The sequence below is a fragment of the Cebus imitator genome, unplaced genomic scaffold (assembly GCF_001604975.1).
Source record: "Cebus imitator isolate Cc_AM_T3 unplaced genomic scaffold, Cebus_imitator-1.0 Scaffold20, whole genome shotgun sequence".
NCBI classification, from domain to species: Eukaryota; Metazoa; Chordata; class Mammalia; order Primates; family Cebidae; genus Cebus; species Cebus imitator.
Genome location: NW_016107335.1, coordinates 3,987,676 through 4,059,764, shown reverse-complemented (window position 1 = coordinate 4,059,764; position 72,089 = coordinate 3,987,676). Strand labels below are relative to the sequence as shown.

Below are 72,089 nucleotides of genomic sequence, written 5' to 3'. Positions count from 1 at the left end.
GAAAATCATTTTTAAGTAAATGTTAGTGAAAATTTAAAAAAGAGAAGGGGCCGGGCGCGGTGGCTGACACCTGTAATCCTAGCACTTTGGGAGGCCCAGGCGGGCGGATCACGATGCCAGGAGATCGAGACCAGGCTGGGCAACGCGGTGAAACCCTGTCTCTACTAAATATATCCTGGCGTGGTGGCGGGCGCCTGTAATCCCAGCTATTCCGGAGGCTGAGGCAGGAGAAATGCTTGAACCCGGAAGGGGGAAGTTGCAGTGAGCGGAGATGGCGGCACTGCACTCCAGCTTGGGCGACAGCTAGACTCCGACTCAAAAACAAAAAAGAGAAGGCTTTCAAATTTCCTCTGTGCTACGCTAATGTAGCAGATTAGATCACTTTCCAGGCTTTAAGTTGGCCTTTGTTCTACCATTTTTTTAACGTGTGATAAAAGTTGTGTTGGTTCATTCATCAACATACAATCTGTTGTTAATAGATTGGTGAATACAGTTTTGTCTTTAAATTTGCGTGTATGTCATGAGTGGTTTTGTACAGGCAGAAAGTAAACCACACATTTAAATATACTTAATGATTTATCATTCCAATGTTTGCTGTTTTTTTTTTTTTTCATTTGTCTCTTGAACAAGCTGAAATTCTAAAGCTCAAAAATTTCTTTTACAAATTTAGATTGATCATTCCTAATCTGAAACCTAAAATGCTCTAAAATTCGAAATTTTTTGAGTGCTGACGTGACCCCACAAATGGAAAATTTCACACGTGCCCTCCTGTCACACTGGTTCACAGTCAAATCACAATCAAGCCAGGTGTGGTGGGCACCTGTAGTGCCAGCTCCTCGAGAGGTTGAGGCAGGAGGATTGCTTAAGCCCAAGAGTTTGAGTCCAGCCTGGGCAATATAGCGAGACCCTTTCTAAAAAATGAAACAGTGAAAACATTTTTTTAAGAAATGCCATCAAAACTTTGTTTCATGCACAAAATTATTTAAAATATATAACCTTACCTTCAGGCTATGTGGGTAAGGTAAGGTGTATGTGAAACAAATGAATTTTCCATCTAGACTTGAGTCCCATCCCCAAGATATCTTATTACGTATATGCAAATATTACAAATCAAAAATATCTGAAATACTTTTGTCCCAAGCATTTCAGATAAAGGCTACTCAACCTGTAATTAAAAACACTGAGTGCTTGCCTGAAGGAGAAACCAAGAATGTATCATCCATCCTTAAATTTGTATGACATCTTTTGTAATCAGGAAACCTTCTATTACCTAAGAATATATTTGATATATTCTGGTATATATTTTCATTATGATGTTTTATGTTCTATGTTGGGAACATATCAGTATAATAAATACTGTAGGTCCAAATACAGATCATGCCTTTTTATTGACCTGTGTGAGAAAACTTATCATTTCTGTGTGAGAGAACTTATTTATCCTTTTGGTTTTTCTTTTGTCTTTTGTTTTTTGAGACAGAGTCTCACTCTGTCACCCATGGAGTACAATGGCGTGGTCTTGCCCACTGTAACCTCCACCTCCCAGGATCAAGCGATTCTCCTGCCTCAGCCTCCCGAGTAGCTGGGACTACAGGTGCGTGCCAGCTCACCCAGCTAATTTTTGTATTTTTAGTAGTGATGGAGTTTCACTGTGTTGGCCAGTCTGGTCTCGAACTCCTGACTCATGATCTGCCAACCTCGTTCATGATCCGCCTGCCTCAGCCTTCCAAAGTGCTGGGGTTGAAGGTGTGAGCCATGGTGCCTGGTTGTCCTTTTGTTTTTCTTGGTTAAACACAAACTAAGTAGGTGATTTTATGTTAAAAGGCCTGAAGTGGACTTCAACTAGGTATTTTATTTTGTGAATTAAGAAAGCAATTCATAACGTTCAAAAGAACAAGCTTACCCTACTTCAGGTTCTGATAGTTAATAAGGCAAATTGTGGGATGAAGAAATCTGCTATTTAAGGCCTGAACAGTTGCTTAGGCCTATAATCCCAGCACTTTGGGAGGCCGAGGTGGGCAGATCACCTGAGATCAGGAGTTCAAGACCAGCCTGGCCAACATGATGAAACTAAAAATGCAAGTCTCTACTAAAAATGCAAAAATTAGCTGGGCATGGTGGCATATGCCTGTAATCCCAGCTACTTGGGAAACTGAGGCAGGAGCATCGCTTGAACCCGGGAGGCAGAGGTTGCAGTGAGTCAAGATCATACCACTGCACTCCAGCTTGGGTGGCAGAGTGAAACTGCATCTCTAAATAAATAAATAAATAAATCTATTTATTTAAAACCCCATCAACCTGTCAGAATTTGTAAAATACCACATGAACTGTTCGAAGTGTCCACCCAAGTGGATCTTAACAGCAGCAGCACCCGGAAGGGCTGGAGGCAGTGTCACACAAAATATACCTCAGAAAGTCTCAAATACTACTGCTTGACCAATAATGAAAAAATGAAAATGTTTAAATTAATGTCATGTGGATAAAGGATGTTCTGAGGAAGTCTAAGAATCTAGCACCCTGACATCATGAAGAATAACCCATCTAGCAGAGGACATAAAGATGGCAAGTCAATGTTTAAAGACAAGTAGTAAACTCATGGAAATTATCTTCCCCAAAATGGCCATTTTGCTTATGGAACAAAATATGTTGACACTGCTGTATCTTATTCACAGTTAAATAAAATTCTTATTACTGGTTTTGTGACACATAAAGGATGATCCATTTGTAGGATAAAAACTCTCAGTTTATTAAACAGAAGCTTTGTATTTGTTTTCTATAATTTGAAGCATATATCTCTTCCAGATATGACACTGAGCATTATTATTTTTAGACTTCCCCCAAGTAAATTCAAAGCATGATCATTTTGTTGATGATCAGCCTTTGGAGAATTAAACAGCCTGCTTACTGCCAATACTAGCTCAGTAAATATGGTAATATGTTTCTCATTTTCTATTTTGCAAAATTAGATAACCTGAGCCTAGGAAAAATATAAGTGAGAAATTTTTTTAAAAAAAAGTAGAGTTGGGGATATTTAACTCAAATTGTACCTACTGGTGGAAACTATAGGCAGTTATTTAGATTATTTCCAAGGGGCTTTTTAAAAATGTATTTCTATATTGTATACAGCAGTCTCAGTCTCGATCTCTCCTGTTCAGTTCAACTAGCTGTTCATCTCTTAAGTTAGGTATCATTAATGTTTAGTAAACCTTTAGTTTGGGTTTATAGACAACATTTAACTTTCTCATGAAAGGGTCAGAATACTTAAGTTGCAGGCACAAACAGGTTATGGTTTAATCGCAGGAGAACCTGAACTCAAAATCTGAGCATTGCTTCTCTGTAGGAAAGATTCCATCAGTGAACCTACACGGCACAGTTGGCACCAGTGTCATGTAGCTATTCCACGTTGGAAAACTAGAAGTCACGAGTTACGGAAAAGTGTAAATTACCCCAAAGCCTATACTCAGAAGCAACCACTATTGAAATCCTTCTACACATTGTCCCATATAAATATTTTTTCCCTAAAAGAAATTATACACCATACTCTGCCACTTAAAAAAAAATCAAGACTGCCTTTCCATGTCAGTAAGTAATCGTCTATATCATTTAATGGACACATAATCCTCCCCTGTTTGAATGTACAATATTTAATTCTATATTGTTGCACGTTTGTTGTTTCCAATTTAGCAATTACAGTACTCCAATGAAACAATCATCTCAAAATACGAATGCATGTGTAATGTATTGTAATGTTCCATCCTTTAAGGTCAGAAACGATGTCCCAGACCTGTCTCCCATCACACTGAGAACAGGGCAGTAGCAAGATCAGTGATTCTCAACCATGGGCAATTTAGCCCGCTGTGGTACATGTAACAATGTCTGGAGACATTTTTGGTGGTCCCAGCTAGGGGGTAGGGGATGCCACTGGCATCTAGTGGTAGAGGTTAGGAAGCTGCTCAACGTCATGCAATGCACAGGACTGTCCTCCATGACAAAGAACCTGTGCAAAATGTCAGTAGTGCCACTGCTGAGAAACCTGGGTTAAGATCATGTTGTAATTACATTTCAGTGGACTAAGACTTTGAAAGTTTCAGCCGGCCCCAGTGGCCCACGCCTGTAATCCCAGCACTTCGGGAGGCCGAGGCAGGTGGAACACTTGAGGTCAGGAGTTCGAGACCAGCCTGGCCAACATGGTGAAACATCGTCTCTACTAAAAATAAAGAAATTAGCCAGACATGGTGGCCTGTGCCTGTAATCCAGCTACTTGGAAGGCTGAGGCATGAGAACAGTTTGAACCAGTGAGGCAGAGATTGCATTGAGCCAAGATCGCACCACTGCACTCCAGCCTGGGTGACAGATCTAGACTCCATCTCAAAAACAAACAAAAAAAATTTGCATATAACTCCTTCAGACATCTTTCTTCCAAATGGGACCTGGCTTCTGTCATCATGTGGCTTTGCCAACTAAACAGATGGGGACAAAGCATATAGAGTATCATGCTGCAGTTCTACAGCTGGGCTAGCAAGAGTGGCATACATACCTCCAGCCATTTCCACTGGCCAGAACCTCATCAACGTCTCCTGACACCTCCGAAAGCTGCATGGGAGACTGCTAGGTGATGTGGTCTTCTTATGTGACCAGGAAAAGAAAATGGCATTGATGGTATCTTGCCAATTTTTGCCATTTTTGGTTTTCAAAAGAATTCTTATACAAATTAAGATTAGAGAGTGTAACATAATATGAAACAAAATTCTCAAAGATAATTTTTTAAAAAAAAAAACCTTAATATGAAACAAAATTCTCAAAGATAATTTTTAAAAAAAAAAAACCTATCTACTCAGTAGATATTTGTTGAATTTCGGATTACTGGCTTTATACATAGAAGATTAAGCTTATTCTTTTTCCAGCCTGGCCAACATGGTAAAACCCCATCTCTACTGAAAATACAAAAAAAATGAGCCAGGCATGGTGGTGCACACCTGCAATCCCAGCTACCTGGGAAGCTGAGGCACAAGGATCGCTTGAACCTGGGAGGCAGAGATTGTAGTGAGCTGAGATCATGCCACCACACTCCAGCCTGGGCAACAGAGTGAGAGTCTGTCTCTAAATAAATAAATAGCATTCTCCTTAAAAAGCAAACACAAGGTACTTCTCCGAGGCCTGTGAGGGATGTGTTGGCTATCTTCCATTTGTCCCACTCCCCATGTCAGATCTGTAGTCCATGATGCCCCACCTTTTTCTCTGCCCCTGGGAGCTGACCTGAGCAGATTATATAAGTACAATCCCTTGCACATTGGCTTCTAGTTGAATTTGGTCAATGGGGAATCTCAGCAGAAAGCTGGGAAGTGAGCAGGGGAGGAGAGAGGATAGGGTGTTGATTTCCCAGGTTCCTCATCAGCTTGCCTTGAGCTGGCAGAGGAGCCCATTCTATACAAGTCTCTCCTTCCAGGTTCTGGGAATCTTTCCTGCCCCTCATCCCGTGGACCTGGGGGTGGTGAAGACTCACCTGCTTCTCCCCGCAGGCCCCTTCACTCTCCAAGCCTTTGTAAGCAGTCCCTTGATAAACCTTCTCAGATGGTCCTAATTTGAGTGTGTTGCTCCCAGTGGTGACCCTGCTGTAATGGACAGGAAAACATTATAGGGACAATGAGCAATTCTTAAAACAGTGTGTCTGCTCTCAAAAAACTAACAAATACTTGCATGCACAAGCCGAACACTAGTGGAATTCTGTAGAAATGCAGCAGAGATTTAGAAACGAGGTCCCTGTGTGCCGGAATACCTGGGGAAAACCTCTTGGATGGAGTGGGTGTGAAGGGAACAGCTGCTGAAGGGAGAGGAGAAACCACTGAAAAGAGGTCAGAACACTGATATTGCCAGATAATGGGTGAACATTTTGGATATTAAATAACTGATGATTTAAGATAGAAATAGGGAATAACAAAAAATAACATTCTGTGTCTAGCACATGAAGATCTTGGGACCTCGCCAGAGGAGGTTGTTACATTTGAGACTTAGCATAATTCTGTGGCTATGATAACAGAAAAGAAAATTGCTTACCAGCTATTTAAAGTTAAGTACTTTGTGGCAAGCTAGGCATGGGATTGACTGTTTACTCATGTTGTGGGTAAACAGACATATTGAATCTTAACTGAGATTTTAACCCTTGGTACCTGAGAGCGTGACCTTATTTGGAAATGGGGTCTTTGCCCACATAATGAAGATGAGGTCCTATCAGATGAGGATGGGACCTAAATCCAGTCACTGGTGTTCATATAAGAAGAAGAAAATTTGAACACAGACACCCAGGAGAGTGCCAAGTGGTGACCGCGACAAGGGCTGGAGTGATGCGTCTAAAAGCCAAGGAACACCAAAGTTGCCGCAGACACCAGAAGCTGGAAGAGGGCGGGAAGGACCCTCCCCTAATGCCTTCAGAGGAAGCATGGCCCCACCATCATGTTGATATTGGACTGCTGGCCTCCAGAACGGAGAGAATGAATGTCTTTGTTTAAGTTGTCCAGTGTGTGGCACTTTGTGACAGTTGACAGTATCCCTGGCAAACCAACATTCAACACATCTGATGGGTAGTCAAGACGAAGCTAGAAATTAAGAGGTCTGACCACCCTTGGAATTGATTTAAGCCAAACAGTGTACTACATGTGCCCTGCTAAAAATTATAATAACAAGAATTGTTACAGCCTGAGAGTGACCCTAGGATTTATAACTGACTTTGAGTGCCCAAGAACTGTGTGATGAGTCTATTAAGATAAAATTATTTCAATTCCTTGCTTTAGTTTCTTTACATGTCTTCCCTTTTTTCCTACTAACATACACACATCCAGTGGTCATTTGAAGCCTGGGTGGGTCTATTGGTAAGCTTTGACTACTAGGTTATGCTGTGGAAATTAACTCCCAAAGTTCAGTGGCTTAAACAAAGCTCAATTCTCACTCATGTGTTGGGCAGGCATGGTTCTGCTGCTCTTCTCTCTGGAACCTCTGCAGAAGGCCCTGGCAGTTCTGTGACCAAGGGGAAAGCAGAATGGCAGAACCGTGCAATAGTTAATACAACTTCTCTTTGGAATTCACACACATTCCATTTGAAAGGCAGTCTTGTTGCCACGCCTGATGTCAACGTGGAAGTGAATCTGTCCCTCCCACAGGGAGGCACCGCCAGTCATGGCACGGTGGGCGGGGGTGTGTAATCCTCCTCCTGGGAAGACAGCAGTATGCCCTACCAATGCTCCCTCTCAGTAGCAAATGTAAATGTATGGCCCTTCTGTACTCCACATGCGTGTCTTTTAAGAAGAAATTGCCAAAATTCCACTCAACTCTAGCATCAGGCCAAAAGTGCAGCCATCGTGGGGCCTCTACAGCCACTCTAGATGTATCTTCTCTCAGCCTAGTAACGGGTGGATGCCCCTCTTCCCGGACATACATAAGAGCTGGGAATGGTCACTCCACTGAGAACAGGGAGGATGCAGGCTAACGCTGTCACTGGTCCAGCACGCTACGGGCATCCCTGCGGGTAGATGTGGAGAGGGCTCCCACCTCAACTGTCACTACCAGTTAACCTCCATTAAATTACGTTGCACTTACACACAACGTCCGAATCTCATGACTCTATGCTCACAGGCACCGGGGGAGGTTGGAGGAGCTGGCCTATGGAGCTACTTACTTGATCACTTCGGGGTGAGAACCCATTGGTGAATTCTCTCCTTTCTTTGCCCCATTTTTGAGACATTTCACCAGGCTCCTCACAAGGCCCCCATTGATCTCGTACCAAGTCCCATTGGGTGGCCAGTTTGATCACGCATCCCTCCCGCCCTGTTTCACCCCCTGCACCGCACCCCTGCCCCCTGGGGTCACTTTCCCAATCAAACAATTTGCACACAAGCCCTTGCCCAGGCCCTGCTTGAGAGGGGCAATTTGGAGAGCCCATGCCAGGGCCAAAGCAAGGCACAAGGCCAAGCCCACAGTGAACAGGGCAGGAACTATAATCCTACAGGAAAGCAACCAGTGGTGAACAATACACAACGCACGGCTGCGGTGGAAGTGGCGTTGTGCCTCTGGTTTCTTTTGTTTGGTTGGGTTTTGGTTGCGGTTAAAGGCATGGTTCACACTCCTCAGAGAGCATCTTAAGAGTTAGGTTAATGCCATGGTTTCTAGTACATCACAGTGGACTTTTCATTATTCAGAACTGTTCAATCTGCCCAGCAAGTAATTTCCTACAATTTTCCAGGAAGTATTAACACGCTCACCAATTGCTGTTTCTTTAAAGTTAATGATTCTTCACACTGTGATATCTATATTTGTCTGGGGCAGCTAAATTTTTCCCAGTAATTTTGCACATGCAACTGAGCACGAGCTTAAGTGGCATTATTAGGTGGCGTCTAGAAGCTATACTTGTTCAGATTTTGTGAACTAGCAGGGAGACAGCCCAGCATGGGACTCACACCTGTATGTTATTATAAAGACGTGCATACACAGAGGAACTGCTTCTTCTGCAAAATAGTTTATTTAGACCCAACCTTTGTAAGTCTAGCCTAGAGAATGTCAGGTCCTCAGACTAAAACCAAAATACAAGTCTAGGAAATAACAAAATATCTTCTAAGTCAGAAGCGGCCAGGCTGGAGGGTGATTGAAGGCTTCTATTGTTTCCTTTATTGCCTCTGAAGCGTGTGAAAGTAAAACTGTTGTCGTGAATCCTATTGGTCATTTGATTAAAAACACCCAGTAGCATTAACATGTCAATTGAGCACATTTGTTTACAGTAATTTAAAAAATAAATGAATTAAGCATTCAAGTTTTGGGGAAGGAATTGTGCCCCATCGGCTTCTACCAGCGCTTCCTAAAACCTTGATTAGATGGGCTAAACTTAATTCCTGTGGGTGTTCATAGGTCCCAGGTATAGGAAATGCATACTGAAGTAAGAGAGTCCTGACATTTCGGAGAATCCCCACAGACTGGGGCTACTCACCTTCCTGTAGGCAAGACCAGTGTCTATTGAAGATATTCTCTGCTGGCAAATGATTTTTGGCATTCGCTTTTGGGAATCCGTATTCATTTGCCCACTCCCACCCTGCAGAGTGCCCCATGTACTTGTCAATTGCATGGAGCCTGAAAACAATGTAAAAAAATATTCCTGGCAGGATAGCTGCTTAGATATTTTCAAGCTTAGGAAAATCATTTTTTCACACCTGTAACTCCAGCACTTTGGGAGGTGGAGGCAGACGGATCACTTGAGGTCAGGAGTTTGAGACTAGCCTGGCCAACATGGTGAAACCCTGTCTCTGCTAAAAATACAAAAATTAGCCAGGTATGGTGGTGAGTGCCTGTAATCCCAGCTACTTGGGAGACTGAGGCACGAGAATCACTTAAAGCTAGGAAGTGAAAGTTGCAGTGAACCAAGAATGCACCACTGCACTCCAGCCTGGGCAACAGAGCGAGACTCCATCTTAATAAGAAAAAAAGAAAGAAAGAAAAATTATTTTTAATGGCACCCAGAAACACAATCTTATTCTTTATTTGGTTGTTGCTCTGGACGTTTCCCAGAGGTTAGGAATTCCTATCCAAAAATGATGTTGACAGGCATGACAGTTTGGGGTTGAAGAGAAAGTCGGGCTTGTTTGCAAACTATATCTTTAATTTTATCTCAGACATTTCACCAGCTAATTAATGAAGATCCTAAGCCAAGATCTGGTTCTGTATCAGACCACCCTGCAAAGATTTTAACAGCTCCAGCTCCAACTGCCTGGTCTGTTACTCCTGTTTAAGACTCTGTCCGTCTCCAAGATGATGGGAGTCGATCTCACTTCTTTCAGAGACTACATTGAGGATGAGAAAGGTGAGGCCCAAGGAATTCAGGTGACTTGCTCGATGTCCCAGTTACTGGCAGAGTTTGGGTTATACTCCTCTTTTTAGACTTATTCTAATTCATTCTTTACAAACATTGAAATAAAAGAGTTTTAATTTCTTATACAATAGAAATAGAAAACAGGTAAACTCTTGAAAAAAGTAATATTTATACTACAGAAAAATCTTTCTTTAGGTTGAAAAGAAAACACAGATTGATATTTTTCGTAGCTAATATATACATATTCCTCTTTTGGAATTGGTGAAGTGGAAGAGACAATTTTATGTTTAATGTCTCGTGTCAGTTTCAATTTTCTGATTTAATTAGTTTCCTAATTAGAAGGGGTTAAATTAATTAACCTCATTATTTACTATATATTTAATGATTTCTCCTCTATGGGGAGTTACTTAATTTTCAATAATTGGAAAGCTTATGACAAGAGGGAATATTGCCAAGTCTTATACTTATTGTTTGATGCTCAGTGGCAGGAACAAGACAGATTAAGGGGAACTTTAGGTGAGATATCAGATACTTGCAAAGGTATTTCCTACTTGCTTTGCATCATGATGCATGTACAAACCTCAATTGAGATTCCATACTTTCTGTCCAATTTGAACTCAATGGACATGTCCTTTATTTAAGGATAAAATACATCCTAGAACATAGAGTTCTACAGGAAATAGCCCTGTCACATGATCTCAGTTATAGACTATAAAACAATCACGATGCATCAAATTGTACTAAATAATTATAATGAAAAGGAGAGTTCCTGAAACTATCATCTGGTATCAATGGCATAATAAAACACAGTGTTTTCTCAGACCTGTCATGGACTAAATGGATGACATTTGCTAAGCCTAACAGCTATATGGCTTGAGGAAATCAATAAGTTATCTTACTCCATGTTTATAAATGTAAACAATTTGTGGATAACTGTGTTTTCATGTAGCCATGTGTTTTCAGAGAGCAAAAATGAGGCTGCATCTACAAAATGGCCGAGCCTGCCTTCTCTTCCCACTTTTGAAGGGTGTCTGCGTGGAGATTTGAGCAGCTAGCCCTCCACAGGCACACACGGACAGAGACAGGGCACCAGTGCCCATTCCTCCCTGTCTCTGCATTGCCACTTGTCCATAGCACCACTACCTGGGGGACACCCCAATCCACCAAAAGGTTACGTGAAGAAAGCTTAGGTACTGGTAACAGTTTAAAACACAAGCCCAACGCATATAGTACAGTGAAGTGGACTGATGATAGGGAATCCACTGTAGTTGAACAAGCCGTTACTGGGCACGTGGGTGCGTTGCAGACAGGCCTTGTGTTGCATCAAGGCCCGTCCATAGAATGAATGAGTTCCAGCCTGTAAGCAGCGCATCAAACGCCAGCGTGAGTTGTATAGGGTAATGGAATTCAAAGTGATGAGATGCCACGGAGACTGGGATGTTTCAGGAGGTCCGTTTGGAGGAGATCTCTGGAGAGAACTTCAAAGATCAACAGGAAGAGGGGGATGCCTATTCCCTCTGGAAGAGAATCCTGAGCAGAGGCCTGGGTTTCGGAATGAACACAGTGGGCGGCAGAACTAACAGTCAGCTCCTGCCTAGAGGAAGATGCTGTGGGGTGGAGCCTGGGAAACACATACAAAGGAGTAGGTTGGAGACCTTCAGGGAAAAGCATTGTGTGAAGAAATGACTGTCCAAATTTCTCATAGATTAGAATCCTGCTATTTTAAATTCCTATCAAAAAAATTTACATGCTGAAACTGAGACACCGAAAACTGAGATTCCATTTGATTCCATTCGAAAAACATCTGCCCCTATTCAGTTTGTTTTATTTTTTTGAGACAGGGTCTCACTCTGTTGCCCATGCTGGAGTGCAGTGGTGCAATCTTGGCTCCCTGCAACCTCTGCCTTCCTGGTTCAAGCCATTCTCCTGCCTCAGCCTCCCAAGTAGCTGAGAGTACAGGCATATGCCACCATGCCCAGCTAATTTTTGTATTTTTGGTAGAGGCAGGGTTTCACCATGTTGGCCAGGCTGGTCTCGAACTCCTGATCTCAAGTGATCGACTGGCCTCGGCCTCCCAAAATGCTGGGATTAGAGGTGTAAGCCGCCACGTGTGGCCTGCCCCTATTCAGTTTATAATAGCAGGCAAAGTAGCGCTACTAGTTCCATAACATCCAAAAAAGCACTAGACAATGCTGACTCACGGCTCTGGTTCCAAAACTTCCCACGGCTTCCCACCACTTGTAGGCTGAAGTTCAGTCTCCAACTCCCTAAGATGTTGCTTTCCACCATAAACCCCACCTTTGTACGCCATAGCCCGCGCCCACCAGGCCTGTGCGCCCCCGCTCTCAGCAGACGAGACTGCTGTCCTCGACTCTCCAAACACATCCAGAGCTTTCCCACCTCAGCCATGCTGTGTTCCATCACCAACAACCCTCTGCACACATGCACCTGCACAAATCTCATCACCTCTTCCTATGGCCAACCTCAGATGCCCCATTTCATGAAACATCTCTGATGCCTTGAGAAAGAATTTATTTGGTCTCTTCTACTTGTGATTTACAGAAATATAAATAAATTATATAACGGGTGGCTCTTTGGCATGGATCAAGGATGATTACCTCAGCCACATGTGAGAGAGTTCATTCTACCCAACGTAATGGCTGGTGCGGTGCTGCTGAGAACCACTTTCAGGGCAAGTAGTATGAACAGGGCTGGAGGGAGCCTCAAATGTGAGAGCTTGCCTTCATCCCAATACTTAAAGTATCAAAAAGACTTTATCCTAAAATACGTTGCCATCTCATCACCACCACCACCCCACTCTCAACCCCTCCACTACTAAAATGAGGTTTTGTTTTTGTTTTAAGACAGGGTCAGTCTGTTGCCCAGGCTGAAGTGCAATGGTGCAATCACAGCTCATTCCAGTGTCGTCTTCATGGGGCCCACGCGATCCTCCCACCTCAGCCTCCCAAGTAGCTGAGACCACAGGCACACACCACCAGCAACTTTTTAAATTTTGTGTAGAAATGGGGTCTCAGACCGGGTATGGTGGCTCATGCCTATAATCCTAGCACTCTGGGAGGGTGAGGTCCACGAATCACTTGAGGTCAGGAATTTGGGACCAGCCTGGCCAACATGGTGAAACCCCAAGTCTACTAAAAGTACAAAATTTAGTCAGACATGGTGGCAGGTGCCTGTAATCCCAGCTACTCAAGAGGCTGAGGCAGAAGAGAAGAATTGCTTGAACCTAGGAGCCAAAGTTTGCTGTAGGCGGCGATCACGCCACTGCACTCCAGTCTGGGTGACAGAGCAAGACTCCGTCTCAAAAAAAAAAAAACCCCAAAAAAACAATAAAGGAAATGGGGTCCACTGTGTTGCCCAGGCTGGTCTTGGCCTCCCAAAGTGCTCGGATATCAGGTATAAGCCACTGTACCTGGCCTAAAATAAGCTTTCTTTTCCCTTAACACATGATCTCTTCCATATTAAGTATGAGGCCTGATGTCAAATGGATGATGAGTAAATATTTAAGGAGTGGATAGATGCATTTGGAATGAATTAACATCACTGCCCCGATTTTTCACCTTTTAAGGCCTCTTCAAAGATAATCATCATAATACAAATTTAAAACTTCTTCTAATGAGGTTTCCTTGTTTTACTGCATTATACTTTACAGCTGGGGAAACACATTTGGGACGCTTAGAATAGCAGTCAGCAAACATTTTTCTTTAAAGGTTCAGATGGAAAATATTTTAGGTATTGTGGTTTATAGAATCTCTCTTTTGACTTCTCAACTCTGCTATTGCAGTGCAAAAGCAGCCCCAGACACTCTGTGTACACACCGGCAAGACTGCATTCCAATAAAACTTTATGTACAAAAACCAGGCAGCAGGCCAGGGTTAGCCTGTGGGCCCTGGTTTGCTGAGCCTCTGTTGGGGTTTCCAAGGTCACGCACTAAAAAGTGCAAGAAACAAAGAAAGACTAAAACCCAACAGGTGTTCACTAACTAATGAGCCTTTGACCCCCACACAGCACTCTTTCCACTTCACTGTGATAACTCTGTGGTCTCAGGAGGTCTGTCTGAATGCTTGACCATCAGGAAAACAAGGGAATTAGGGCTAATTAATTAGTCAAGACTTTGAAATCCATTGAGAAATGGGGCCTCATATTAAGTGCAAACTATCATCCTAAGTAATATATTTGTGGCACTTTCATTAAATTTTCTCTCAAATCTTGAAAAATAAGTATCTCCTAGCTGCCAAGACTTTCATCTTAGTATAATTATGAAGCCTCCCCAAATAATCATTTTCCGGTTTGCGATACTCAGTGGGGTACAGGGCCAGCTGCGGAGCCTGGACGGAGCTGTTTAATTTGAGACTTATTGGCACAGCACAGGTAAAATGAAGAAAGTCTCAGTGAAATTTGCTCATCGTGTGTTAAATATAAATGCTTATTGTTTAGTGAAGCTCATGGAACAAGAAAAGAGCACCAATCTAAAAGGAGTTAATTCAATGTCTCTCAAGATCAATATAGGAATTTTAGGGACGCTTTTCACTGGTATTCATAGAAAACATTTTATTAGGAAAAAGGCAGATATTCCAACATGTCATAATCATTTGGGGGGTGGTTCTTTTGTTTGTTTTGTTTTGCTTTGCTTTGCTTGAGACCAAGTCTTACTCTGCCACCCAGGCTGTAATGCAGTGGCATGGTCTCAGCTCACTGCAACCTCTGCCTCCCAGGTTCAAGTGATTCTCATGCCTCAGCCGCCCGAGTAGCTGGGACTACAGGTGCCCATCACCATGCCCAGTTAATTTTTGTGTTTTTAGTAGAGACGGGGTTTCACCATATTGGGCAGACGAGGCTCAAACTCCTGACCTCAGGTGATCCACCCGCCTGGGCCTCCCAAAGTGCTGGGGTTATAGGCATGAGCCACCGTGCTGGACTGGTTTTGGTTTTTTGAGACAGAATGTCACTCTGTCACCCGGACTGGAGTTCGGTGGCATGATCACGGCTCACTTCAGTCTCAACCTCCTGTGCTCAGGTGACCCTGCTTCAGCCTCCCAAGTAGCTAGGACTGCAGGTGCACGCCACCATGCCCATCCAGTTGTTCGTATTTTTTGTTAGAGATGGGGTTTCACCATGTTGCCCAGCTGGTCTCAAACTCTGGGGCTCAAGCAATCTGTCCACCTTGGCCTCCCAAAGTACTGGGATGACAGGCATGAGCCATCACGCCTGGCCTATTTTAACCATTTTAATGAACACAGTCACCAAAGAGAAAATGGTCACAAAATGAGATGTGTGGTTCCTCAAATGAATTAAAATACTTATTCACTTATGTGAATAAGTGAATAAGTTTGCTGAACTCCAGTCTGGGTGACAGAGTGAGATTCTGTCTCAAAAAACCAAAACCAGTCCAGCACGGTGGCTCATGCCTATAACCCCAGCACTTTGGGAGGCCCAGGCGGGTGGATCACCTGAGGTCAGGAGTTTGAGCCTAGTCTGCCCAATAAGTGAACAAAATACTTATTCACTTATGTGAATAAGTATTTGAACTTTAAGCTTAGAGCAAATTTAGAAACTGCAAATCCAAAAGGGCATCCGTGAGTCACTTCTTGTTATGAACTTTCTATTCCCAGTTAATTCTCAAGACACATTTTCAAAGATGTTAAGAACTCCACCACATAGAAGTTCTAACACTGTACTACGTTTCATGAATAGGGTTCACAAGTAATTCTCTCTCGGTGGTAAATCCGTTCATTGTTTTCACTTAAAAACATGCTACTCCTTAGTAAGACAAAGACCATAGTAAGAATATTATTAGTTGGCCAGGCGCAGTGGCTCACGCCTGTAATCCCAGCACTTTGGGGGGCCGAGTGGGCAGATCACTTGAGGTCAGGAGTTTGAGACCAGCCTGGCCAACATAGTGAAACCCCGTCTCTACTAAAAATACAAAAATTAGCCAGATATGGTGGCAGGTGCCTGTAATCCCAGCTACTCGGGAGGCTGAGGCAGGAGAATTATTTGAATCCAGGAGGTGGAGGTTGCAGTGAGCTGAGATTGCACCATTGCACTCCAGCCTGGGTGACAGAATGAGACTCCACCTCAAAAAAAAAAAAATATTATTAGTCAAGAGTATGGAGCACAAAGGATGAATCAAAAAGAAGCTCAAAGGAAAGAAGCATGCTTTCATTGGGTCGCCTTGACTTCCGCTATTTCCACTGGCAGGTAAGGCACCCTCATGGGGCGCATGTGAAGAACACTGGTGTGCGCTCTTGACCCTGTTACTCACGCGCTCGCATAGAGGAAAGCATCTGTGTCACACCTGAGGAGGGAAAGAAAATAAGACCATGAAGAGCAAAGGCAAAAACACTTACTTTTAGAACGCTTTGTCCTGGCAACGTTTCAGTGATTCAGTGATTTATAGAGGCCCGGGTAATTCTGGCACCTTTCTAAGTGAGAAAATTTACTTAATCCATTTACATATATGAGGCAACAACTATGTGAACTTTAGAAGAAGTATTTTAAAAAATCAGGGGAATATGCAGATCATGTTGAATCGACTTGTACGTTCTGTTCCTACAAAAATTTTCAATGTATTGGATATGTGTTGCAGCGGAAGAAAAATACCTTTCCTTCTCCCTTTCTAAGTTTTCAGGTGGGCTCCTGCAGCAAAAAACAGATTAACTACAGACAAGTATGTAAATGTTAAAAGTCTTACATGACACAGGGGCCTTCATAAGGAAATGAAAACCCAAAAAAATGGTGGCATCTGATTATTTTTATACTGGGTTTGGTGAAGAGCGGACAGAGGGGAGAAGTGAGAGAACAAAGGATCTGAGCTAAGCACGGTGAACTCGACAGTGAGAGTGGTCTTTTCCTCTCGGTGGAGGAGGGCACCTCTCACATGAGGACCTGATGACCTTCAGGGGAGAAGAGGGACTGTCAGAGTCCTTCTGGCCATTTCTCAAATGGCTGCAGGCTGAAGTATTCACTTTATCAAGCTGCCCTATTTTGGGGTAGCAGGTCTTGAACACCACTGTAGAGAAACATCATACAAGCTGGAACTAGGGCCGGGTGCGGTGGCTCACGCTTGTAATCCCAGCACTTTGGGAGGACCAGGGAAGTGAATCACATATATCTTTCCATTTTTGTGTGTGTTCTCTTCAATTTCTTTCATCAACATTTTATAGTTTTCATTGTGGAGATCTTTCATTTCTTTGGTTAATTCTTAGGTATTTTATTTGTAGTTATTATAAATGGGAATACTTTCTTGATTTATTTTCAGATTGTTTGCTGTTGGCATATATAAATGCCACTGATTTTCATATGTTGATTTTGTATCCTGCAATTTTAATGAATTGCTTTATCAGTTCTTACAGTTTTTTGGTAGACTCTCGGTTTTTCCAAATATAAGATCATATCGTCTGCAGACAAGGATAATATGACTTCCTTTTCCAACTTGGATGCCCTTTATTTCTTCCTCTTGTCTGATTGCTCTAGCTAGTATTCCAGTACTATAATGAATAACAGTGGTAAAAATGGGCATTCTTGTCGTGTTCCAGAACTTAGAGGAAAGGCTTTCAGTTTTCTCCCATTCAGTAGGATACTAGCTATGGGTCTGTCATTATACAGCTTTGATTGTGTTGAGGTTTTTGCCTTCTATACTGTCTTTTTAGAGTTTTTGTCATGAAGGGATGTTGAATTTTATCAAATACTTTTTAGCATCAGTTGAAATGATCATGATTTTTGTCCTTCATTCAGTTGATATATCACACTAATTGATTTGCATGTGTTGAACCATCCTTGCATCTGTGGGATAAATTCCACTTGGTCATGATGATCTTCTCTTTTTCTTTTATTTTGGCACAAGGTCTCACTCTGTTGTCCAGTCTGTAGTGTGGCAGATCACTACACTACATGGATCACTGCAGCCTCAATGTCCCCGGGCTCAGGTGATCCTCCCGCCTCAGTCTCCCAAGTAGCTGGGACCACAGGCATGTGCCACCACACCTGGCTAAACTTTTTCTATTTTTGCAGAGACAGGGCTTTGCCATGTTGCCAAAGCTGGTCTTGAACTCCTGAGCTCAAGCAATCTGCCCACCTCAGCCTCCCAAAGTACTGGGATTACAGGCATGAGCCACCATGCCCAGCAAATAATCTTTTTAAAGTGTTGTTGAGTTTGGTTTGCTAACATTTTGTTGAGGCTTTTTCCATCAATGTTCATCAGGGATATTGGCCTGTAGTTTTCTTTTTGTGATGTATCTTTGTCTCATTTTGGTATCAAGGTAATACTGGCCTCATAGAATGAGCTTGGAAGTACTCCCTTCTCTATTTTTCAGAATAGTTTTAGTAGAAGTGACATTAGTTCTTTTTTAAAAAGTCTGGTAAAATTCATCAGTGAAGCCATCGGGCTCCAGGCTTTTCTTTGGTGGGAGACTTTTTATTATGGCTTCAGTCTTGTTACCTGTTATTGCATGGTTCAGGTTTCGGAGTTCTTTACGGTTCAATCTTGGTACGTTGTCTCTAGGAACTTATCCACTTATTCCAGGTTTTCCAATGTATTGGCATATAGTTGCTCATAGTAGCCTCTAATGAGGCTTTGAATAACAATTTTTTGCATTTCAGTGGTATCAGTTGTAATGCCTCTCTTTTCATCTCTGATTTTATTTATTTGGGTTTTATCTCTTTTTGTTTTCTTAGTCTGGCTAAAGGTTTATTGATTTTGTTTATCTTTTTTAAAAAAAACACCTTTCATTTTGTTGATCTTTTGTATTGTTTTCTTCATTCCAATTTTATTTATTTCTGCTCTGATCTTTATTATTTCTCTTCTTCTACCAATTTTAGATTTGGTTTGCTCTTGATTTTCTAGCTCTTTAAATCACATCATTAGGTTGCTTATTTGAAATGTTTCTGATTTTTTTATGCAGGTGCTTATAGCTATAAAATTTCCTCTCTGTACTGCTTCTACCATATTTCACAGGTTTTGGTATGTTGTTTCTATTATCATTTGTAACATGGTTTGGCTGTGTTCCCACCCAAGTCTCATCTTGAATTGTAGTTCCCACAATCCACACATGTCATGGGAGGGACCCAGTGGGAGGCAACTGAATCATGGGGGCAGTTTCTCCCATGCTATTCTCTTGACAGTAACTTCTCATGAGATCTGAAGGATTTCCCCGCTTTGTTCTGCTCTCATTCTTCTCCTTCCTGCCGCCACGTGAAGAAGGATGTATTTGCTTCCCCTTTCACCATAATTGTAAGTTTCTTCAGGCCTCTCCAGCCCTGTGAAGTTGTGAGTCAATTAAACTACTTTCTTTTGTAAGTTACCCAGTCTTGGGTATGTCCTTATAGCAGTGTGAGAATGAACTAATACAATTCGTTTCAGGAAATTTCTTAATTTCCTTCTTAATTTCTTCATTGACCTATTGGTCATCCAGGAGCATATTATTTAATTTCCATGAGTTTGTATGGTTCCCAAAATTCCTCTTATTATTGATTTCTAATTTTATTCTATTGTTGTCCAAGAAGATACTTGATTTAATTTTTTTTAAATGTTTTAAGACTTGTTTTGTGGCCTAACATCTGGTCTGTCATTGAGAATGATTCATGTGCTAAGGAGAAGAATGTGTACTCTGGAACCATTGGATGAAATGTTCTCTAAATATCTTTTAGGTCCCTGTGGTCTATAGTGCTGATTAAGTCTTTGTTGAGTTTCTGTCTGGGAGATCCATCCGATGCTGAAAGTGGGGTGCTGAAGTCTCCAGCTGTTTTTGTATTAGGATCTATCTCTGTTTTAGCTCTGATAATATTTGCTTTATATATCTAGGTGCGCCACTGTTGGGTGCATACATTTACAGTTGTTAGATTCTGTTGCTGAATTGACCCCTTTATCATTACATAATAGCCCTCTTCGTCTCCTTTTATAGTTTTTGTCTTGAAACCAATGTTATCCGATATCGATATAGCTACTCCTGCTCTTTTTTGATTTCCATTTTCATGGAATACCTAAAAAATAAAAAATTTAAATGCAATACCACTGGCATAGCAACAGATTAGACAGTGCAAAAGAAAAGGTCAGTGGACTTTAAGACACAACAATGTAAATTATTCCAACAGGAACATGGATTTAAACATAGCTGAACAACAATGACCATCAGAACCTTAGTTCCTGTCAGACAAAATGAAGAAGCCTCACATACATGTAGTTGGAGTCCCAGAAAGAGAGAAAACTATTTGTAGAAATGATAACTATTTTCCATGTCTGCTCTCTAATGTGAACCCACTAGATGCCAAGCACATACCTCAAGAAGAATAAACCAAAGAAGATAACTCCAAGGCATGTCGTCATTCAATTTCTACCAACTGAGAGGAAATATTCGTGATTCATGTATCTGACAAAGGACTTGTAGTGAGAAAATATGAAGAACTCCTGAACTCAACAATAAGACAACAAACTGAAAGCCATAAAAATGGACAAAAGAATAGAACACATATTTCACAAGAGAAGACATGTAAGCACCTCAATGAACACATGGACACTTGTCTAACACCTCTATTCATTAGGGAAATGCAAATTGAAGTTATAAGATGCTACACAGCATGTCCAACAAAGTAGCTAATATTAAGATAACACCAAATGTGGTAAGGTGTGGATCCACTGTAACTCTCACGCATTGCTGGAGTCAGTGGGAAACGGTGCAACCAGCCACTTTGGAGAGGGATCTGAGAGTTTCTTATACAGCTAAGTGTTTACCATATGACCCAGCAATTCCACTCCTACGTATGTTTTCCGAAAAGAAATGAAAACATATGTCCACAAAGTCACTTGTACATGGATGTTCACGGTCTATTTAGTCCTCATAGCTGCAAGATGAAAACAGCATGAAATCCACCAACAGATGAATGATAAACATGTTGTGATATATCCATACAATGGAAAGACTACAAACTGTGTGACTTCACTTACGTGAATTTTTGGAATAGGCAAAAAAATGAATCTGTAGTTATAGAAATAAGGTCAACAATGGCCTGAGTTCAGGGGCAACTTTTTGGGGTGATAGAAATATTCTATATCGCGATTGGAGGCTGTTAATGAAAGATGACACTTGTCTGAACTTAACAAACTAGGCATTTAAAAGGAGCACATTTTGCTGTATTTCAGTTATATCTTGATAAAGTTTATTTATTTATGTATTTTTGAGATGGAGTCTCTCACTCTTTTCACCCAGGTTGGAGTGCAGTGGTGTGATCTCAGCTCACTGCAACCTCTGCCTCCTGGGTTCAAGCGATTCTTTTGCCTCAGCCTCTGGAGTAGCAGAGACTACAGGCACCCACCTCTACCCTGGCTAATTTTTGTATTTTTAGTAGAGACGGGGTTTCATTGGCCAGGCTAGTCTTGAATTCCTGACCTCAGGTGATCCGCCCACCTTAGCCTCCCGGAGTGCTGGGATTACACGAATGAGCCACTGCACCCAGTCAATAAAGTTGATTTTTAAAAGTGATAAAAGATTCAGTTTTTACTATGAACAAGTTACCTGAAAAACAAGGCTATTGCTTTTCTAATCTCCATATATAGTTTCTACTAATTAATGTTTCTTATATTCTAAGAAATAACAGATATGATTTAGATTTCTTTGGGAGACATTGAGCAGGGGAGTCACGTGGTCTGATTTATATTTGTCCAACAGATTTTATTTTCTAGAGCAGTTTTAGGATCACAGCAAAACTGAGAGGAAGGTAAGAAGAGATCAAGTATACCTCCTGCCCCCACAAAGGTACAGCCTCCCCCATTCTCCGCATCCCCAACAGAACAGTGCATTTGTTACAAGCAGTGAACCTACACTGAGACATTATCACCCGACGTTTACAGCTTTCATTAGGGTACACTTCTGGTGTTGTACATTCTATGGATTTGGACAAATGTATAATAACGTGTCTGATTTGTGTTTTCAAATGGTCTGTTTTAATGATGACTAGATGTGATACAGTTTCTAGAAAAGAAAAAAGGGTTGGGTTTTTGCATAGACACCTCAATGTTTGGCTTTTCTTGAACCGGGACATCTGAGGACATTGTTGTATAGCACTTGTCTGGAGCCGAGCAGTTGCTGCCCCTCTAGGTGGAGCCAGCACTCTCTCCAGCTCACAATAGTCAACACCTGCTTCCGTCTTTACCTCACCTGATGGTAACCTGTGACATATCAACTTTATTAGAAGGAACAGGGTAACAGAGCTCATTGTGCTTTTGTCAGTTTCTTAGGACGCTATGATGAGATTGTGCTGCATTCAGGCTGTGATGCTTATTCTTGACCACAGGAACGTTGGATCCCTACTCCCATGCTGACTCCAGCAATGCATGAGAGTTCCAGTTGATCCACACCTTACCACATTTGGTGTTATCTCAATATTAGCTATTTTGTTGGACATGCTGTGTAGCATCTTACTGTCTGCTGAGGCAGGGTGGACACGATCGTCCAGTGTTATAATTGAGAGGAGAGCATTTAGCAGTGGTCACAGAGCTAATCTGTTGGGGTCAGGACTGGAATCCAGGCTGCAGGGTTCATGCTCCATCCATGCGTCAGTGCTGACTTCCTGAGGAATCAGCGCCATGGCTGCGATACAGAGAGCAGAAGTGGAGAAGTCGTCCAGGGAGGGATTGGAAAACTCAACTCACGGTTGTGCGCTCTCAATTGAGTGGCGATGACATTCATACGGCAATCCTCTCACCACGCCCTACAGGGCTTGGCCTCTTCAAGAGTGACGTGTGCCTTGGGGTTAAGCCATGCTCATTCAGGGCTCTTATGGAACCATGATTAATCACTGTTTCCACATTCACCACCTACATGATCTGAACTGTGCCCATTTTTAAAGCCGTTGATCCTGCACGGACTCCATGCCTGTTTGCGCAGCACCAGCCTGCTGCCTTTCCTCCCACTCATCACTGTCATGTCTTACCATCTGTTAGTAGCTGTCTAACTGCCTCTCCCTAGCTGCCAGTCCCAATTCTCTGCCAACATGCTTCTTCTTCTTCTCTCTGTTTTTTTTTTTCTTTTTTGAGGCAGGGTGTCACTGTCACCCAGGCTAGAGTATAGTGCAGTGGTGCCATTACAGCTCCCTGCAGCCTCGGCCTCCTCCAGCTCAGGAGGTCCGCCTACCTCAACCTCTCCAGTGGCTGGGACTACGGGCGCATGTCACCATTTCTGGCTAATTTTGGTATTTTTTGCAGAGATAGGGTCTCACCATGTTGCCCAGGCTGGTCTCAAACTCTTGCATGGAGTGATCTGCCCGTCTCAGCCTCTCAAAGTGCTGGGATTACAGGCAAAAGCCACCATGCTGGGTGCTGTGTCTGACCTGAGAAGTGAGTTGAGCAACTATTGGAAATCCGGCCCAAGGAGACTTTGAGTAAGAGTTCCAAGAGTCAGCTTTCTCCTGATCCTGGCAATGTTTTGGTGTTTCCCCTTCCAAGTAAGTCACATGCTGAGCTACGATTTGCTGGACACACATGTGACAGACAATACAGGTCACTCCAAAGCACTCTGTGGCTTACATTTGCAATTGCAGATTTTGCTTTGAAACTTCAAGGCTATAAAGGTATTTGATTCACCCTGATTTCCAACTTTTATTTTAAATTCTGGGGTACATGTGCAGGATGTGCAGGTTTGTTACATAGACAAATGTGAGCCATGGTGGTTTGCTACACAGATCATCACCTAGATATTAAGGTGTTAGCTCTTCTTCCTGATACTCTCCCTCCTCCCACCCTCACCTCCTACAGTGTAGGTTGTTCTGCCACGTGCCTATGTGTTCTCATCACTCTGAATCAGTGAAGTGTCTTGGCAGCACCAAGTCTCGTCTTAGGGCAATGCCATCTTCTGGCTGTGGAAGGAGAAAAATTTTGCCCAGATTTGTGGTCATGCCACATGGAGCTTTGTCCCATCAAGACTATTTCTGCCACTTTCCCAGTGTGTGTCATATATGCCTGAACTTTGTTCAAGGGAGTCGATGACAAAAATTAATGAGAACAAGTCTCCACGGACTACGTGTCTCTGTTCCTTTCAATCTTTTATCTAAAAAGTTTTCGTGTGAGCCGGGCGCGGTGGCTCATGCCTGTAATCCCAGCACTTTGGGTGGCTGAAGCAGGTGGATCACGAGGTCAAGAGATCGAGACCATCCTGGTCACCATGGTGAAATCCCGTCTCTACTAAAAATACAAAAAATCAGCTGGGCATGGTGGTGCGTGCCTGTAATCCCAGCTACTCAGGAGGCTGAGGCAGGAGAATTGTTTGAACCCAGGAGGCGGAGGTTGCGGTGAGCCGAGATTGCACCATTGCACTCCAGCCTGGGCAACAAGAGCGAAACTCCGTCTCAAAAAAAAAAAAAAAAAAAAAGTTTTCATGTGTTGATACTAAATATATTAAAATATATTTTAGTTAAGAAGTGTTTTTGAAGTAAGAGATATGGAAAAGGGGGTTACTAAGAACAGAATGGGTCCTAGATATACCCACAATATCCGTGCTTAGAAGAACCACAGGTCTTCAGTCCACTGGGGCCCAGGACCAAATGGCACCTCTTAATGTCTATAGTCTTTCACAAACCAGCAATTTTTCCAAAGAATAAGAGAACAAATATGAAAATAAGTTATGAGTCATGCCCCTGAGAAGGTGTCATCTGGAGGGAACCACATGTCATGATGATGAGTATGTGTAATTGTGTTATGCTGGTCAATTTGGTTTTATGTATGTTTGAAATTTTCCAAAACAGAAAAGTTTTAAAAAATCAGAAATGCATTGTTAAAGAGAGCAGAAACATCCATGAAATTTTTTTTTTTCTTTTTTTTTGAGACAGGGTCCTGCTCTGTTACCCAGGTTGGAGCGCAGTGGTGTGATCTTGGCTAATTGCAACCGCCTGCCTCCCGGGCTCAAATGATCCTCCTGCCTCAGCCTGCTGAGTAGCTGGGACTACAGGCATGCACCACGACGCCTGGTTGATTTTTTTTTTTGTGTGTATATCTTTTGTAGAGACAGGGCTTCACCACATTGTCCAGGCTAGTTTCAAACTCTTGGGCTCGAGCATTCCACCAGCCTCCACTTCCCAAAGTGTGAGATTACAGGTGTGAGTCACCACACCCAGCCCATCCTTGAAAAGTTGGAAGCTGTCATAGATAGGATAGAGAGGATGAAAGAAAAATGACATATTGAATTGGACTCCTGCTTTGAATGGAAACAATGGAGTCCCAGAGAGGAAACAACTGTCAGAGACATGGTTAACAAAATTTATGTAGTAGACGCTAGGGAAAGAGACAATCAAAGCATTTTCATCGCAGTATCCCAGGAGGTAGCTTGTCAATTATGGAACCTTAGGAGTAGAATGTATGAGCAATCTAATAAGATGTTACCCTAATAATAATAATAATAACCTTTTTGGGTCTGGTGGGCAGAAATTAGACTTAAATTGCCACAGTTGAATTGTTTTATTTTGTTTTGTTTTGTTTTGTTTTGATGGAATTTTGCCTTTGTCACCCAGGCTGGAGCGCAGTGGTGTGATCTCACCTCACTGCAACTTCCACCTCCCTGGTTCAAGTGATTCTCCTGCCTCAGCTTCCCGAGTAGCTGGGATTACAGGAGCGTGCTACCATGCCTGGCTAATTTTTGTATTTTTGGTAGAGATGGGGTTTCACCATGTTGGCCAGGCTGATCTTGAACTCCTGATCTCGGGTGATCTGCCCGCCTTGGTCTCCCAAAGTGCCGGGATTACAGGTGTGAGCCACAGTGTCCAGGCTGTAGCTGAGTTTCAAAGCCCCTCACTGGACTCCTGGACCTGGGAACACTTGATTGAAGAGAAGGCTGGGCCGCTTTGCGGAAATTCCCCACAATGTGGCCATACCTGCAAACTACACACCTCCCTTCAAATGTCTTCAGGAAGACCCTTGGCCCCTTACCCCCATGCAAGGGAAATGCACACCCCTGCAGAACGTTTTAGGCACTGGCTGTGGGGAAGCTCCCGTTCCCTGGGGTCTGGTTCTACCTTCAGCTGCAGCTCAACAGGACGGTTTCATGTACCCCACAACGTGGAACTCCAACTCTCCACCCTCCTGCCTCAGGGCTTGCTTCACAACCATGAGGACTTAGCCTGCATGCAGAACCCTCCCAGAAATGGGGGTGGTGAGGCTGATGCCTTGGGGGCAAACGTCAACCAATGGGGTGTAGGAGTCAGTGGATGAGCGTTGTGGCCTCTTGCTCTTCTGGGATGGACTTTAGGTGGAGCTCACCTCACATGCCCACAGTGCACACCAGCTCTCCAGTGTCTTTTTATTGGCTTCTCCTTCCTCATACCTACTCTCTCTGCTTCCCTTCTCCTGCTTTCAGAGATCACCTCCCAAAGGAATTCCTTATACCTAATGTCCTGTCTTATACTTTGCTAGGGGCGGGGTGATTCAAATAAGAAACTGTATCTGCACTCACGTGGATCTCTGGGGCCTCCACCCACCACCACAGTCTACCAGTCACAGCAGGGATTATGGAGGTCAGGAGAGAAAATCTCTGCCAAAGTCCATCCTGCTGTGGGTCCAGTGAGCACACAGACTCAAATCGTGGCTGTCCACCCCTGTTCCCGAATGAGACACTTCATCAGCTGCAGAATGTCGACATCAGCTCCCTCATCTGTGAAGCAAAATTGGTGTGGAAAAGAAGGGCTAAGTAAAATCCTGTGAAACTGCTCCCTGTAGCACCCCTGTAATCCTGAGGGACTTACGGAGATTAGAATGCAAGGGGTCAGCTCCTACTGTATCATTATTTAAATCATCTGCTTGGCTAGTATAAAAGATGAGTGAATGGGTTTTGGGTAATGAATGTGGATTATGGTGATTACAGCTGTAGTCCCAGATGCCATATTTTTGGTGGAGTAAATAAACATAACCCCTGGAACCTGGTACGCAGTAATCAAGCTGGCAAAAACAAACAAACAAACAGAAACAACCCACTTTGACCTTCATTTTGTTATGTTATGGTTTTGTCAATTATTCTGCTCTCCATATTATATTTTCTTGAAGGAACTTGACATCCCAAATAATACCAGATGGTCATTATATGGATAATGTGATTCTAAGTGCACCTGCTGAGGAGGAACTAGCAAATACAAACAGAAATCCCAGTAAAATATATACCTGCTAGAAGATGGAACATAAGCCCCAAGAGATGTTTCTGGGAGGACATCTAGTAGCATGGGATATATTAGAATATCCCCTCTAAAGTGAAAGGATACCACCTTGAAGAAAGTGGTACAATGCTTGTCCTGTTGGATTTGGGGCTACATTTGTCTAGTCCATTTTGCAGGTAACTGTTGCACCAGGCTGTTAGAATTGTTAGAATTAAGTTCTCTGTGCCACAGAGGAAGAAAATCAGCACTAAGAAGAAAAGTTTCTCAGCAAGGCAAAGTTTAATTCTGCAGAAGGGTGCTGCCCACGCCTGTAGCAGTCACAAGAGCACATGTAACAGAGGAGAGCAGGGCTTTTTAACCCTAACGCAGTTCCTGCTTCTGTGTCTTTCCCCCTTTGACTGGGGTTGGACAGCATAATCTAAGCTGATCCTGACTGTGGATCAGCTAAGATTTAGACTTTTCCAAATAGGATAAACTCACGATTTGTGAAAAACAGAAGGGGGTGGGATTGATTTACAACTTATGACCAGAAAGTTGTCTTTGAAGAGGAATTTAGTTGTCCCAACACTTTTAACTCCAATAGGGATGGCACCAAGTTCAAGAGGCCAAAGACGAGACCCAGAGCCAGCAAAGGAGAGTTGGGGTTACTGAGGGGAACTTATATACAGGGTGGCCCATGGTTGCAGGCAGGGAGAACTGCTACTGCCCCCAGAAAGCATGAAGCTTACTGAACATTTTCACAACATGCCCTGTGAACCCCCCAATAGGTGAGATGGTCTCAGTTGATTTAGCAAGTTTATTTTGCCAAGGTTGAGGATGCCCACCGGTGACACAGCCTCAAGAAGTCCTGATGGCATGTACACAAGGTGGTCAGGCATTGCTTGGTTTTGTACATTCTAGGGAGACCTGAGACACCAAACAACTTATATAAGAAGTACAATGGTTCCATCCAGAAAGATGGGGCCAACTCGAAGCAGGGAGGGGGCTTCCAGGTCACAGGTAGGTGAGAGACAAATGGTTGCATCCTTTTGAGTTTCTAATTAGGCTTTCCAAAGGAGGCAATCAGATGTGCATCTATATCAGTGAGCAGAGGGATGACTTCGAATAGAATAGGAGGCAGATTAGGCCTAGCGTGATGGCTCACACCTATAATCTCAGCACTTTGGGAGGCCGAGGTGGGCGGATCACCTGAGATAGGGAGTTCAAGACCAGCCTGACCACCATAGAGGAATCCCGTCTCTACTAAAAACACAAAATTAGCCAGGCATGATGGTGCATACCTATAATTCCAGCTACTAGGGAAGCTGAGGCAGGAGAATCGCTTGAACCTGGGAGGCAGAGGTTGCTGTGACCCGAGATTGCACCATTGCACTCTAGCCTGGGTGACAGAGCAAAACTCTGTCTCAAAAAAAAAAAAAAAAAAAAAAAGAAGAAGTAGAATAGGAGGCAGATTTTTTTTTCCCTGAGCAGTTCCCAGCTTGACTATTCCCTTTAGCTTAGCAATTTTGGGGCCCCAAGATTTTCCTTCCATACCTCCTTCCAGCAACCTCCACCTGGAAACCTTCATTTAACCCAAAACAAAGGGGCTTGAACCCCTGTGTTGCCCGCATTTTGAGGGACAGGCCAGGTGCTCAGATAGTCCTCATAGCCAAGGAATGAATCTCCAGATTGTCCTCATTCACCACTGTGAACACACATTCAGGTGTGTCTGCCATATGGGGTCATTCTTAGGGTCTGCATAGGTTACATTATTGCTATTAGGTGCATCTACCATAATTAACTAAGAAGGGTGCCAGTTTTAAGGGAAGGAGAGAGTAAGAGAGTTCTTCAGTAAGTCCAAGTTGCGCTGAAAGCAACCTAATGAATCGCTGCAAACAGCGTGGATCAGTCAAAAGCCAGAATCATTAAGATGGCATGCACAGCAGCAATCAATTATTAAACAGAAATAGCATGGGGGACTGGGCACTGAGCACATCAGGATGCTCAGCAAATACCACAGGCAGGTGGCTCAGGGCCGCTGCTGCCTGCTCCCACCACTCACTGCCTCTCCCTCCACTCACACCCATTGCCTCACGGCACGTTCACTATTGATCAGTTAATAGAAAAAAGGTGCAGCCTCTTCCCTGCGGGGTCTGTGGAGTGTGTTGGCACCTGCTGGCAGAAGACCCTTGCTGCATTAAAGCCCCAATTAGGGGTGATTCTGAAACACAGGAATCAATGACCATCTTCCCATGGGACAAAATTTCCAGAAGTAAATCTGCATGTTGGCTTTGCCTGAAAGAAAAGGTAGCCTGAGGTATCGGCCCACAAATAGCTCCAGGAGCCTGACTGCATCAGCAGGTATCCCAAAGCCCCTCATCGCCCACCAGTTTCACCAGAGCCACTGCCCCAGTTCCTACTACAGCCTTGTTGGAGATCCTGTATGACAGTGAAGGAGGAGAAACCTGAGCCTGGTTGATGATTCAGTTGGCTCATTATATGGGTGCAAATGCGTGACAGCTGTGTTATGGCCACATTCAAGGATGCCCTTGCAAGAATGCAGAGAGGGGAATTTTCCCCAGTGGTTGAAGCTATTTAAATAGGGCACCTGGTCCATTGTAGGACCTAAAATTTCAAGAGCTGCCTTGACACCTTTGGGTCTGCAGGGCTCTGAGGTCTAACATTTGAGGTCCGCTTCTCTCCCCAGATACACACCACCTCCCCACCGCCGCCACCCAGCGGGAGACTCCTACCCAGGGAGTTCTCCCAACAGGTGGGTAGGCTGCATCCCACCTGGCCCGCAACCTAATGGGTTCCACCTCCCGGCCAACTCTTGGAATTATTCAGACAGGCTCTTCACATTCTCCTGCTGGAATGGGTCACCACACTTCCCCCAAGCCGCCTGCCCCCTGTCACTACAAAGCCTGCTTCCCTCTCCCCTGACCAGTGCACTCTGTTCCCAAGTGCAGCCTCATTTGGCACAGGGTCCTCCTCCCTGGGCTGTGAGTCTACGTGACCGAGAAATTGCCATTGATCATGTCTGTCCAAGGCCAGGTGTCGCATGTTCTTCCATCTTATACTTTTAGGGCAGGGTATCCCTCCCTCATCAGTGGGGTGAACAAGAGGTAACCAAAGCACCTAGTAATCCTCCGAGTGTGGCCTGATGTGAGAATGTGTGGATTGATGGTCTTGGGTCATGGAGCTGGAAAGAAAAAGACTCCACTTCCGGGTCCTCATTGTACCTGGGAACAGGTAGGTGCTGCTGGCTGAGACAGGTATGATTCCCAAGGGTCCAGACCCCTCAGGAAACAAGGTTCAATGGACACCACCAGGTAACCAGCTAAGGTGAGAGCTGAGGGTGAGAGGCATTTAGAAAGCTTTAATAACACTGGGTGATCCTGGGTCCACTAATCCTCAACGTGTGTGGGCATTCTGCTTTTGGTTGTTTTCAGCTGCTTAAGGAGATGGCTGTGGGTCTCTCTGGGAAAGGACCAGGGGAATTGCCATGCTGATGCCAGATGTGATATCGCAGGGTCCGTCCCGCCAGGACCCAGGCTCCTCTTCAGTCAGTGGCTTCTAGATCTGGAAATTGGTCTCAGTCTTCAAGGGATTGTGGCTTTTATGTCTTTCTGATTTGGGTGGTAGAAGTTAAAGCAGCACCCTGGCTGGTGGCCTGCCTATTTTGCCACGGGGGGTGCTGTGCTCTCTAATCCTCTCCCTGTACCCCAGGGGGTCCAGCACCCTTGGCCACACCTCCTTGGCATATGGTCACTCTGAGTTTCTAGCTTTTGGTGACCAAATGCCTTTGCCTGGCCCCTGTCACTGGGCAACTAAATACCTCCCGGTGTAACAAAACACCACCTGTTCCCCAATAACCTATGGAAGAATCGTCTGCATGGATATGAGTGAACTCACGTGTGTGTGATCCACCTTTTGCCATCATTCCTGGCCTCTGAGGAGATCTGCCACTGAGCTTTTCATTATTTCATTCCTGATGGCCTCGGTGAAGGGGGCTTGCTCTGGACCCCCCAGGAACATAATCCTCTGAATCTTCCAGCCTTACATAATCTATCTGTCCCAGCAAGCCCACTTCCCTTTCATTCCTTCCTCTCCCATCTGCCAAGGCAGCTCAGGATTTCCCAGGCTGCTGATAGCCACACTGGTGGTGGGTGCCACATCCCTTGGCGTCCTTGCAGGGGCATTGAGACCCATGTCCTGAGGGAGTGCTGCCAAATCTACAAGTTCTTCCTTGTTTAGGTTTATTTATTTTATTTTTCCATAGGTTTTTGGGGTACAGGTGGTGTTTGCTTACATGAGTAAGTTCTTTAGTGGTGATTTGTGAGATTTTGGTGCACCCATAGCCCAAGCAATACGCGCTGCACCATATTTGTAGCCTTTTATCCCTCACCCCCTCACACTCTTCCCCTAGTCCCCAAAGTCCATTGTATCATTCTTATGCCTTTGAGTTCTGATAGCTTAGCTCCCACATATCGTGAGAACATACAATGTTTGGTTTTCCATTCCTGAGTTACTTCACTTAGAATGATGGTCTCCAGGCCGGGCGCCGTGGCTCACACCTGTAATCCCAGCACTTTGGGAGGCCGAGGCAGGTGGATCATCTGAGGTCAGGAGTTCGAAAGCAGCCTGGCCAACATAGTGAAACTCTGTCTCTACTAAAAATACAAAAATTAGCCAGGTGTGGTGGCGGGTGCCTGTAATCCCAGCTATTCAGGAGGCTGAGCCAGGAGAATCACCTGAACCTGGGAGGCGGAGGTTGCAGTAAGCCCGAGATAGTGCCATTGCACTCCAGCCTGGGCAACAGAGCAAAACTCCATCTCAAGCAAATGCAAAAAGAATAACCTTCTTCAATCTCATCCAGGTCACTGAGAATGCCATTAAGTCGTTCCTTTTTATGGGTGAGTAGTATTTCATTGTTTATATATACACCATGGTTTCTTCATCCACTCTTTGATTGATAGGCATTTGGGTTGGTTCCATGATTTTGCAATTGTGAATTGCGCTGCCATAAACATGTCCTGAGAGAGCACTCCCAAACCTACAAGTTCTTCCTTATTCAGTTTTATATCTGCACCAACAGATGACATTTGCTCCCTCAAGATCTAGTCCCCAGGGTCCTCCCCTAATTCTTGCTGGAATGTTGTACACCCTCCTTGCAATTTCTTCAGTTATAGACATTTTCCTCCTTATCAGGCATAGCCAGGTGATGCTGCAACTTAAGCCTGGTTTTAGTCCTGAAGCCAGGAGAAGGGGAGAGAGCAGAGCCTGAGGGAGTGGCTGTTGCCTGGGGTGGAGTTGGGTAGAGGCACCTGCCACAGCCCCCAGCCTGGTGGAAGAGCTAGGGAAGGGGTGGGGGCAACTCCTGTAAGCTCTGGGCTTCAAGGTGTCCTCAAGGACTTCATTCTTTTCTTTGTAAGGAAGACCTGTATGTAAAATGTGTTTCTCTGTATGGCTTTCTATCAACAGTATACTCAGCCATTTGAATATTGGGGCTATCCTCCAAAAAGCCAGATGGTTCTAGTAGCTGAAGACAGATTTGACCTCACAAAATGCCAAACTTGTTCCTGCTTTCACCCCACTGCCAAAGAGAAGGAAAAGCCTATGATAAAAGTAGCTTTCTGAAATACACCTGGTAAACTGCAGATGCATCTTACTGGCCTGGTTAAAGAAGAGTCAGGAGAAGAAGGGCCTTTGTTACTCCCCAGCCCCCTCCCATGCATTGCTGTTTCCTTTCACTTTAATTCAGATACCCGAGGAATGCGAGGGGCAAAAGCAAACCAAAAATACCTGTGGCTTTTGCACCTGGTCTATGAGTAAAGATACTTGACTATTAACAAGAAGTGTTACACATCCCACTGTTAGACACTTCCCAAGATAATAATTTAATGTTATGAATGTAATGACCATTTTAAGACTCATGTTTACCCTCTTATATTATGGGACATTTCTAAGTGAGACAGGTAAGAATGTAGAGACAAATAATTTCTATTCTAGAATAAGATACTTCAAGTAATCTCATCTCAAAAATTTACTCACTTTAGGCTGGTAACTTTATCCAATAAATAGGTACAGTCATGTGTCACTTAACAATAGGGATATGTTCTGAGAAATGCACTGCTAAGCAATTTTGCTGTTTTGCAAACATCATAGAGTGTATTTATGCAAATCCATATGGGATACCTACTACACCTTAGGCTATATGGGATAGCCTGTTGCTCCTACGCCATGAAGGTGTAAAATGTTACTATTTACATCAGGATTACAGGTGAGTAATATGTTGACTCATTAGGTGTTAGGAATTTTTTTTTAGCTGCATCATGATCTTATGGGACTGTCATTGTATATGTGGTCTGCTGTTGTCTGAAACCTTCTTTTGTGGCATATGCATTTTGATTTTCTTTGGAAGATGAGCTCTCCTAGGCTATACATTTTCTGTTCATCTAAGCATTTGCACTTGCTGAATACTGGGAATAATAGGTGGTCAGTGTATTTACAATTGAGACCTCGACCGATCCTTCAGGGGTTTTGAACAGGAGTTGCCTATCAGAACTGTCCCAGATCGAGGCAAGGGAGCTGGGACTGTCTATTCCTGCATCAGTCAATCCCTGGTTTCAGGTCACCTTCTGGGATGGGACAACATTGGGACAACAGTGGGAAGGCTGTTTTATGCAGCAGAGCTCAATTCCCAATGAGGGACGTAGCTATGAGCCATCAATAGCTGATACCCAGAATTCAGGGAAGGAGGAATCGGTACAGAGGAAGGGACCTACACGAAATACCATAGCGTCCACTGCAGTCCACTTCTTATACCCTCAAGCCCACTCGCTTCTCAGTGAGTTCTTTCCATCCAGGGTTCTTGTTGGTGGATCAGGCATTACCCTCACTGTTGCAGCGGGCCTCAAGGCTGTCACAGATGCTCATCATCTCCCTTCTCCACTACCTGCCTGTGTTTCTCTGCACCTATGCTAGCATCTCTGTTGACCTTGGTGTCAGAATCCTCCCTCAGGTAAGGCCCTCATCCCTGACGGATCTTACCCACTGATCATAGAGCTCTTTTCATGCCCCGACTGACACATCTATGTATTTACATTCTGGAGAATGGCATGTCCACACCAATCACCTGGCTGCCAGGCACATCTGATATGGTTTGGCTGTGTCTCTACCCAAATCTCATCTTGAATTGTAGTTCCCGTCATAGCCACATGTCATGGGAGAAACCTAGTGGGAAGTAATTGGATCATGGGGGAGGTTTCCCCCATGCTGTTCCCGTGATAGTGATGGTTTTATAACCACCTGGCATTTTCCCTGCTGGCACTTCTCTTTCCTACCTCCTGGTTATGAAGGTTGTGCTTGCTTTCCCTTCTGCCATGATTGTAAGTTTCCTGAGGCCTCCCCAGCCATGTGGAACTGTGAGTCAATTAAACCTCTTTTCTTTATAAATTACCCAGTCTCAGGTATTTCTTCACAACAGCATGAGAATGGATTAATGCAGCATCCTTCTCTGCCTCCTCCATAGCTGTACCCTGCCACCTCCTCACAATCAGTTACCCCTGTCAGGTTGATGACCCTTGTCCTTGCCTGCTAGTCTTTTGGCATGAGCAGCCCAAAGCGAAAAAGTTACAGTGAACTATTCCTGTGGCACCTGATGGAAGCTCTGTCTCTCTAGGAGCTAGAACCTCTAGACCCACAGAGCCTAAAGTCACATGGACAAGAAGAACAACTTTGCCAGGTGGTCACTGATTGTGACAGGAAGCATGACGATGTGCTTCTATTCTGTGATTTCCAGGCCTGTCTGTATAGTCCACCTTAAAGGCACAGCCCCATAAAATGACATCGATGTATGGTATTACTATCTATAGAGGAATGGTGCTGCAGAGTAGTATCTCCTAGTGGTATCTCCCTAGAACATTTGAGAGGCTGTTCCCCCACTCCATCAGGCTGGCAGTTTCTGGGCAGAATAGCGTGTTGATTTCCTAGGTGGCTACAGCCATGTACCACAAACTCTGCGGCTTAAAACACCACGAATTAATTTTCCCACGGAGTAAGGGCTATAGATCTGGAATCAAGGTTTCAGCAAACAGGGCTGTGCTCCCTGAGGGGTCCAGGGAACAGTCCTTCCTTGCCTCGCTGGCTCCTGGTGTTGCTGCCAATCCTTGATGTTCACCGATGTGTGGCAGATTGCTCAGCTATGTCTTCGCATGGCCTTCTCTCTCTATGTCTGTGTCTTCACATCTCCCTCTCCTTATGAGGTTACTGTCATTGGATTTGGGGCCCACATTCATCCAGAACAATCTTAACTTTAGCCAAGACCCTATTTCCAAAGAAGGTCACATTTATGGATACCAGGGGTGGGGACTTCAACACTTCTTTTTTCTCAGTCGGGAGAAATGCTCAACTTGCAACAAGTGGTCTGTGTGGGACCCGAGGCCACGTGCTCATTGCTGTAAAGTGGGGCCGCTGGTTTCAAGGATGCTAAATGCAATCCTGTATCAGAAGATGGAAACTTACAGAGGTCCTTGGAGAGTGATCTGCCTGAGACCCTGCAGGCAGGAGGGGCAGATCCATCCCTGCTGATGAATAGCTACCCTTCAAGGTGGCTGGTGATGTCCTTAGGGGATGTGCCAATTTGGGAGTTCAGCATTGGTCTCTATGACTGGCAGGTTGGATGTTAGGCAGCAGTAACTAGACCAGGCTTGCTGAGAGACACCACACGGCTTCAGCCATGCACGGCTTCCCTCCCTGCTGCCATGGTTACTCCACTCAACTACTGTGCTGAACTGGGGTGGACAAGTGACAGGTTGTCATCGGTGGGCTGAGCCATCCTGTTGCCTGTGTTCTAATCTGCAGTGGATGCTCTCTGGAGGATGTGAAAAGTGATAAAAAGATATTCACACTTTGTCCTTATTCCCGTTGGTTCATCTACATGCCTCTTTCACAGACCTCCTTCCTTCCCATTGTTCACCTTCTGGGCCTTTAGCCACTGCTCATGGGTCTGTATCCAGTCTTGCTTCAGGCCACAGCTTTTTTCACACAAAATGGAAGATCAGGTGCGGTACCTGGAGCTCTCTGCTCCTTGGAAGGATGTCCCCTGACTGCTGTCGCCAAGGCCACCCAGAGTTGAGCCGTGAGACAGCAGGAGTCTTCTTTCTGACTTGCACCAATGCAGCAGGATGACCCATCTTTGAATCCCCCTTGGCCCTGCAGGTATCCCATTAGCGGGCCATGCAGCCAGGGCTTTGAGCTGAAGGGTAGGCGCTTGCACAGTGATGACAGATGGCAGGGTGGTCTCAGCCACCTCTTGTGGAGCTGGCTTGTGCCCTCCATGCAGCTCTGCCCTGCACCACTTCGTCTTATGCTATTTTGCTGCTGAGTCCACCCAGTCTTGTGTGTGAGTCTGCACAATTCCACATCACGATGGTTATAGTTTGCTCAAGTGTCACTTAATGTCTCATGCTCAGATGCTCTATTTTTGCCGGAGCCCCGGCTCACACAAACTGCTTTCCCAACAGTGTAATGTTTCCTGTTGTAGATGAGGTGACTTAGCTCCAGAACCCTCAGGGTCTATATTGTGACTCTTTTACTGGTGTTTGTCATCAAATCGTCATGGCGTTTTTCCCATTACAGGTACTCCAAGTAACGTAAGGTTTGCAAGTTGTAAAGCCCCAGCAGTAGGCTGTTTTCACTGCAGCTAGGACTTCTCCTATAGCTGTTTCCTGCTTTTAGCGCCAACCAAACCTGGCAGCCTTTCCACGTCACCAGGATGTGAGTCAGAGCAGCTGCCTCTGGCATTCAAAGGGCTGACCAAGCCTGAGGTTTCCTTTCCAGCAGGGGGAGGTACCAGGTGCAACATGTATATTTTTATAATGAAAGGAATGCCCTGTCATGCTCCAGGGCACTGAAGCCCTGACATCTTCCATGATGCAGTGGGCGTCTGTTTCTTCAAAGACAAAATTATTTCTCATAGTTTAGAGCACACGTATTTTACAGAGGTCTCTAGTAAACTTGAGACTTCTTTTCTTGCTTGTCTTGTCTCATGAACATCCCACATCGACATGGTGTACTAGCACGATGTTCTGGTGACAGCAGTGTTCAAACATGGTGGCCTCAGGTCCCCTGCATAGTCTTTAAAATCAAGTACCCCAAAGAGCTTTTGTTTACATGGGTTATAGATATATTAATATATTCTGGAAAACAAACTGGAGACATTTTCCACATATTTGAGTATTTATTAAAAATAAAATAAATCCATTACATGTTTACATAAATGACACCTCATTATGAAAAATAACTATTTTCCAAAAAATACTTGTGAATGGCATTGTTTAACATTTTTGCAAATCTCTTCACGACAGCTAGAACATCATATGTTTCTCTGTTCCATCTGTTATGTTATTTTGGTTTAAGATTGTGAAGCACATCCGCTTCCATATAGATATACAACTGAAAAGAGAGTATTTTAATACTCTTCAGATAATTATGGATATTTTTTCTGTGAAGTCAGTGGTAGCACCTTAAAGGTTGTTTTGATGTGGAATCTGAAATCGTATCATGCATGTTTTATACCCTGTTAGATTAAAAATCATTAGTCTTGGCTGTGTGCAGTGGCTTAGGCCTCTATTCCCAACACTTTGGGAGGCAGAGGGGGGTGGATCACTTGAGATCAGGAGTTCGAGACCAGCCTTGTCAACATGGTGAAAGCTCATGTCTACTAAAAATACAAAAAAAAAATACCCAGGAATTGCTTGAACCCACAAGGTAGAGATTGCAGTAAGCCAAGATCGCGCCAATGCACTCCAGCCTGGGTGACAGAGAGAAACTCTGTCTCAAAAAACAAAAGTAAAAATAACAAATGAGCAGCTCTTACTTGCATGAAATAGATTAATACCTTCCCATTATAGAAAATCTAAAATAAGCATTTTTCTACATGCGAATGACATGACTTGATTACAAAGTGTAAGTAACCTTAATAGACAACCCAGTCTTCACTCTAAATGATTCTTAGATGGCTGCAAATTACATTTTGTAAAGGAAAGCTTTTAGTAGACATCCCATGATTTGTTGATATGTCTGTAATTTCCTCTGCCCCCAGTATAGCACTTTGTTCAGTTATGTGGTTGTATCTTTTGTCAAATGGTATATTAGCTTTCTAGGGTTGCCATAACAAAATACCACAGACTGAGTGACTTACACTAGAAATTTATTTGTTCATAGTTCTGGCAGCTGGAAATCCAAAATCAAAATGTTGGCTGGGCTGGTATCTTCTGACGTCTCTCTCCTTGCCTTGCAGATGGCCACCTTCAAACTTTATTCTCATGTGGTCTATCCTATGCACACACATCCCTAGTGTCTCTTTGTATGTCTAAATTTCCTCTTTTCATAAGGATATCAGTCAGATTGAATGAGGTCCTATCTACGGCCTCATTTTAACTTAATCATCTCTTTAAAGACCTTATTTCCAAATATAGTCACACTATGAGGTTCTAGGGGTTAGGACCTCCATTTATAAATCTGGCAGGTGTAAGGGAGGAAGAAGAGAAACAATTTAACCCAACAGATGACAACCCAGGAAATTATATTTCCCAATGCTGCCATTTCAGAGGTACCGTGTGGCAGATGGGAGTTTTATACCTTTTCAGATTTTTTTCTTTTCAGTGATAAAATTTTATCTTTTCAAGATAAAATTGGGGCTATGCTTTAAGATAAAACTGAAATATTATTATTTTTCATTTGTGCATTTTTGAGATAAACCAGACTTTCTCAACAGGGTTTGTCCCTTCTGGAAATGCTCCATTGGCTCTCTCCTTTGTGGGAATATTCTATTCAGTCCCTTACTTTATGGCACTCCAATTTTAACAAATTATCCTCAGTTGTCCTTGGCTTTGTCTCTGTTAGACTGTTCTGTTGATCACTTGACTATCAATACAGACAGCTGTGGCCTGGGGAGTCAGTAGGGAATATAATTGCAAGCCCACAATGCCTTTCAAGATTTATATGAAGAGGTCCATCGCACCCTGCCTGTGGGGAACACAGCTCATCCATTCCTCCAGGTCTAGATGCAGAACTTCTTTCAAAGAATACAATTCATAGTTTACATCTCATTCCAATTAGTTCCATGACCTAAAGAAGGTAATGTACCCTAAACAAGCACAAGCTTGCTTCTTGATTGGGGCCCTGCACAGTCGCTGCATGCAGGCAGTCACCATCAGCTGTTTTTAAGTGGTGTCTGAAACAGTCCTGTGAATAATCCTGTATTTAATGATTTTATCCTCTCCTCTGGGTTCCAGTGGAGGAGTTTCTCTCTTCTCAGTGCATTCTCCTGATACTTGTTTTACTCTGCAAGAAACAAAATCTTATACCAAAACATGTTGCTAACTTTTAAATAGCTAAAATATTTCTGATCAAATTTACTTGTAAATACACTCATTTTACTTTCATGACACTCATTTTATATACTTAAAAACAAAGCTTATTACCACCTTACTTTCATTGATGTCATTTCTGTCATGCCATTTAAAAATTTTCTTTTTACTTATTTTTTATTATTATACTTTAAGTGCTGGGGTACATGTGAAGAACGTGCAGGTTTGTTACATAGGTATACACGTACCACGGTGGTTTGCTGTAAAATTTTAGCTTCTTTTATATTGCTCTTTTTTTATGTGTCTCTTTATAAGGTGCTTTAAATATTAAATTCTTGTTGGAAGCTTTTGATATTTTCTCAATTTATATGGATGTGTTTGTGGGATTTGTGTTCATGTGTGAGGGGAGAGTTACATTCCCACTTTCTTTTGTGTGAGATGGAGCTCTTATAATAATTTGTATCCCAATTTTTCCTTCTTAGGGAGCAAATTTAGTAGGAACCACTGGGGACTACACAGCCTGCCTTATGACTCTGAGGAGGTAAAGCATTCTTCAGTCATTCCTGTTGGAGCCAGGTGAAGCATTCTAGCTCCAACACCTTAGCCATCTCTAGGAACAGCAGCACCTTCTATCTCAGAGCCTCTCCTCCTTTAAGGAAAACAACCCTTAAGGGAAGCAACTGAGAGCTGGGTAAGAAGAAAGCAATCATGTGCTGAAATCTTCTGGAGAACAAAAGTTAGTGAAACGATCTTAGACCCCTAACTCGGAGCTCTTATAGGAACAGCAGATACTTATGGAAAGCTGAGAAAGCAGTGTTCAAAGACTCCAGACCACCCCTAGAGGGATGCGTGTGGGTGGCTAGGGGAACGTTTCGCGGAAAGTTCATTGGTCAACTTGTTCCACGTGGGAACCCGTTTCAGGCAAGGGCGACAGCACCGTGGACAGCGCCAACCCTCCTGCATCCGGGCAGGGTGAGGCGGCAGCACCGCGGACAGCACCGCGCGAGGGGGCGCGCGCTGGGTGCCGCCCGGCGAGGGGGGCACAGGAGCGCAGCAGCAAAGCCGCGCGCTCCAAGCCAGGAGGAGGGGAGAGGAGGCCTTATCAGCTGATGGCTTACGTAGGGCTAGATCTCAACTTGGATAAGGCAGGTCTCGGTGGGTGCGACAGCATTCGCTCTGCGGAGACGCAGCCTCAGACAGGGTGGCGGGGACAACCGGGACAGAAGGCAGGTTCCAGAAAGCAGGTCTCCCCCCAGATTGGCTTCCCTAGCACGGAGTTAAAGCTGCAGCCTGCTGCCTAGAGAGAAGGGTGGGCAGGGAGGCAAAGCGGCGAGAGCGACTGCTCTGACGCACCAGCCCCTCTCCCGCACCCACACGCTGCGGGCCGCCCTGCTTCTCCCCCATCGGGGAGATACTCGTTTCTGGGCAGCCAGACAGCCTTTTCCACCAAGGCAAGGAGCCCGGGGCTCCTGACAGCTTAGGCGGGCCCTGGCTGGAGACGCAGCCCCTCGCCTCTGCTTCCTTAGCCTCTCAGGGATTCAGACCTGCCGCACTTGCAGCCACGCCGTCTCCCACGGATGCTCACTAGCAGGAGATTGGGGCCAAATTCACAGGCACTTTCCAGAAATCCCACCACTGCCCAGAGGTTGCAAACATCCAGGTTGGCTCTGGGCGCAGTGGGCACCTTAAGTCTCCTGAATACCCTTCCTGCAAGCGCCCCAGGCCGGTCTCCTGACCCAGAGATGGATTTACCTGTGAACCTAACCTCCTTTTCCCTCTCCACCCCTTTCCCTTTGGAGACCAACCGCAGCCTCGGCAAAGATGATCTGCGCCCCAGCCCGCCCCTGCGCTCAGTCTTCGGAGTGCTTATTCTCACCTTGCTGGGCTTTCTGGTGGCAGCGACGTTCGCCTGGAACCTGCTGGTGCTGGCGACCATCCTCCGTGTGCGCACCTTCCACCGCGTGCCCCACAACCTGGTGGCGTCCATGGCCATCTCGGACGTCCTGGTGGCCGCGCTGGTCATGCCGCTGAGCCTGGTGCATGAGCTGTCCGGGCGCCGCTGGCAGCTGGGCCGGCGGCTGTGCCAGCTGTGGATCGCGTGTGACGTGCTCTGCTGCACGGCCAGCATCTGGAACGTGACGGCCATCGCGCTGGACCGCTACTGGTCCATCACACGCCACTTGGAATACACGCTCCGTACCCGCAAGTGCGTCTCCAACGTCATGATCGCGCTCACCTGGGCGCTGTCCGCTGTCATCTCTCTGGCCCCGCTGCTTTTTGGCTGGGGAGAGACTTACTCTGAGGGCAGCGAGGAGTGTCAGGTCAGCCGTGAGCCTTCCTACGCCGTGTTCTCCACCGTGGGCGCCTTCTACCTGCCGCTCTGCGTGGTGCTCTTCGTGTACTGGAAGATCTACAAGGCTACCAAGCTCCGCGTGGGCTCCAGGAAAACCAATAGCGTCTCACCCGTATCCGAAGCTGTGGAGGTGGGTATTGCAGCAATCCTTAAAAATACTCGACTTGCATTTGTACAGGCTGTATTTTCAGGCCACCTGCCCTACCCCCCGCACTTGTAGAAAGTGGAACTTTTTGGGTTTGGGAGTAGGGGGAGTACACTGGGAGAGTGGAAGAAGGCATCAGAGGTGTTCTTTGCCCTGACGTGTTCCCTCTCGCAGAGCGAATCACGCTGTTTTCCTTCTCTCGCGGGTTATTTGTTAAATATACAGAACATGAGGAATTCCAATGGCATCACTCTACAGGGTCCCCTTAGGCCCCCAAATTCTATGGCTCTATAACACCCTTTAGAACATCTGGATAAGCTAGTATCTGGTGTATGCTGGTTCAGTACACTGGGAAAATCAACAGCTTCTTGCACTTCGAATGAGGGTGTTCCAGGAGGGGGGGCTCCAGGTGTGGGAGCATGATTTGATAAGACTGCCATGTGTCAGGCAATGCAGGTTAGTGTTTCATCCTAGTCTATTTTTTTGCTTTGCAAATCACAGCAACTGATTTATTAAAAGTATGGTATCACGTAGGTTACTGTCCTGTGGCATCCTCCCATCCTGACGCAGATGGAAGATGTGGTCTGCATTAGTCCCAGAGCCTGCATTTGTCATCTGCTTCCACTGCCTTGGGGTGTTACTTTCTGGATCTTTCCCCCACAGCCCTATTAGGTTGTAGGTGTGACTGAGAACCTTCCTGAAAGTGAGTAAGGCTGCAGAAGGAAATTAAAAATTCAGGAAAGAGAATTCCCCAGTTCTCTGCAAGAGGCATTTATTGCATGACAATCACTACGGCAACAGCAAGGGAGCTTTTCTCCTTCTCCCACTCCTGCTTTTTGTTGACTCTTAATAATCTGACCCTATGACTCACAGTTCTGAAGACCACGCCCCCCTTATTACCAAGGATGATTCTTTGAATCTAATTTACACATTTAGGTTAGACCAGGAGTCTACACAGTCCCCATTTTCTGTAGTTGTCTCTGGAACAAGAATGTAATCCAATTAAACATATGGAGTGCGTACTATAGGCTTGGTGCAAGAGGTAAGAGAATGATAGAGATGTTGTCTTTGCCCATGAAGACTTTGGTCTAGGGAGGGAGATGGGCACCCACCCTGGGCTCTGCAAGTGCTTTCTAGAGTCAGTAGCTAATTCTAACCATCCCCAGTCAGTCAAGCTTACAGGGACCACAGGTGTAGCTAGGGAAAAAGGGGAGACAGCATCATCCTAGAGGAAAGAAGAAAACAAGGGGTCAGAGGCTACCTGTCCTTTTATCTATGTCGGCACTTCTCAGCGAAGGGTGATATTGCCCCCGAGGAAACATTTGGGCTGTCTGGAGACAGTCTGGTTAATCAAGACTTGAGGATGGGATGCTAATGGCATGTAGTATAGAGAGGTCAGGAATGCTGCTAAATATTGTACAATGCATAGGACAGCCCCTCAACAGAGGATTATTCAGACCAAAATGTCAATCGTACTGAATTTGGGAAACTCTGATCTATTCAATTTCTAAGCAGAACAAAGAGTGCTGTTGGGTAAGAACACTGAAGCTTCCATCAAACTACCTGAAGCTGTGTTCCATGCATATGAACGTCCACTCAAATTCCAAGCCAGGAATAAGAAGACAGTCACCCCCAAGGGCCCTCCTTTTATAAATTGTCCTCTCCCCTGATGTTTATCCAGGCAAATATGATTTACAGTCAACCCCAAACACAGCTTTAGAAGGAGAAAGTTAATTACAATTCTAACCCAAGGCTTGTTGTAAAAGGATGAGGGGCACTCTCATTTCTCTGCTTCAGTGATAGCAGAAGCAAAGCATTATAGCATCTTTGTGCTTTTTATATAGATACACACACACACACACACACACACACTCTCTCTCTCTCTCTCTCTCTCTCTCTCTCTCTCTCTCTCTTCTTTTCTCTCTCCCTCAACCCCCCTGCCTGGTTAGTTTTGAAAATGGGTCCCTTGGCTTGGCAAGGCCTCTAAATAATCCAGTTCTCTAAATATAATGTGGGGCTGCCTCTGTCCTTATGTTGGAGGGTTAATTATAAACCAGGCCACCTGATTGCTCTGTGTAGTGGGAGTGGGCGTCAGAGTCTCTAAACGCAGTTCTACCACCAGCTAGCTGTTACCTAGGGAAACCACAACACTTCTCTCTCATTTCTTTCTCTGCCGAGTTTTATTTAATTACATGCCATGAAACCCTAACCCAGGTCAGACATTGAGCTGGGATCTGGCAACCACAAGACAGATAAGCCTTGCCCTTGTCAAAGGATGAGGAAGCCACTGCTAGAGATCTGAAATAAAATGACAAAAGAAAAATGCCTTGCTTACTAGAGTGAGCTGGGGCTGTGCTGTCCAGGCACGATTTCCCTGAGCAGAGCAGAATGTGGGAAGACCTGAAACAGCACTTTTGGGAGGTATGGGGCCTTAGGGATTGGTGGATTGTTGAGTGTTGGGTAGATGACATCCTCTGTGTGAGATGCTGTTGTTGATTTGTTGTTCCTCCAATGGGTATTTACTGGAGTGAGTCCATCCTTGGTGGCCTTTCAGAACTCAGGGCTAACACCAATAATCTACACAGGTGCTATAGACACCCAGGAGGTAGAGACAGTGTGAACTACTTCACCTTCTTTTATTCTAACCCTAATTGCCCTCCCATTCTTATTCATTCTCTATATAACAGACAAAATTAATAATGCTCTGACTCTCAAAATTACAGGCCACCAATGGTACCAAAGCAATGCATATACAGACTGTACAGGCTTAACTTTTGACTCCCATATGATCCCTGCAGCAGACCTACACCCAGGAGAGCAACTTATGCAAAAAGGCTCCGTGCATATAGACAGACAGCAGCAAAAGCAAAGCAAGCAGCAGTAGGATAGATAGATGAACACCATGACGCCATTTCCTAAACAGTACACTGTGTGACAAGAGGTTTGACGCCTTATACACAGATCTAAGACAATTACCTGACGGTAGAATCTCTTAATCAAAGATGTAGTGACTTGATACAAACACCTTAGCCCTACAACCTTATACAGGAACATACTTGGTGACAAATCTTAAGATAACAAAATTTCAAAAATATCTTGATTGAGATGGGCTGCCCTTGATCAATAGAGTAAGTTTAAAACTCGTTCTGGGCTAAAGAGCACTCATTCTTTTCCTAAGTGTGTGGGAACATTGCCTTCTCAGTCTGCCTTTCTTGGTCCTCATTCAGCCAGAGCTGCAGGAGAGACCACCATGGCTGTCCAGATTTTCACCACTGTGGCTGGTCCTCCTTGACGATGAAGTTTCATCTGTGGAGATGTGATGTTCATACTGCATGTTGATCTACATGAGTTTATACTGTTTTTAAAATTATCTGTTGACTCATCTGTCAGGACAGTTGTGCAGAAGCATGTAAAGATCTGAATTTGGTACTAGAGCATCAAAGTTCTCTCTGGAGCCAGGATACTTTAATTATAGAAATTCAGTCTTGTGATTCCCCTTCCTTGTCTAAGGGTTTCAGAGCTGCTGGCTGATGCATGTTGCAACAGGAGAAGGAGAAAGTAGCCATGAACCATCAATAATGAGCAGAAAAATATTGGATAGTTTATGTTAGCAATTGGGGCCTATTACATGTGGTACATCCGATTTAAAAGGCTAACATGAAATGTTCTGAAGATGTGTTGACTAATTGAATTGATGCCTGTAATGTCTCTGAGACAAGGAGGCAAAGCCTCCAGGTTACTGAATTAAGCAGTGACATTGCCTTAAAATAGGCAATGTTCTTTGACAGGTGTCATACTGTCACCTCAATCCACCCAGAGCATGGCCCCATGTTTTCATATTTGCCTGAAAAGGAACATTCATGATAACCTAGGAAGAACCAGTCTTAACTCTTAAGCATTCTACTTCACTTAAATTTTCTAGTTGTGGAGTCTCTTGTCCATAGAGATTCTAGAACCATGAATATTTCTTTAGTAATTTAAAAAATTGCATGTAGTATAGGCATTCTCACGTCTAATCAGCTAGAATCTCATCACGGACAAGGCTGAAGCACATTTTATTTGGAAGCAGATCCTACCTATTGTAGGAATGTCATAGATTAAAGAAGCATTCTTTTGCTAGTGATCCGGAAATATCTATCAGTTATAAGTTACCATACAGGATTGCTAAAGATTGTTACTACTTGAATTGTCCCATTAAATAAAGTTGACTTTCTCTCAAGCCTTTGAAAAATTTACTATATAGCTAGAAATTTGTCATTTATTATCTTGTTTCACTATCTGGTATAATCAGTAGCTTTTTTTTCAGCTCCCTGTGTTGCCCAGGCTGGAGTGCAGTGGCATGATCTTGCTCATTGCGACCTCTGCCTCCTGGGTTCAAGTAATTCTCCTGCCTCAGCCTCCCGAGTAGCTTGGATTACAGGTGTGCACCACAATACCTGGCTAATTTTTGCATTTTTAGTAGAGATAGGGGTTTCATCATGTTGGCCAGGCTGGTATCAAACTCCTGACCTCAGGTGTTCTCACCCTCCCAAAGTGCTGGGATTATAGGCATTAGCCACTGCACCCAGTCATCAATAGCTTTATTAAAGAAATTTTTTGTTTTAATTTTTAAAAACTTACTACAAGTTGATTTGCTTTTTTGCTTTTCAGACAACTTTAAAAATGTATGTGGCATGACTGTTGTTCTGTAGTGGTGGGGTTACTGGCAGTTATGATGACAGCCACATAAACAAAAACGTTTATATAGTTATATATCTCATTACAGAAAACTTTCCTTGGGAGTTTAAAAAGACAAAGAATCGTTGAGTGATAATACCTTCCTCGGAGTGACTTTATTAGATAGATTGTATATAATTGTCATTTTGTCTTTTAGCCAACATGAGACGTTCATTCTTTCAAGGCTCCTTCTGCTAGCAATATATTAATATATATAGGAATTCTTATCTTGGCTCTCAAATCCTTGAGAACAGAGGTCCTTTTGGGTGTTTCATCTAGAAAGCCATATCTTGTATTGATTTCTAGCATTTACTTTATAAGGCTATCTGGAAATGTGTACCCCCATGTTGGATATTTTGCAAATTGGCAACTACACATTTCAGTTTATTTTTTCTTATTAAATTCCCAAATTCAGGTTTAAGCCATTTATAGAAAAACAAGTAGGACAAGTCTCTACTTCAGCTGTTGGATGTACACAAGCATGTTGCTTAAAGGTTTTCTAAAGTCTATTTTCTATCTTTATTCAGCCTCGCAAGTAGATGGGACTTCAAGAATGTGTCATCACACCTGGCTAATTTTTGTATTTTTTATAGCAATGGGGTCTCACCATGTTGCCCAGGATGGACTCAAACTCCTAAGCTCAAGTGATCCTCCTGCCTCCACCTCCAAAGTGCTGGGATTACGAGCATGAGCCACCATGCCCAGCTTTATTTAGTTTACTTTGAATCTTTATTCAACCTCTCCTTAAAGAAAGCCTTCTAAAATTACTTTACGTAATATATTTTCTATTTTTATATTTAAATTTTCACAACTGGGTTACATAACTTTTCTATTTTCTATGCTTCTGTTTTTAACCATATTTTTTATATGAGAGGATTTCAGTTAATTCAACTAATGAGTACACATGTATAGTTCAAGAAAATAAAATTTTCGTTTGATATTCTAACAAAATTATAAATTCTATAACAAAAGTTTAGAAACTTTTTTCTTCTTCTTCTTTCTAATTTTCTTTCTTTTGCTTCTTTTCTTTTCTTTCTTTTTTAAAGACAGAGCCTTGCTCTGTTGCCCAGGCAACAGTACAGTGGCACAGCCATAGCTCACTGCAGCCTTGAAACCCTGGGCTCATGCAGACCTCCCACCTCAGCCTCCTCAGCAACTGGGACTACAGGAATATGCTACCATACCTGGCTAATTTTTAAAATTTTTGTGGCGATGGGTCTCTCTGTGTTGCACAGCATGGTCTCAAACTGTTGACTTCAAATGATTCTCCTACCTTGGCTTCTCAAAGTGCTGGGATTACAGGCATGAGCCCCCATGCCTGGCCTAGAATATTTTTTAATTATAGCTCTTAACTTAGGTCTAGACAAGGGTTTTAATTTAAATTCTATAAATATGATTTTTCTTCTGGTAATTTTATAATGTGATTGTGTTTTTCCTGAGAAGAACCTGATTCATTTAGAAGGTCAGATAAAGCTGAATAGAAAAATACAGGATAGAGATATGCAAAGATGGTAGGTTTCTGAAGGTTACAAAATCTTTGGTACTATTTCAGAGTTAGAATTTTGTTTTAAAGCCTCAAAATACCAATTAAAGAGGCTGAATTTTAGCTATTTGATGTTTGTCTCCTAATTTTTCTAGAGCTTCTCTTAAATAACTTATTAATTTTTGATTCATCAGATGTTTCTCATTAAGTAAAAAAAAGTTTGGCATTTGTGGAAGAAAAGTGCAAGGGTTAGGGTCATAATGCAATTTTAAAGAGGAAATAGTTCTTAAAAAAGAAGATTGGGATTTTGACACGGGCAAGCCATGGCACAGGAGAACACGAGAAGGAGGTGACTGTGGTTGGCCGACAGTTTGTGCTTGTGAATAGTGTCTCAGGGTCCTGGACTAAACAGATGGCAGAAGGGGACACACGATTGTCCACACAACTGTCATTAAGCTGGAAAACGATGGAGCCAAGTGATGTATTTTCACCACTCGACAAGTCAGGAGTGCCCTCATAAAAGTTTTGTAGGGGACCACAAGCAAAGTTTGATCAATTGCTTTTTCATAAATTGGTCACTGGCCTAATAATGGTCTGCAAATCATTAGCGCTCAGGTCCTGCTTGGATTAGATTGGAAACTTAACAAGCCAATGCCTTACAGAATAGTTCCTTCTGTATTCAACAGAAGAAGGCATTGCAGGACAAAACAAAAACCCATGCAGCAAGGCTTTGTACATGTAGACAACACAACAGCAAAGCAAGCGGCCGTAGGATAAGTAGAATAATGGCATGACAATATTTGCCAAATGATACACCTTCATGGCAAGAGATTGAAAGCTTTAAACATAGATCTCAGACAATTACCTAATGGTAGATCTCTCAATCAAAGATCTAGTTACATGATACAAACACCTCAGCCTTGCGACCTTATCCAGGACATAGCTGGTCACAAATCTTAGGATAACAAAATACATTGAGCATTAAGAGCCCAGTGAAATGAGGCGGAACTCAAATCCTTGTTGAGATTGATGCACTTGGCTGCAGATGCAAAGGACAGCTGAGTGTGGGGCCCAGTGAATGTGCTTGTGGTCCAAGGATCCCAGGGAGTCTTCAAAATGACCTCAGTGGAACCTCCAGAACTGTCCATGGGTGATGCCACTACTGTTCAGAATCTGAAATAGACAAAGCTGAATCTTTCACTCAGAATAGTGAGAGGAAGCAATGCTTGACAGCAATATCCCAGAGCAGAGCTGGGTGCCAGTCATCCATGATTTGGGGTGGTGTGGGTTCAGACACTGGGGGACACTTGAGGAGCAGCAGACTGACATCAGCTGCAGAATGGGGTTTTCTGTTGGATGACTGATGCTCAGAGGTGTGTTTATTAGGTTGAGTCTGACCCTGAATGGCTGACTTTCAGAAGTGAGGGCTGACACGGATTAATTGGTTTACAAGTGCATATTCACAAAACTTCATTGTCCTTGATCAATTGAAGAGGTTTAAACAAGAAAAAAAGTTTGTTTGTTATTACAGTTATAGAACAATTAGTTTTGTCCTAAGTTTGTGGGGCCATTTTTATTCACACCCTCATGGAGCCTTCCTTAATGTGTAAGACCATTTTTAATCAAACATTTTTATTCTGTGGTCTAACTTGCAAATCACCTGAAACCACACTTCCAAGGTAGGAGTCTTTGTCCCTTAATTCCAATACCCATTATTGACGGTAATCCATTGATTATCTACGACATTATTAAAGAGGCAAAGCAGAGTGGTTGGATGAAATAAAAGAACATATCATATTTATGATTAACCGGTAAATAATTATTTAGCACACAATCATTTTGGAAGAATGAAAGCTCTAACACATATGTACCTGTCCCCAAAGAACTTGTTTGCTGAGGGAGATGAGGCTAAGTGTTCATTTAGAAAAAAATTTATAAATGAATCTTAAATTTTGAGGTATGTGCTTTACATGCATTTCAGAGATTATTAGGAAAAATTAATTTGGCTTAACTGTTCACTTTTTAACCCTATTTCCTCTCTTTCTGTGAGTTTACTAATGACCAGGTTGGGTGCAGTAATTAACAGAGCATTATTTTCCAGACTTAATTAATTGCTTTATTGCAACCATTGATTAGAAGACAGCAAAGAGCTAAAGAGTCCATAAATCAGAGAGCCATGGAGTAAGCAAACAAATTCACCATTTGAGGGCATTAGAAACCTGAAACTCCACAAGCAACCAAGATCCTCCTAGCAGCTGGAGGCTTTATTAGTCACAGAGGTACCATTTTAAATCAATGTCACTCTTTCTTCTATCAAGCCAGTTGATGCTGAATACAGCACCAAAGATGGCCCAGTAAAATAATCAACATTTCGCAAGGTAATAGAAAAATATCCTTCTCTGAACAACTTGGAGTTCTATGGCTAAACTATGAAAAATGTCTAAATCAAGCACTAAGTGTCACTGACATCACCAGTGTGATCATCACCAGTGTGACCAGCACCCATGGTGTCTCCAGTGTAACCAGCATCTCCAGCATCAATGATGTCTCCAGTGTGACCAGCATCCACAGTGTGACCAGTATCCATGGTATCTCCAGTGTGACTAGCATCAACAGTGTGACCACCATCGACAGTGTGAACAGCATCCACAGTGTGAACAGCATCCATGGTGTCTCCAGTGTGACTGGCATCTCCAGTGTGACCAGTATCCATGGTATCTCCAGTGTGACCAGCATTGACAGTGTGAACAGCCTCCATGGGTTCACCAGTATGACCAGCATATCCAGTATGACCAGCATTCATGGTGTCTCCAATGTGACCAGTATCTCCAGTATAATCAGCATCAATGATGTCTCCGGTGTGACCAACATCTCCAGTGTGACCAGTATTCATGGTGTTACCTGTGTGACCAGCATCTCCAGTGTGACTAGTATCCATGGTATCTCCAGTGTGACCAGCATCCACAGTGTGACCAACATCCATGATGTCTCCAGAGTGACCAGCATCTCCATTGTGACCAGCATCCACAGTGTGAACAGCATCCATGGTGTCTCCAATGTGACCAGCATCGACAGTGTAATCAGCATCCATGGTGTCACCAGTGTGACCAGAATCTCCAGTGTGAACAGCATCTTCTGTGTAACCAGCATTCCCAGTGTGACCAGCATCTCTAGTATGACCAGAATCCATGGTGTTTCCAGTATAGCCAGCATCTCCAGTGTGACCAGCATTCTTTATGTGATCACAGTGTGATCAGCCTCCACAGTGTGACCAGTGTCTCCAGTATGACCAGTGTCCCCATTGTCACTCATAAAAATGTGCCAAGAAGAAGCAGAATTTTCAGAGGGTTGAAGAGTCCAGCTAGATTCTTGTTTTATTGCCGTTTGGGGACAATAGGGAAAACAGCTTCCATGATGTTACTATGGGGTTGAATTCTCTTAAGGAAATCGGTAGCTTTCCCTCTTTCTTTTATGCTGAAAAATTAAGGTAATTATGGTTTGGATTTCTATAAATGAATCCCTTCAAATGCATTTCCAGATATGTATTGATAAATCAGTAACCAAAGGTAACTCTGGTTACAGAGTTACTTCAAGAGGTACAGAAAGAGAGATTTTCAGTGCTTATTTTATATGTGTTTTTAAAGGTTGCCTTATTATGGACTATTTGTTTTATTATTTATTATCTTCTTTTAAATTTAATTTAGTGTATAGTACTTGATGTTATGCTGTTTTGCAAATAAATATCAGCAAGTCTATCCTACAAATTTGGTAATTTATTCATCAGGTAACATTGCCTTAACCACGGTGTTCCTATTTCTGCCTGCTATTCCATATGATAGTAAGTCAATTCCTTTTGAGTCCACTTTATAAATGCGGCCAAGAATGAGTTAAGTGAGTTAGATTGACCTGAAAGTTCTTTGCCTAAAAGATAGTATGCTCTTTCAGAACAGGCTGTGTAAATCATTTAAGTGTACTAGAGTCACAGTATGGTGGAGAGGGGAAGAATATATTTAATGTCAATGCAATCTCACCTGCCAGAGAATGGCTGACTCAGAAGCTGTCCCACATTTTGATTGGATCGAGTAATTTCCAAATGTAGTAAATTTACAGTTGCTTCATATTTAGGCTGCCTCATCAGTAGACACTCATTATGTCATTTCTCCCAACAGCTAAAAATAGGACCAGAATGGAGCAAGAGCTTCCTTTCCCAGGAATTCCACTCCTTGAGAGAAGGAAGTGAACTGGAGGGCCTGATTCTGTGGAAACCTGCCCTTTTAGAGGGCACCCAAGGAGAGGCTCTAAAAGACTGAGGTCTCTGTTTTACATAAAGATAGGGGCGTAGAGGAAGATACAGAATAGACCCAGAGAGAAGTGTGCTGGCCACTGGACTGCCTCACACAGAATATGCTACAGAGCACAGCAGTAGGATCTTTATGCCAGAGGAAAAGTTCTAGAAAGTTTTAACATTATAGAGGGGACTTACAGGAGCCCAGAATGTTATAAAGATGGTAGGAAATGTGGTCGTAAGCGTACAATCTAGCACACTTTTGATGACTTAGTGCACCTCTGCCACTAAGTCATGCGTGCCATGTCACCTGCTCGTTTATGCCACTGCCTCTGTTGAATAGACAGCAATAGGGAGCCCATTTTCATGACGTCAATTCCATCACATCCGGTTCTTTCATTTCTAAGACATAAGCAAACACCCCAGCTCCAGTGCCTGGTTCCCACGTCTGACGGTGTGTGCCACGGGCCTTCAGGCTCCCACACCTATCCGTTGGGACCTTCCCTGGAACTGGATGTGCGGAATCCAGGCTTGTCAGTGTCTAGGTTCAGCCTGGCAGGTAGACAGAGGTGGCTCCTCCTAAAACCCCTGCTTGTCTTTTACAGGTGAAGGACCCCGCCAAACAGCCCCAGATGGTGTTCACAGTCCGCCATGCCACTGTCACCTTCCAGACAGAAGGGGACACATGGCGTGAGCAGAAGGAGCAGCGGGCTGCCCTCATGGTGGGCATCCTCATTGGTGTGTTCGCACTCTGCTGGATCCCCTTCTTTCTCACGGAGCTCATCAGTCCCCTCTGCTCCTGTGACATCCCCGCCATCTGGAAAAGCATCTTCCTGTGGCTTGGCTACTCCAACTCCTTCTTTAACCCCCTGATCTATACGGCTTTCAACAAGAACTACAACAGCGCCTTCAAGAACTTCTTTTCTAGGCAACACTGAGGGAGAGGACTAGGATCAAAGGGAGTTTCTTCCCATAATTCAGTGGAATTCCCAGTTCATCCATTTCCCATCCCCACCCAACAGCCACGTGGCGAGATGAATCCTCACCATTCGCCAGGGTCATCTTCAGAACTGCACTGGCCCTTTCCACCTCCTCAGTAGGAATATGAACCCTCACAGCAGTTTTGATGACATCATGTATCTAACTTGCCTACTATCCCTTCCTCTGCGCTGACAGCCATGGACTTTGCCCATAAAGTGTCCTTTCCTCCCCTTATTCACTTGGCATGGTGAGCGACGTTGTCCTAAAGAAGTCAAACAAGGCAGATAAGGAGGAGGAGGTAAAACAATATGGGCAGGTTGAGAATGGATAGAAAAGAATGAACAAGTCATGATGTAGACATCTGGGGTAGGAGACCATGATTCCATGCTTTCTGGCACCGTCCCCATTTCAAATATTCCCCTCTGTGGTCCTAGCACACATACCCTAATACCAATGGGGTATGCTCCAAGGGTTGACCACAAAACACTGTCTCCGAATATGTTAAATTACATAGTCCTATCCATGAGGGCAGAGAACATTAGCTTTAAGGTTTTGTTTGTGGCAACTACACACACACACACACACACACACACACACACACACACAGAGAGAGAGAGAGAGAGAGAGAGAGAGAGAGAGAGAGAGAGAGAGAGAGAGAACTAAGAAAGAGGCAGGCATTCTAGCTGGCTAGTTTACTCCAAAATGCAATCCCTTGACATGAAACAGGCCCTGAGGGTCAACTCCTTCCTTCCATTTTGAAGCAACAGTTTATAACCAATAGAAAAGTCTCCTGGTTTCACACAGTCTGTTAAACTTTCTTATTTGCTACTGGTTTCATGTGTGTGGAATACATTTAAGTGTTTCTAGGCAAAGACCTTTGTCCTCAGATCATGAGATTATAGCTCAGCTGCGATAAGGCTGAGCGTTTCATGATCAGTGACTATGAAGGCACATTCACCACACACGGGCACTTTGGGGGCCTCTTTGACGAATGTGCTAACTGCTATTTTTTGTTGGCATGTGAATGCCTGCTAGGAGGCCAAGACGAGTAAATAATGAAAAAGAACAATGCTAAGCTGCAGCCTCAGTCCTCTACAAATGGGCAGCATACTTGGTGAGGTGAGGAGTTAAGTGATGAGGCAGCATTCGTGTGAGCATGTAAAGCCAGTGCCATTACACAAAAATTAAAAAAAAATCCTAGGCAATAAAACTGCCTGTGGTCTGCTATGTCCCTGACTCTTTAAATGCATGAATTAAAGAATTATACATTATAATAATCTCTGAATTATTGTAATTCATGCAATATATTGCATATAATAAATAATATCAATTGAGAGTTCAAACAGGAAATTTGTGATAATTTATATGTGATCTTGGCTTGAAGTTTAGTCTTGCCTTTATTGCAAATACTGGCTTTATCAAAAGAATGTGAGAAGATACATGTTAGATACCTGTCAAGCCACAATATGCCAAATGCAGATCTTTATGCATTCAAGCAGATTCATTGAGACATTTAGTGATAGGAATTGAAGAATTTATTTAGAAACATCCTTAGACTTGTCTTCTGTATATATCACTTGAAGTGCTAAGCCCACAAGTATTTTAAAATACAGGCTGCTCACTTATTCAAGTTACCTTTCTCCGTTATTACTTGAAGTCAGAGAGAACAACACATGCTATTGCCTTCTAGTGTTTTAATAAGGGAAGGGTTTTTAAAACTTTATTAAGTGCCCCATGGCAGAGAAGAAATATTCCAACAGGAGGAGTCTGGAGAGGCGACACTAGAATCGAGGGTAAAAGTTTAAGTCTATTCTATCTGAAAATCCATATGAAAACTTTTACTCCATAAATCGCACGTGTCTTACTTACTGTTTAAAAGTTCATACTCTTCAATAAAGTGAAGTTTGAGGAAGATGTGCTACATTTTTCTGGTGGCTTCAAACACTCCCTGACGCTCCCAGGATTCTTCATACCCTAGTTGGAGAACGATGCTATTATAATATTAATTCAACCTCCAACTGATGTTTTTACTCATGTTTTCATAAGATGAGCAAGTCTCATTGCTTTTATCACTCAATATGTATTTAAAACCTCCCAGGTGTCACTTATACATTATATACAAAACTCTACATATGCTATCTAGGAAACATGCCATATATGAGAAGAAAGAAGTGGCAATTAATGAATTATTTTGCTTCGATTTCAGTACCAAAAGTTGTTTATACCCGGCTAAGAAATACAGACATTCATTGACTTTGAGCCAAAGTCAAGTATGCACATCAAATATTTGTAAAACACTTTCGTTTATGCTTGACTGCTAATATTTTATCAGGTTAGAAGTTTATATGAATCATGAACAGAAGAAATTGCTCAAATCACTATAATCCCGTTCCCATGCCAGATTGCAACAAGCACCATTGTTAGATGGTGCACCTAGAGAAGGCTGCAGGGTTTCCTGCAAGGCCTCTCTGCAGGGTGACTGAAGTGAACCAGGCCAAAGCCCTCCTTTCAGATTCTATAGAATATGTTGAATAAAATGCAGAGCTCTGCTCTCCTGCCTAAAGACAATGTACCAAGGAGATAATTCTCTCCTGATGAGTGATCTTAGCCCTCTCGAGGCCACGATGAGTTTGAGATTTTCATTGTACGGTGGTGAAAGTCTAGTGGAAGATGTTCCTGAGTCCGTATTGACATCAAACCAGGTTGTAGGGATTAATTCTTGATAAAAGCCTGTTCTTTGTTTCTTCTTCCCATGGGGAGCATGTTTGCTTCTATGCTGGCTGTTGGATTCACAGTTCCTTGCTCATAGCCAAAGAGGCTGTAGAGACAACACTCTGCCACATTTCTGTTAAAGAGAAAGTAAGGACTGAGTCTACAGCTCGGATGCTGAGTGAAAAGTGGTTGCCAAGCAGGGATGTGGTTAGTGTCCAGGGAATGGGATCAGAGGAGGGGAGCAGGTGGGCTTTTCAAAGCTCTCTGTCCTGTGTCAGGAAAGGAGAGCTTTTGCACTGCTCATGGGCTGGGCCCAGATGGTTTGCTGGGGCCATCTGTGGTTTGCAGCTGTCTTCCCTGCCTTCGTGAGGTCCCACTCAGGACATTAGTGTCCACCGTCCCCGCTGTGCTGGGGAGGGGCCAGCTCCAGGAGGATGGAGGTCCAGCCTGGCCACTGTCCACTGATAAAAATGGCTCTGTCAGGACCACCAGCCCCGGGTAGTTCTTTCCTGGATGTCCTGGGTGCTGTGGTCCAGCTGCACCCGGCCTTCCATCTTCCTCTGTCTCCTCCAGAAAGGGATCTGCCTTTCCATCAGGAGTATCTTTGAAACTCATGATCCCTTCTACCATGGCCTCCTTTGTAATAGCTTGGGCCAGCTGCCGGCCATGTTCACTGAGGTCTGGCTCAAGGCTCCACGAGCATGGGGAGGGAATCAAGGAAGACGCACCACAGTGTGCAGCAAATTTAATCAGCTTCCCCACAACCAAGCAGATGATCATCAACATTTATTAAGCCCTGACCCCATGCAGGGCACTGTGCTATGCGCTTCACAGCCACACGTATTTGGTCCTAACCATAACCCTTGGAGGTACTATGGAGATTTAACACAAAAGTCATTTGAGTCTTGTAAACATTAAATTACTCATTCAAGATGAACAGCTAGTAAATTAGAGCCAGGATCGGAACCCTAGGACCTGGCTGCAAACTCTAGTTCTTGGTCTCTGTACTTTAACAAAGAAACAGCCCCCAAAGGGGGCCTATACAAAATGATTTGCAGGAGCCAGAGGAGGGCAGGGACTTAAAACAACTGCTTCCTCCCCTCCGGCGTCTACACCAAGTACAGCCCACATAGACGCTGCAGAAGCACCAGCTTTCACAGGACATCTTTTGAACAGTGTCCTTTTCCTTAGTGATATTTGGTGACTGGAGGTCACCCTCTGTGTGGCGCCAGCTTCCCAGACCAAATCTGCCCCAGAGATCAGGAACGAGCTAACCGTGATCTATACTGCACCAATCCCAGTAGCCTAACAAGGAGTTCCTGGCAGATGAGCGATGTCAGATGGGAAGTAAGGGAGATGGCAACTCTGCCCCTGGTGCTAACAAGGGGAGGGGCTGAGATTCATTTAGAGTCTCATAACATGAGGATGTGCTGAGAAATGCATCATTAGGCAATTTCAACACTGTGCAAACGTCACTGAGTGCACTTATCCACACCTAGTGGGGACAGCCCACTATCCACGCAGGCTGTACGGTGTAGCCTCCTGCTCCTAGGATGCACACCTGTGAACCTGTTACTGTACTGGATACCATAGGCAATTGTAACATGATGGTAATGGGTTTGTGTACATAAACATATCTAAATGTAGGAAAGGTTCAGTAAAAAATGATTTAAAATGGTGCACCTGCATAGGGCACTTGTCATGAATGGAACTTGCTACAGTGGAGGTAGCCCTAGGTGAACCCTTCTTTTATTCTGAGAGGGAGTTTTTCTCTTTTCGCCCAGGATGGAGTGCAATGGCATGATCTTGGCTAACTGCAACCTCCACCTCCAGGGTTCCAATGATTCTCCTGTCTCAGCCTCCCAAATATCTGGGATTACAGGCACTCACCATCATGTCCAGCTAATTTTTGTATTTTTAGTGGAGATGGGGTTTCACCGTGTTGGCCAGGCTGGTCTTGAACTCCTGACCTCAGGTGATCCACCTACCTCAGCCTCCGAAAGTGCTGGGATTACAGGCGTGAGCCACTGTGCCTGGCCTACACTAAACTCCTAAAAAATATTTTCCTTTTTGTTAACAGTAAATTAACCTTAGCTTACTGTAACTTTTCTAACTTTATACATTTTTTAGTTTAAAAAACCTTTTTGACTTTTCTGTATAACACTTAGCTTAAAACACAAACATTATACAGCTATACAAAAGTATTTTCTTTCTTTGTATCCTGATTCTATAAGCTTTTTTCCTATTTAAATTGTTTTAACTTTATCTTTTTATATTTTAAACTTTTTGTTAAAAACTAAGACACACATTAACCCAGGCCCACACAGGGTCAGGATCATCAAGGTCACTGTCTTCCAACTCCACACCTTGTCCCACGGGAAGGCCTTCAGGGCCAGAACACGCATGGAGCTGTCAGCTCCAATGAGAACAGTGCCTTCTTTTGGACACCTGAAGGACCTGCCTGAGGCTCTTCTTGAGGAGATAATACTCTTTTCAGAAGGACATCCATAGTGGTTTGCTTGGTTTGTTTCTTTCTTTCATCTTAGATTTGTGTGAGTAAAATGCATTGTACTATGACATTACCATGGCTACGACGTCACTAGGGGGTGGGAGATTTCAGCTCCATCATAACCTTATGGGACCACTGTTGTATATGCGGGCCATCCTTGACCAGAAGAGTTGTTATTTGCAGTCCGTGATGATACATTCCGTGAACGCGTACATGGTAAGTGTGCTGTGCTGCCCATTCCATGATCTATAAAAGTGGGCTTGCGATCCTCCCTGATGCCATCTTTAGGTTATACAAACATGCCCTGCTGTGCAAGGATGGAGCTGAGCCCCTGCAGACACGTCTGCTTTCCCAGCTCCTCCCTGTCAGGCTGTGCCGTGGGGGACTGGAGAGAGGCTGTGAGACCGGGCGTCACCGTGGCAAGTGTGTACTCAGAAGGAGAAGGTGGTTCTAGCTTGCTTTCATTATTATGATTATTATTTGAGACAGAGTCTTGCTCTGTCACCAGGCTGGAGTGCAGTGGTGTGATCTTAGCTCATTGCAACCTCTGTCTCCTGGGTTCAAGTGATTCTCACGCCCCAGCCTCCCGAGTAGCTGGGGCTACAGGTGTGGGCCACTATGTCTGGCTAATTTTTGTATTTTTAGTAGAGACGGGGTTTCACTATGCTGGCCATGCTGGTCTCAAACTCCTGACCTCAGGTGATCCGCCTGCCTTGGCCTCCCAAAGAGCTGGGATTACAGGCGTGAGCCACGGCACCCGACCTCTCTTTTGCCTTTATCCTTGTCTGTACTTCCTCAAAGATGCCAGCACCAGCCCTGGAGGCCTTAGACCCAGTTCAGCAGAGCACCCACCCTCAAGCTCTTGGGGCGGAAGAGCTTCTCCCCCAACAGGTCTCATTCCCAGCTCCTGGAGACAGGCACCAGCCCAACATGCCCCTTCGTGGAGGTTTCAGCAGCACTTCGCTGGGCCTCTCCCCGACCGTCTAGATTTCAGAACTCTCAAAGCCTGGCGGTGGCAGCTGCCTCCCTCAGGACCATCTCTGCCTTAACGCCGCCATGCCTCCCTTTCCCCTCCTCAGTCCTCTAATCCCTGACCAACAGACCTGTGTATTCCATTCCTCTGCTAAAATGGCTGGTGTATTTCTACTTCCCGGCTAGACTCTGGACCTCAGAGTGATGCAAAGGGGACACAGAGGCCACGCCCCGTGCTCACATTGCACCTGCGTGGGTCCCAGGAGGGCTCCACAGCCCTGATGGGCACCACGCCCTTTGAGGGGGCCACGTCTGGCTGCTGTAGAGTCTGCCCAGCAACCACCATGTTCTTTGCCACGCCGTTCACGGCTTAGACGGTACCACTTCATCTACTGTCCTCTGGCCAAGAGAGGAGCCGTCTCATCCCAGAGCTGAAAGAGGGTTTGGAGGCCTTTTTCCTTCTTTCCTTTTTGTTTTTCTGAGACTGAGTTTTGCTCTTGTTGCCCAGGCTGGGGTGCAACAGTGTGATCTCGGGCTCCCTGCAACCTCTGCCTCCCGGGTTCAAGTGATTCTCCTGCCTCAGCTTCCCAAACAGCTGGGATTACAGACCCACATTACCATGCCTGGCTAATTTTTGTATTTTTAGCAGAGACGGGGTTTCACCATGTGGGCCAAACCCTACTCGGGAATTGCCCCAAAGGAGGGCAGCACGGACTTGGGTCCACAGTTGTGCTACTGTTTCTACACGGTCTGTAGTTTTTTGCTGCCCCTTCTCTCATCTCTTGCATATTTGGATTTTGCCTTTTGTTCTTTACCCAGTTTATCAACTGACTACCTTACCTGTGAGTAAACAGTGTGCCAGCAGAAATAATAAACAGCACATAAAATAACAAATGAACTGCCTTTGAGGGCTTTTGGTAGAGTAGATTCAGCTGAGATGAACAGCGTCAGGCTCTGCAGCCAGAGGCAGGTGGAAGTGTTTCCTTCTGGCGGTGGTTCAGGTGGTGCTAAGGAAGACCCGCGGCAACCCAGCATCTCCTTGGGGACTAATGCGGTTTTCTTTCCCGCTCCAATTTCAGGGTTCGTTTTGTTTTGCTTTGCGGCAGCCATTGGAGCTTCTCTGCAGGGGATTCTGGTGGCAAACACAGAATAGAACGCAGTAGGAGGACATGAACGGCAGAACTAATGCTCCCAGAGGAAGAGCTATATGGCCGTTTAGATAACAAGCGCCCAGATTCGCTCCAAGGACAGGGAAGGCTGCAGTGCCAGACTGCTGTTTAAGGAGCGCTCAGGGTGTTCGAGTTGATTTCTCTTCATGTCATTTTCCCAGTGTGGGCAACACTCCTGCTCTTTTTGAGCCAGAAAGAACCCTCTATGCAGGGTGGGACCTGCAGGACCTGGGCTTCATGGGTTTGTGCGTGGGCCCTGGTGCTTGTGCAGCATGGGACCTGCAGGACCTGGGCTGCGGGGGTTTGTGCCTGGGCCCTGGTGCTCATGCTGCTGCTCACTATAGAAATACTCTCTGAAGATGAGGGGAAGCCATTTTTAAGTGACCAACTTAACCATAATTAACTTTACCCTGGTAAAGTTAATTTACCAGGGCCTTTACCTCTAGAGGTGGGAGCTGGAATTTGGTGACAGAATTTGACATTTGGCAAGCCCCATAGTTGTGAAGATTTAAATCAAGAAACCTCTCTTGGTTCTTGTGCTCAGAACCTTAAACGGAAATACTTCAAATTAAAATATTAAGAATTTTGGCAACAAAAATATGTCTTCCTGGGGGTCATCCTGGGTATTGAGAACGACATCTACATGTGGTAAGAATAGGCTGAAGGGGAATGGGGCTTTGCATGAGAGAAAAAAGATGAGAAGGGGCCTTTGAGCTGAGGAGAAATATGGCAACAAATTGAAGTGAGTCTGTAACTCGCCAGTCATTGGGTGCGCCATCTTGGAAGGAGGTCTTCCAGCCCCAGTCAAACCTGCAGTTGACGACAGCCCCAGCCAGTGTCTTGACTACATGAGAGACCCTGAAGCAGAACCCAACTAAGCCACTCCCAAATTTCTAAACCACAGAACGATGATTGTTGTTTTAACCTGAAACAAACAAAATTCGGAACTGGAATCTAAGACTGAACAGAAAGGATAAAATTAGAATTCCATTTTGCTATACTCTGTTTCATGCGAACTTGATATGGGTTTACACAAATTGGGTTAATTTAATTTAATACACAAATATAATTCATCAAATTATAAGGCATCACTTTTATATTAAGGTAGCAGATTTAAAATATACTTCTGTTTGTAAAACTCAATTCATGTATCTGCAGAGCACTTGGAACTCTATTTGCTGAGAATTTTGGCCAATACATGCGATGGGTGGGCGGGCAAGGTCGGGGAAGACTCAGCCCTCGGCTGCCCAACCTGGATCAGGCTGCTGCCTGGAGCACAGACACACAGCATTAGTGGCCACGTGGACACAGACTGCTTCTCACATTCCTCCCTGCTCCACTATTTGGTGCCACTAACCTGGGTGTGTCTCCCAGGTAAACAGAAAGAGAGTGTGTGTATATGCATATACATACACATATACACATACATATATATGCATATATAAGATTTCCATTAATCAGGCTGAGCACGGTGGCTCACGCCTGTAATCCTAGCACTTTGGGAGGCTGAGGCAGGCAGAGCATGCAGTCAGGAGTTCGAGACCAGCCTGGCCAACATGGTGAAACCCTGTCTCCATAAAAATGCAAAAATGAGCTGAGCATGGTGCCATGTGCCTGTAATCCCAGCTACTCAGGAGGCTGAGGCAGGAGAATGGCTTGAACCCAGAAGGTGGAGGTTGCAGTGAGCTGAGATCATGCCACTGCACTCCAGACTGGGTGACAGAGCAAGACTCTGTCTCAAAAAAAAAAAAAAAAAAAAAAAAGGATTTCCATTAATCAAACATTAAGCAGTAGTAACCAAGCTGCAAACAGATCGGCCAGGTGTCATCATCAAAATGAGGCCTAAGTAGTACAGCCCCACGTGTCTCAGCCTACAGCATAGCGGGAGCTTTCCTGACCGAGGAGTAGAAGGTACAGCTCCTTACAAGGCCTTTTACACATCACCGAATGCGAAGGGCCCTGTCCACAGCTGCTGAGACCCTGGAAAGCCACCTAATTTGAGGTCTCCTCTTCCACAACTCACTTAATGAGTCATATTTTGTGCACAGAGCTATCACCTCAGGTTTCTCTTAACAGGAAGGAAGAATATCAAGTCCTCTGCGCAGGTAGACAGAATTTGAGGCTGGTGCCATTTACAGCCACCGCTGCTCCAGGGATCCCATCTCCACCTTCAGCTCAGTTGGAAACTGGACTTGGGGGGTCAGAAGGGAAGACAGCCGGCACCCTGTAGGTTGGCTGCCTTCCTAATATGCCACAAGTTGGAGTTTACAAGTAGCTGAAAGAGGAGGTGGTCTGATTTACAAAGACAGATGAGTCCCTAGCTTCCTGTTTGGTCTCCGACAGACTCACTGTCACCTCACCGAGGGAGCCTCTGTCCTGCCCCGGCACCGTTAAGGTGCAATGAGCCCTTGCTCCAGGGGTGAAGACGATGGGATGATGGTGGTGGGGAAGGGAGCTAAGTCAAAGGGGCTGCCTCTTACTTTGCTTTCTTCATCCTTCCTGCTCCTTAAGATAGTTGGATTTTTTTCCTCTTGACAAAGTTATTCCTACAATTGGCCTACAGGAAAAGGCAGACAGGCAAAACAAGCAAACACAATTTAAAATGACTCCCCGACCTGGCAGCAGTGATAAACCACACCATTGACACCAGTGTGTTCCCTTATTATTTTACAACAAAAGGGATTGCCTTTTGAGGTAACCAAATATGGTCTTTTAGAACCTTTTTTGACAGGGTTCAGTTTATCTTGTTGAACTTTTTTTTTGCAATGTTTAAATGAGGTTGGAATGGGGGAAGGGCTGGGGGAATAGCTCCGGCTTGTCCTGTAATGCTTCTCAAGTGCAGCTGTAGAAAAGTGCCTGTCAGTAAACCAGAATCACATATGAAAGAACAAGAATAACAGTCCAGCTCTTTGCTACATTTAAATAGGGCCAACAGGTGCATATGAGAGAACTGGGTCGATGGGTTCTCAGTGTCACAGAAAATATGCTAAAAATAAAAATGAACACCAGCTTGGAGGGGTGTGTGTGTGTGTGTGTGTGTGTGTGTGAACCCTAGACTCTGTGAATTTAAAATGAACCAAAAAGTAGGGCTGGGCACTGTGGCTCATACCAGTAATCCCAGCACTTTGGGAGGCCAAGACAGGCGGATCACCTGAGGTGAGGAGCTCAAGACCAGCCTGGCCAACATAGTGAAACCCTGTCTCTATTAAAAATACAAAAATTAGCTGGGCGTGGTGGTGGGCACCTGTAATCCCAGCTACTCAGGAGGCTGAGGTGGGAGAATTGCTTGAACCTGGGAGGCAGAGATTGCAGTGAGCTGAGATTGTGCCACTGCACTCCAGCCTGGGAGAGAGAGTGAAACTCCATGTCAAAAAATGTATTTAAATAAATAAACTAAAGAGTGGAATACACAGGAGCTCTCATTACAGCATGGTAGCTTCAGCCCCAGGCACGCTACATCATTAGCTTATGGTCACTAACATCATAATTGTTGGAAATAGATGCTCAGTGCCACAAAGAAAAGTTAGCGCCAAGACAAAGGATTTTTTTTTAGCAATTTTTATTTCCTGGACTGCAGGAAGTGTACTCTCACTAGCCATCTTGCCACGAGAGTACAATGAACAAAGGAAAACAGCCACATTGATTCCTTATGCATTTGGGGTTGTCCTTACTGCTGTGTCTGATCTCCATTGGCTGGAGCCAGACCTTATAATCTAACCTAATACCTGATTGGCTAACAACTTAAGACTTTTCTAAACAGGTAAAAGCAATGGAGAGTTGGGACATGCCCATGAGCACATCAAGCACGGATATCTTGGTTAAAGTACAAGGACGTAGAATATACTATGTGCCTATAAGCATGGCATGTCTAATAGCTACTAGGATAGGGCTTAACAAAAGAGTTATTAGTACACTTGTGATTTATTCTTTAAGAAAGGAAACTTTAAAAAGGGACTTTTCTACTTCCCACAATTCCTTCCTCTTTTACTTTATACTTTTCCTTTCAAACTTTTTAAACATGCTTTGGCTTTGTCGTTCTGCCTGAGTTTCTAAAAGAAAAAAATTCCCTTTCTTTATATTTGAAGGAAACTTTAAAAAGGAACTTTTCTATTTCCCACAATAACGTTCTCTCCTTTTCTGGGTTTCTGTACCCCCTGCACTTGGCTGTTTGTCTATTCATGCACCACTTACAATAAATACCAACAGAGGCTTTAGAGTTTGTTATGATACTTAGTAGGTCTTTGTATTAGTCAGATGTTATTGTTTGAATATTTGGGTCCCTCCAAAATTCATATGTTGGAAGCTAATATCCCAGGCAATATTGCTAGGAAGTAGGGGTCTCTGGGTGATGAGGTCATGAGTGAGATTTGTGTCCTGATAATACAGGCTTCTGCCAGGCCCTTTTGCCTTGCCATCTCTTCTACCACCACGTTTGTCTCTTTTGCCCTTTGCCTTCTGCCACGTGAGAACACAGCGTTCCAGGCACCATCTTGGAAGCCAAGAGCAGCTCTCACCAGATGCTGAATTTGCTGGTGTGTTGATCTCGGACTTCTCAGCCTCTCTATAAGTGAGAAATAGGCTTCTATTCCTTGTGTAGTACCCAGTCTGAGATTTTGTTACAGCAGCAGGAATAGATAAGACATCAGTGTTCTCCAAAGAAATGGAACCAAAATTATACCTATATATATATCATATTAATATTTATGTCTTAATATATCTATATTTATAGCTATATTATCTACCTATGTGTATATAGGTATGTATGTATCTATGAGATTTATTATAAGGGATTGGCTTAAACAATTAGACTAAGAGGCTCAGTTGATAAACTGGTGAACTTGGAGAGCTGATAGTGTAAGTTCTGTCTTGACCTGAGACTGAAGTCACAAGATGACCAAAGTCCCAGCTTGAAGACAGTCAGACAGAGGAGAGAATTCTCCTTTATTCCACGTTTTTGTTCTACTGAGGCCCTCGACAGACTGGATGAGGCCCACTCACATTGGGGAGGGTGACCTGCTTCATGCATCAACAAAGTAAATGTTAGTTTCATCAAAACACCTTCACAGGCACACCCAGAATGATGGCTAACCTGATATGTGGGCATCCTGTGGCCCAGTCAGGTTGACACATAAAATTAAACATCTCAGTATCATATGATTATTCTCATTGTTCTTCACGGCATGACTTTTCTAATATTGTTAAATACTATTTTCCAATTAAACATTATCAACTCTTCTAGCTCCAGATAAAACATTGTTGGCATTTTTATTGGAATTATATTAAATACCTCAATGCCTGAATCAAACTAATCTTTTGGATCATCGTATCCAAGAACCAGGGCTGTATTTTATTGATTTTAATACACTCATTCTTTATCACTCCCTGACCCAGCTTATCTTGTCTCAGCTGCCTGTGCAAAATGAGTCAAGGGTCTCAGATGTGCAGTCAGGCTGCTCACATGTCTTGTGGTTTAGGAGAAGATAGAGCTCTAACTACAGAGTTCAGGTCAAATTCTCCAGCAAGCATTTCTTTCCTAGAACAAAGGCTTCTTAATGAACACAGGTTTCCACCTCATACTGGGTTCTCTTGCTTTAAATCTTTCCTATTAGAGGCCTAAGAATAAATGGAATCTAAGACTGAATGCATCCCCAGCTGGGTGCCACCCTGGCCAGCCTTGCTTAGAAGAGCCCGAGAGCCAGTGAAGTCCCCTGTCACAGGCAGCTGTCAATGCAGGAACTATTTCTAAAGAAAGTTTTCTCCTCTCGCCTGTAGCCCCAGTTACCTGGGAGGCTCAGGCAGGAGGATTGCTTGAGCCGAGGAGATGGAGGCTGCAGCAAGCTGTGATCTCTCTACTGCACTCCAGCCTGGGTGATAGAGTGAGACCCTGTCTCTTTTCCCTCGGAGTTTGTTTTTCTATATGCAGGACTTTCCAGACTGGGTTAGTATCATTGGGATTCTCCCTTACAGCTTGAGGGAGCAGCATCATAAAATTGTACACTGGTTCAGGCTTTCCTAGGATGACAACCATGTAAGATGAACTCCAGGCTCTCTGCAAGGCTTCTTGCTCCAAAAGTCCACTGTAGAAATTGTTGTTTTTGCCCTAAAAAGTCAGAGACACGAATTCTATGTAGTTGGAAGAGAATGAATTTCTCTGCCCAGTTTGTGGTAGTTTATCTCAGCAGCCACAGGAAATTAAAAGAGGTAGTGGGTGGCCTTCTGTTAAATCCTGCATCCTTTCATATCATCAAAAGGCAAACAGTCATTGTTTTTATGAATTGGGCAAGGTGCTTGCTCTGTGACCCTGAGGTTTGCTTCTCTTTGCATTAGGGAGCTATAGTGGTTCTGAGCAGTGTTCTTTGCACCGAGCCATTTGAAGAGGACTCAGGCTCCCAAGGTCTCGGTGCTGTCTGGCTGCTACTATGTGTGTTCCAATCAAACTGTAATCTTTTGGATCATCTTATCCAAGGACTATGTGCTATGGAACACCAAGGACTTTCTTCTTCCATCCCCCACTGCTTTTAATGATGTGAGTGGTTATATGAGAGCTACCCGAAGTACTGTGACTTCAAATAACTTCAGTTCAATTTCAGAATGGTGACCACATTCTGAAAGATGAGTCTAAGATTCTGGGAGCACACTCATATGTTGTTATTATACCATCTGGTGATGTTGAAACTTTTACAGATGTGGGGTGGGGTTGAGTTCAGTATTGATGTTGGTAACATTTACTACATTAAACCAGGCAGACTTCCTACATAGCAAGCTTGCCTGTGGACTACAGGCACAGAATGAAACTTAACCCAAAATATGGTATCTAGTTCCATGACTGGTCTTTGGAGCCATCAGAGTGCTCCCCTTGGAGCACAGCCTCCTGGCCTGGGGTTGCTCCTGTTTTGGCCACCTTTTTAGTGTGCTCACTGAGGAGGCAGGGGTTGGGTATCTTCCTTCTCCATCCTGAGAATCAGAGGCTGCCATCTCACCTCATGATGGTGGCACAACCTCTCCCCCAACCTGCAGGCCACCTGCAAGAGCCTCTTCTGCAGGGCCCTGTTCTCTTAGCCACTCCTGTACCAGCTTTATCCTGTACTTTACTGCCTGTGGAGCAAGGCAATGTGCCATGGTCCCTGGTACACCTGCACGTGCTTGCTGACCACGCCAGGAATGCAGGACCCTTCCTTCTCTTTGACAGAACAGGAGCATCACCATCTTGGACAAAAACCGCCTTTCTAAGTTCCCCTTCATTAAAAAACTGCCTAAATCCAGCCCCCAAACTTCAGCCTAATGGCTAATGTCAGCATAACAGAAACATTCGAACCCTAAGATAAACCCCTCTCTGACCAGAAACATGCCAACCCCAAGGTAGCCTCCCCTGCAACCAGAGACATTCCAATCTCACGATAGACTTTGCCTCACATGGAAACATTCTGAACCTATGATAAGCTCCCTGCTCCCAAAACCCTTAAATATATCCTTAGTCTGTCAGAGAGAAAGCTCCTGACCGAGATTGGCCAGAAGCCCCTGTCAGGTTTATTCTCTGAAATAAATCTGTCTTTGCCTGTTGAGCCACTTTTAGTTTTTCTTTCCTCTTTCTTTAATTCTTACACTCTTTACACTCATTTCTCAAGTGACCAACCTTGAGAGAAAAGATAACACTGGTCCCCGGACAAGGAGCAGGCTTGCTTCCACTTCCACTCCAAGCTCGAAAATCCTCTCCTCTAACCCAACCTCCTGCATGGGCAGCATCCACCCAAGCTCACCTGTTGCTCCCATGAAACTTTAAAACAATCTGTTACCCATTTTATTGATCTTTTTGGCTGAATGCATGTAAATTACACATTTGAATCCACATTAATCTGTAAAGTAATATAACTTTCAAACTTTTCTAGATAATGCAAATTTAAAATATCATACTATCCTATCCATTAGATACAATTTTATTGATAGGACACATGCAAATTATTTATTTTTTTATGCTACTAGTATTCATTTTTACAGAGCAGCAAGAACTTTACAGCTTCTGAGTCACAACAGAATTTACAGCACTAAGTAAGGAAATGTATCTTAAAAGCAAATATTATACCTGCTTTAAGACACAGCCTAACATGTAAATTTAAATAATCTTGACTGTAAAATATTTACATAAATTATCTACATTAGTGGTTGTCTTGGCTTGTGCTGCTATAACAAAATGCCACAGACTGGTTAATTTATAAAGAACAGAACTCCATTGCTCATGGTTCTGGAGGCTGGGAAATTCAAGATCAAGGCACCAGTGGGTTTATTTTCTGCTCTCTGCTTCCAAGATGGTGTCTTCTGTGATGAAAGTTGCATGAGGCCTCTTTCACAAGGGCCTTAATCTTATTTAAGAAGAAGAACCCAACATGGCTTAATCCCCTCTCAAAAGCCCCACCTCTTCTTACCATCACATTGGCAACACCTGAGCTTACAGGACACAGTCAACCATAGCAATGGTTCAAAGACAACTGCAGAAAACCTAAAAGACATTTAAGATAATGTCTCCTTACTACTAGACAACCCCCGTTGTAAAACATAAGGCAGTGTGATTTATATTAAACACCACAAAACACTGAAAATTATCATCACTCTACTTATGGGACATGTAAGAGCTGCCAGATATTCATTCTTTAAGCTAGTAAGTTTATGTTAGGAATGTATTAAAACAGCAGAAAAGGACAGAAACATAAAATTCTGCTATTACTTTTGCCATATACCACACTGATTTCTTCTTTTTTTATAATAAAAAATGAAAAACCGCCTTTGTCTGTGACACACAAGTCTCAAGTCTTTTGCCGGCATCAAGAAACAGTCCCCTGCTACCTTCTTGGGGTGTAACGAGACCTTTCCAGTTGTTGATAGTTTGGGCAGTGGGGATGGGAGGTGAGGATACATTGTATACAGTGAGGATACAGATGTGGCTTTCTGAAGAGAGGGAACAAGGGCCATTGAGCCATGGGTTAGGGATGTGAGAAGACTCCCTGGGTTGTGGTAACAAATGATGGGTTAGGTTGGGGAAGATGGGGGTCCTCCACTGCCTGCCTGTTAGAGACTGAGACTGAGCAGGGGGAACCAGGATCACGATAAGCTGCCCAAATGGTGCGCAGGGGTTGCTCTCACTCGGGAAGGAGGAGAAAGATACGCTATTGTGTCCACGAGCAGTAAGCCTCAAGGTCCCAAACAAAGGCTATTCGACTGTGGAGCCAGGAGGTGTCCACCCTGAGCTCATGGACTCACCAGATGCTGGGGTTGCCCTGTGAGAGACATGGGAGATGGGGCGATGCCCACCCTACAGTGAGAAGCCAAAGAAAAGCAGCCTCCCCCACCTCACCACAGCAGCCCCACTGGCTGGCAGTTTCACTCCCTGAGCTCCGGGTCTCCTGTGACTGTGGACACATCCCAAGTGTGTGTGTTAAACTCCTCTGCCTGTGTTCCCACAGGAGGAAATGGGCCTGGCCAGAACCCTTTGTAGGAAGGGAAGCTAAAGGGACCTGTGGGTGGGACCTCTTGGGCCAATTCCGTATACCACTCTTGTTGCTGCTAGGCCCAAATCTACAGTAGAAATTGAAGTGGTAAGGCCAAGGTGGGAGGATTGCTTGAGCCCAAGAGTTCCAGAGCAGCCTGGGCAATGTGGCAAAACTCTACAAAACACACACACACACACACACACACACACACTAGGCGGGTGTGGTGGTGTGTGTCTGTAGTCCCAGCTACTTCGGAGGCTGAAGTGGGAGGATTTCTCAAACCCCAAAGATCAAGACTACAGTGAGCCATGATGGTGCCACTGCACAACAGCCTGGAAAAAACAGTGAGACCTAGAAGAAGAAGAAGAAGGAGGAGGAGGAGGAGGAGGAGGAAATCATTGAGGCATATGGTTGAACATCCCCATCCCTACAGTGCCAGAGGTGATCCTTCTAGCTGGGGAGGAACTCCAGGTGGAAGGCTGTGAGTGGAACCAGCTGCCCTGCCACTTGCCCCTAGGGGCTGGGGAATGCATCAGGATCCAGCAGGAGCCTCCCTGCCCTCTCATGTCCACACTTCCCATCGTACAGATGCTGCCCTGCAGGTCAAGAGACAGAAGCTCCTTCTCAAAGGACCCAGTTGTGATGTTGTCATACCTCTACCATAGAGGTGGCTGCTAATTACCTAAACGTAAAGTTTCCCAGGACTGTGTGTGCATATTCACAGCTTTTGAGCCTACCAGCCCTTAAGAAAAGCTTGTGTGTCTCTCACAACCAGCTCCAAAAAGGAAGCCCAGTGCTTTGGGGGAACGGGTTCTTTGAACTGGAGATAGAAATATGCCTCTCTTGGGCATTCTCCTTGGTTCTTTCTATTGGCTAACTCAAACTAGTACCTCTAAGTGGTGTCCAATCCAGTGAGTGGCATAGGGAGCTGTCCAGTGAGCTGTGGCAGCCTTCTGTACCTTTGCGTCTATACAACTCTAATGTCCTCTTTAGTGAGCCAAAGGTTTGCCTGACTGCTGGTCTTGCTGGTAGAATTCTCTGGGGAAGGGAGCAGCCTCCTCTCAGGGGCACGCATTGACACTTTGGATTCATTGACTTCCTGACATAGCTACTAAGTGCACCCCTCTTTAAAAGCAGGGGTCAGTCATTAGCCTGCTACTGAGCTCTTGTTAAAGCTGAATATCTGATGCATGAATCCTTGTGACTCTTGGGCTATTGCACAGATTATGCCAAGGTTGGTGGGAAGGTCAACCTGGACTTGGTCTCTGGCAAAGATATTTCCCAGTAGTCCTTGCTGGTCATAAGGGGAGGGCATGCTTGAAGACACACCAGCATGCTCCTGGCATCACCTCGGTGTGCATGAAGGGATGAGCTGCCCTGTTGAAAGTGGGTCAATGTGGCTCAGCCGCTGTCCCCCCAGCTGACCTAACCAGCAAAGAGAGGCTACCCAGGGATAGCCATGACCTCAGCCAGACCTCCAGGCTGAGGACTTCACAGCTGGGAAGACCCTGGGTTGCCTGCTGCCGGCGCCCCTTGCAGTGGGCAGTCGGTCCCTCTTGAAGCGGATTCTGCAGCTGCATATACCACAGTGAGGGATTGGGCTCCTATGGAACTTGGGTGCTGACTAAGACATCAAAACGCCCATTAGGAACAGGTAAAAATGAGACCCTTATGAGGTCTCTGCTCAGCTGAGTCCCTGATGGAAGCCTGTCAGGAAGCACCGGTGCAATTCCACCTTCTACTGCAGTGCAGGACTTGTTCTCGGTTTTCTCAATGCGGCAAATCCCATTTCCTGCAGGGCCTGCCCTACTGTAGCTAGAAACATGTACGGCAAAAGCAGTAGAATTCATGCAAAACATCCTTTCACATGTTTTTTAAAAGGAAAACAAATCACTGCATGAGAAATCTGGAGCTCTACTGTGTATCAGGAATTATGA

At 44.3% G+C, this 72,089-nt stretch overlaps 1 protein-coding gene across 1 annotated transcript; it reads left to right on the top strand.

Annotated features, from left to right (window-relative positions):
- Positions 1-40,265: 40,265 nt before the first annotated feature.
- HTR5A (5-hydroxytryptamine receptor 5A) lies at positions 40,266-56,189 on the top strand. Its single transcript, XM_017519739.2, has 2 exons — positions 40,266-41,828; positions 52,933-56,189. Exons 1-2 carry the CDS (start codon positions 40,923-40,925, stop codon positions 53,263-53,265), a joined length of 1,239 nt encoding a protein of 412 aa, XP_017375228.1. The 5' UTR covers positions 40,266-40,922; the 3' UTR covers positions 53,266-56,189.
- The last annotated feature ends 15,900 nt before the right edge of the window (positions 56,190-72,089 follow it).

Excerpts from the sequence above, each read along its gene's own strand:
- HTR5A (XM_017519739.2), top strand. The coding sequence starts at position 40,923 with ATGCTCACTAGCAGGAGATTGGGGCCAAATTCACAGGCACTTTCCAGA. Across the intron at positions 41,829-52,932 it reads CCGTATCCGAAGCTGTGGAG|GTGAAGGACCCCGCCAAACA; the intron begins GTGGGTATTGCA and ends TGTCTTTTACAG.